This window comes from Apium graveolens, chromosome 7 (assembly GCF_009905375.1).
Source record: "Apium graveolens cultivar Ventura chromosome 7, ASM990537v1, whole genome shotgun sequence".
NCBI lineage: Eukaryota > Viridiplantae > Streptophyta > Magnoliopsida > Apiales > Apiaceae > Apium > Apium graveolens.
Genome location: NC_133653.1, coordinates 43,285,714 through 43,357,802, shown reverse-complemented (window position 1 = coordinate 43,357,802; position 72,089 = coordinate 43,285,714). Strand labels below are relative to the sequence as shown.

The window sequence follows — 72,089 nt, the reverse complement described above, 5'->3', positions numbered from 1 at the left end:
ATCAACTGCAGTTTAATTTCATTATTTGTCTTTGATATTCACTGTTTAGTAAACAGACATTGAAAAGTACCGGAGAGGTGACTGTGTAAATTTGTGATTTATGATTCAATATCTTAATTTACTAATCTACATTGTGCTCCAGCAAAGGTTTTAATTAGCGGAGGCTACAAGATTCTTCAGAGGCCTAATCTAGGTATTGTACTTGGTAATGATCAGCCTTAAGATGATCGCGACTTGGATTTGATCGTGTATCTGTTTCCGTCGTAACTACCTAGTTCCATTTCTTACACTTTTTTTTCTACTTGGTGTATAAGTCTTTGATTTGCATTTTTCACAAAGAAATCTTTTCCACCAAAATACTTTTGCTGCCTGTATGTGCTTGTGTTTTTTAACTAATTCACATGTGGTTAAGTTACGGTGAAGAATATGGTGCTTTTTTCTCTTTCTTGGCCTTAAATAATCTGTATTTTTGCATCATAATCTGGTTGCATGAATAATATATAAAAACACAGTCACCTTCAGATCTGCAATGTGATGCAAAGTAAAAAGTATCCGCGTTATGGTTCTTTCTGATACTACCTCCTTCCCCGGAGGTTCTATACGTTTACTATTTGCACGTATTTCGAGGTTTATATAAAATATAGTTTTATAATATTTTTTAAATTTTTTTTTTTGAATAAAAGTTTAAACATGAAACTTTTAATCAGAAAAAAAATTAAAAAAAATATTGTGGAATTATGCTTTAAAGATGTATTAAAAAGCGTGTATAGAAGTGATGTGTAGAATTTAATAGGAGAGAGGATATCAAAAGAATTTGTTTGTAGCCCAAAGTGTCAAAAAGGGATTTGGATCACCCAACCAGCACAATCCATAAACTAACACTTTAAAGTTTTAACTAAGAGAAAGTCTCACCAAGGCATTTGTTTTATAAAATCCATAACCTTTTACCTGGATTTTTATGAGTTGTTGCTTACTTGCCTTGAGTATAAAATCCGAGCTTTCAAAAGTATGTGACCTCTTACCAAGATTTTACCACTTATTCGATATCCTGACAAGTTGCTTGGAGAGCCAACGTAATTTGTTTAACCAACGTAATTTGTTTAACCTGAAGTCAGTTGCTTGGAGAGCCTGGAAGCGGAGCAATATTCACACCATCAATGGTGGATGACATACTGATACTGACTGCTTGAGAAGTGGATGGTGCAATCAGGTTCACCAAGTCAAGTAGAATGCAACAAAGGTGAATATTAAAAAGTTCTTTTACCAATACTAGCTACATTTTTCCATCTCTCAGCTTCTGCATAGTGCATATATATATCCGTGAAAGCACAAAGTAATTAATCACTAGAATTTGTTGATGTCATTTTCATTATATATGCAGCTGCAAGTTCCCCCAACCGTTTAATATGCTAAACTCAAATCTAGACAGAATGTGAGTCACAAAGTCAACTTCTGTTATATTTTTCGGTTACAAATTCATCCGTTAAACTAAACTAGTACCTTGCCCGTGCTACGCACCGGTATAAAATTCATTTGACGATAATGAAATAATTTATTAAGAAACTATTTCTAATATGTGCAAAAATACTAAAGGAATAATCATAAAATCATGTTTAAGAAAAGAAGAGGAATTGAAAGTTAATGTTGGTGAACATTATACTTTGCAGAATATAGAAAAGAATAGTGCACATTCTGATGAAAATTACAGAACAAAAAAATCATATAAAACACACTGGAACACTGTGGCCTCGGGGTTATTGTGAGCAGGTCAAGACTTGGTGTGCTCTGTCCTGGTCTGTGGTGGAGAGCAGGTCAAGACTTTGGTGTGGTCTTATTACGAGACCAAATAAGATAAACACGACTATTTCAAGGGTTTGAGCAAAAATGACTAGGCCTTTGGTTACAAATTGTCGATGTTGGGTGATTTTTATTAAATATATGGACTCATTTGCAAGTCCATCAAATCCATACAACACTCAGGCCCATTACATTCAAGATACTGAGCCTACTATATTAGTCCATTAGCATAGCTAAGTTATGAGCAAAAAGATCTGCCAGCTTATGTCAGCTAAGAGATCTGCCAGCTCAGCGTAACAAACTTTCAGTTAGTTACACATTGTATATAGTAGGAAAGAAGCTAGATGTAAAGATAGATTACAGAAAATAGAAATAAGGTTCTTCTCTCTCTCGAGTAAGATTCTCTCAAAATCTCTCTGCAACAAAAAAATTAGTTTGATAATTTTTGTTTACTGTATTCAATAAAGAAGATGAAGTTTAATCTGTAAGAATCTCAAGTTCATTTCATATGCTCAAACTCCAGAAATAACATGGTATCAGAGATAGTTCTTCGCTGATTTGTTGTTTCATTGCGCATAATCTTTCTGAATCTACAAGGTGATTTCATATCTCCTTCATCGATTTCATGTTGATCTTTGTTTTCTGCATATTTGTGTTTTCTGAGTTCTAAAATCAGAACTATTCGTAACACTTAGTTGCGACTACATTGATAAGAGTAACATCTCTTTGTTGAAACTTCCCTGCTTGACTTCTGAACTTGATCTAACTGCGATCTTGTTGACTGTTGTTTATAATGACATTTCTTGATCATTATCTCGATCAGTTCATGAGTATTTGTTAAACATTGCGTCAAATTTCTAATAATATTGTGAATACAAATCATGATCCTTCGAGTGTCTATTATATATATCCATCAGATTCATCTAATTCTCAATTAGTTTCCGTGAAATTTAATAGAAACGGATTCACCAATTGGAAACGGTCTATGATATTAGCATTGTCTGCCAAAAATAAGCTTGGTTTTGTGAACGGTACTATAGCAAAACCTGAATTGACATCTCTAGAGTATGTTGCTTGGGAGAGATGCAAAAATTTAGTAATTTCCTGGCTACTGTTTAATCTGGATGAGACTATTGCAAGAAGTGTATTGTTTCTTGATACTGCAAGTGTAATCTGGAAAGATTTGGAAGACAGATTTTAATCAAGGTACTCAAAGCATTTCAGAATTTTATACACAGATTAAATCAATATGGGATAATCTTGATGAAGTGAATCCTGCTTATTGCAATTGTGGGCAATGCACTTGCCAAGTTAATTCCAAATTGATACAAAAGGTTCAAGAACAGAGGCTGCTTCAGTTTCTCATGAAACTGAATGATCATTTCTCAACTGTGAGAGGTCATATTCTCTTGATGCAACCTCTTCCCTCAGTCTCACAAGCTTTTAGGCTCATTATTCAGGAAGAAACTCACAAAGAATTCTCTAATTCTAGTCAAAATGATGCTATGGCATTCTCTGCTTTTAAGAGGACTCCTGGTTCTGGTAATAAAGTTAACTACAATGGGACTAGCTCTAGACCTCAAGCAAATTTTTCTGGTGGTAATGCTAACAGGAAGAAACCATGAGCTAACTATTGCTGCACAAACTGTAAGATTTCAGGACATAGCATTGAAAGGTGTTTCAAAATTCATAAATTTCCACCTGGTTTCAAACAGAACAGGAAAAAGAAAATTACAGCTGCTGCTGTCTCTCAATCCAGTCATGAGAACTCCATTGACTCCACAGAGTTTCCTCAAGCTAATGTTTCTTCCAACTCCATTTCAGTAGATCAGTATAACCAATTGATTGAACTGCTTCAGAACCAGAAAATCTAGAATTCAAATGGTGATACCAGTGCTAATTCTCATGCTGCTCTTGCAGGTAAAACATGTTTAATGAATGTTGTTTCATGTCAATCATATTGGTTGTTAGACAGTGGGGCTACAGATCCCATTTGTCCTAATCTTGCCGATTTTTCTAAATATGAAACAATTAGTAATGTTGACAATAAGATTATTATACCTGATGGAAGCCAAGTTACAGCTTTACATGTTGGCACTATTCAACTCAATGACAATATGTAATTGCAGAATGTATTACATGTCCCTGATTTTAAATTCAAAATGTTATCAGTGCACAGAATGTGTAGAGATTTACAATGTCAGTTGATTTTCTCTGATGATCAATGTTTTATTCAGGCCCTTTCGCAGAAAGAACATCCAATTCTTCTTGGTAAACTGAGAAATGGACTCTACATAATTGATCATCACACTCTTGTTCAAGCTGCTGGAAGTTTTGCTAGATGTTGTTATTCTGCTGTTGAAGAAGCCAAGTTGTGGCATCTCAGATTAGGATATTTGCCCATCTCTCAGATAAAATATTTGTCAGATTTTATTTCTGTTAAAAATAATTCAGACATCATTTGTCAAGTCTGTCCTATTGCTAAACAGCCAAGAAATTCTTTCTCTCATAGTACTGTTAAGTACAAATCTGTGTTAGAATTGCTCCATATTGACATTTGGGGTCCTTATAAAATAAAAACCCATTCTGGTTGTAATCAGTTTATCACTATTGTTGATGATTTTAGCAGATACACATGGAAACATCTTATTAAATTCAAATCTGAAGTTGTTAATGTATTAGAGAATTTTATTAAATTTGCTGAAAATCAGTTTTCTTCAAAAGTTTTGTGCATAAGAACTGATAATGCAATGGAATTATGTGAAGGGAAAATGAAATTTTTTTATCAGAATAAAGGTATTCTTCATCAGACAAGCTGTTCTTATACTCCCCAACAGAATGGGGTAGTAGAAAGGAAGCACATACATTTATTGGACACTGCCAGGGCATTACTGTTCCAATCTAAAGTTCCAGATAGGTATTGGGGAGACTGTATTCTTTGTGCCTGTTATTTGATTAATAGGATGCCATTAGTCAGTATTAATCATGCTACTCCTTACAGTCTTCTTTACAAACAATCTCCAGATTTGCAGAATCTCAAGCCTTTTGGTTGTCTTTGTTTTGCTGCAACTCATAAAGTACAGAGGTCCAAGTTTGAACCAAGAGCAGTTTCTTGTGTGTTTATGGGATATCCTGTTTCACAAAAGGGTTATAAGGTATTAAATTTGCAGACTCAACAATTATTTTGTTAGATATATTTGATAATGTAATGACTAATATGATTTATGTTTAGTTTTCAGATCTTACTTAAACAGGACAAATCAGTACTTAACTGATATCAGCACTTATACTGAAGTCAGAACTTAAGTCATCAGTACTTAAGGTTCAGGAGATATTTATCTGAAGATAATATCAGGACTTAAAGGAAATGTTCAGATAAGGAAGGCGGCTGATTGAAGAAAGAAGATCGAGACAAACGTAAGAAGAGATATGCATGAAGAAGGAATTCTATGAAGAATAGAATACTTGGAAGAAAAGATATCTGATTGATATATTTTAGGAAGCATAATTATATTCCATATAAATTAGCGATTATCTTGTAAATGTGTGATATATAAACACAGACATAGGGTTTACACTATAAGTGTTATCATTATCGAGAATATTATTCATTATAACCCTAGCAGCTCTCATGATATTTGTTCATCACTGAGATAGGACAGTTCCATATTGTAACAGAGTTTATTGCTTTGAATAAAGTCTATTTTCTGTTACTTGTGTTATTTGAATTCGATTTGATTGTGCTATACACTGTATTCAACCCCCTTCTACAGTGTGTGTGACCTAACAAGTGGTATCAGAGCAGATCTGTTAACACACAAACAGTTTAAGATCCAAAAACAATCATGTCTGAAGTAGAAACTCCAACAAAGCCCACCAAAACTGAAGAACCTCCAAAGACACAAATCCATAGTCGATATGAGGCTATTAGAGTTCCCATATTGAAGCCATCTGAATATCCCATATGGAAGGTGAGGATGACTATGTTTCTGGAATGTATAGATCCAGAATATCTTGATAGAATCAAGGAAGGACCTCACAATCCAACAAAACTCGCTGTTGCTGTTGCAGGTGAAGTAGCAAAGTCTGTACTAAAAGAGAAGAGTGATTACATTGCTGAGGATATCGCATCAATTGCTAAGGATGCTAAGGTACGATACTTGCTGTATAGTGCCATTGATAATGTAATGTCAAACAGGATAATAAACTGCAAAACTGCAAAGGAGATATTGGATGCCTTGGAAACAAGATGTCAGGGAACTGATTCGATTAAGAAGAACAGGAAGACTATACTCAGTCAAGAGTATGAACACTTTGACTCAAAGGCTAATGAGTCATTGACTGATTTATATGATAGATTTGTCAAACTCTTGAATGATTTGTCACTGGTTGATAAGGAGTATGATATTGAAGATTCAAACCTTAAATTCCTGTTAGCTCTTCCTGAAAACTGGGATTTGAAGGCCACAATCATAAGAGACAACTATAATCTTGAAGAAACAACTCTTGATGAAATCTATGGGATGCTCAAGACTCATGAACTTGAGATGGAACAAAGAAGCAAGAGGAAAGGAGGAAAGTCAAGGACAGTTGCTCTTAAGGCTGAAGAAGAATCTCCCAAGGCAGCTACCTCAAGGAAAGGCAAGGGTAAAGCACTCTTCACAAAGTCTGATACTGAGTCATCAAGTTCTGATAGTGATGGCGACTCAGAAACTAAAAGCTCGCCTGAGATGGATGCTGATGAAGAGATGATGAAGCTGTGTGCTCTTATAGTGAAAGGAATCACATGGATTGCATACAGGAAGTTCAGGAAAGGAAATAAGTTTTCCAGAAAAGGTGCAAGTTCTGATAAGAAGAATTTTTCAGAAAATCTGAAGGCAAAGGAGGGAAGTCTGACAGAGGAGATTACACAAATGTCAAATGCTACAACTGTGGTGAGAAAGGCCACATATCTCCTGATTGCAAGAAAGTGAAGAGTGACAAAGGCAAGGCTCTTGTCACAAAGAAGAAAAGCTGGACAGACACTTCAGACTCTGAAAGTGAGAAGAACTATGCCTTGATGGCAAATGCTGATATGGCAAATGCTGACAACAGTCCTGAAGCTGCTGAGTTAAAGGTACCTCAAACTACTTATGCCTTTCATACTGATGATATTAATGAGTTGAGAAGATATCTTAAAACCATGTTCATTAGCTATAGAGATCAAACTTTAACATGTGAAAGATTAACTTCTGAAAATCTTGCTTGTAAAAAGAGGAATGATTATTTAGAAAAGGAGTTAGTCATGTTCCATCAAATTCAGAAAGATAGAGATGATGCTCTCTATGTTAGGGATGAAGTACTTAAAATGAATGAATCTCTAAAAACTGAGCTAGAAAAGGAAAGAGAAATTATCAGGACTTGGACTAACTCTGGCAGAACAACTCAGAATTTGTTAAGTAGTGGAAACTGGAAAGAGGGTTTAGGTTATGGAGATGATAAGAATGATAAAGGAACTGTAGATATTAAGCCTACAGTTGTAAAACACAAACCAAAGTTAAAACCTGTTAAGTTTGTAGCTGTAAAGTCTGATACTGAGAAATCAGAAGTTAAAAAGGAATTAACTTCTGACAAACTAAAACAGGAAAAGATAACTGAAGTAAACGTAGGCTTAATGACTAAGAAGCAGCTTAAGCATAAGCTGAAAGAAGTTAAAAATGCAAACAAGGTAAAATCACCTAGGAAAAATAGGATTGGAAAGGAAGGTGTGAATAAAAGTAATGATTATAAGCCTGTTCCTGATGCTCCTAGAAAAATGTGTCATAACTGTGGAAGTTCTAACTATCTGGCTTCTTTTTGCAGGAAGAATAAGAACATAAACTCCTTATCTTCAAAGTCAGGAGTTAAGAGTCAGTCTGTTAGATATAAGCCACAAAATCCTTGTTTTCACTGTGGTAGTTTATGGCATTCCATTTATACTTATAAGGAATATCATAGTTTGTACTATGATTATTATCAAATAAAACCTTCTTTAAAGAAAGTTAGCATTGTTCCTTCTAGTGTAAGTTCTGATTCAAAGTCTGATAGTGGAAATTCTGATAAGAAAAATGTTAACATAAACTCTGATGCTAAATCCGCTGCAAATGTTAACAAACTTAATAAGGCCAAAGGATCCAAGCAAGTCTGGGTCCTTAAAACTAATCATTAGTGGTCTTTGTGATTGCAGGGCAACAGGAAAAATATCCTAGTTCTGGACAGTGGATGTTCAGGACATATGACTGGAAATAAAGCCCTGCTATCAGACTTTGTGGAGAAGGCTGGCCCAAGTGTTTCTTATGGAGATGGCAACATTGGAAAAACATTGGGATATGGCAATATCAATCTTGGGAATGTCATCATTAAAGAAGTAGCTCTGGTCTCAGGACTTAAACACAATCTGCTGAGTGTTAGTCAAATTTGTGACATAGGTTATCATGTGGATTTCTTTGAAGAACACTGTGAAATTGTAAGCAAATCTACAGGCAAAGTTGTCCTGAAATGATACAGGCATGGTAACATTTATGAAGCCAAGCTTTCAACAAGTACTGATGGTTCTACAATCTGTCTGATGAGTAGAGCATCAATTGAAGAAAACTGGAACTGGCACAAGAAACTCTCTCATTTAAATTTCAACAATATAAATGAACTAGTCAAGAAAGATCTTGTGAGAGGACTTCCAAAGTCAGTATTTGCTCCTGATGGTCTTTGTGATTCTTGTCAGAAGGCTAAACAAAGGAAATCTTCATTCAAGAGCAAGACTGAATCATCAATTCTTGAGCCTTATCACCTACTACATGTTGATCTATTTGGTCCAGTGAATGTCATGTCTATTGCAAAGAAGAAATATGCTATGGTCATAGTGGATGAGTTCACCAGATACACATGGGTGTATTTCTTGCACACAAAAAGTGAAACTGCATCTATCTTGATTGATCATGTAAAGCAACTGGATAAATTGGTCAAAGATTCTGTGAAGATAATAAGAAGTGATAATGGCACCGAGTTCAAGAATTTGACAATGGAAGAGTTCTGCAAAGACCAGGGAATCAAGCAGGAATTTTTTGCTCCTAGAACTCCACAGCAAAATGGAGTTGTTGAAAGAAAGAATAGAACTCTTATTGAAGCTGCACGAACTATGCTTCATGAAGCAAAACTTCCAACCTATTTCTGGGCTGAAGCTGTGCAGACTGCTTGTTTTACTCAGAATGCAACACTCATTAACAAGCAAGGAAAGACACCAGATGAGATGGTGAAGAAAAAGAAGCCAAATATGAAGTATTTTCATGTATTTGGATGCAAGTGTTTTGTTCTTAAGACTCATCCTGAACAGCTATCCAAATTTGATCTAAAAGCTGATGAAGGAATCTTTGTTTGATATCCACTTTCCACAAAAGCCTTCAGAGTCTACAACTTGAGAACAAGGGTGATCATGGAATCTATCAATGTCTCTTTTGATGATAAGAAGATTACTGGACTTGAAGATTTCAATGATCATGATCAGCTGAGATTCGAAAATGAAGAATTAAATTCTGATACTGAAAACCCTGACAGTCTAATTCTTGATACTGCAAACTCTGATGGATTAAACTCTGATGTCATTGAAACTATGGTGACTACGTCAAAGGAGGATGCATATGTGCAGGGGGAGCATATTGAAGATACAACCACATCTCAAGAAGCATCAGAACAGACAACTGGCTCTTCAAGTTCTGATTCATCAAGTTCTGATAAGCCAAGTTCTGATAGTTCTGAAAACTTAAATTCTGAAGGATCCAACTCAGAGAGCACAGTTTCAGGGGGAACATCAGAAAATGTTGATGAAGATAGCATGGATCATGGGGGAGCATCCAGTTCTAGAGAAAACCTTCCATCTGCAAGGAAGTGGACTTAATCACATACACCTGATTTAATAATTGGAAATCCTGATGCAGGTGTCAGAACTAGAACATCTACTTCAAGTGAATGTCTTTATTATTCTTTTCTTTCTCAGACCGAACCAAAGAAAGTGGAAGAAGCTCTTCAAGATGCTGATTGGGTGCAAGCAATGCAGGAAGAGTTAAATGAATTTGAAAGAAACAAAGTCTGGACCCTAGTGTCAAGACCAAAGAACAGATCAGTTGTTGGTACAAAATGGGTGTTCAGAAACAAAACTGATAGTGATGGCATAATTACAAGGAATAAATCAAGGTTGGTTGCAAAAGGATATTCTCAACAGGAGGGAATTGATTATGATGAAACATTTGCACCAGTTGCTAGATTGGAAGCCATAAGGATATTTTTGGCTTATGCTGCTCACAAAAATTTACTGTCATTCAAATGGATGTGAAAAGTGCTTTTCTCAATGGAGAATTGGAAGAGGAAGTATATGTTGAACAACCTCCTGGCTTTGTAGATCCCAAATATCCAAATCATGTCTACAGGCTTGATAAAGCACTTTATGGCCTTAAGCAAGCTCCAAGAGCATGGTATGAGACTTTAGCTCAGTTTCTTCTGGAAAGTGGATTCAACAGAGGAACTATAGATAAAACACTGTTCTACCTCAACCATGGAAAGGACTTACTTTTGGTTCAGATATATGTTGATGATATCATCTTTGGTTCTACAAATGACAGACTTTGCAAAAATTTTGCCAAACTGATGCAGTCAAGATATCAAATGAGTATGATGGGGGAACTTAGCTATTTTCTGGGCCTTCAAGTCAAGCAGAATGAAGAAGGCACTTTTATTTGTCAAACCAAGTACACCAGAAACTTGCTGAAGAAATTTGGAATGCAAGATTGTTCAAGTGCATCCACTCTCATGGCCACTGCAACAAAACTGGATAAGGATACTGGTAAATCAGTAGATATTACTGATTACAGAGATATGATTGGCTCTTTACTCTATCGAATTGCCAGTAGACCTGATATCATGTATGCTACCTGTCTTTGTGCAAGATTTCAAGCAGATCCAAGAGAACCTCACTTAACAGCTGTGAAAAGAATATGCAAGTATCTTAAGGGAACAGCTGATCTGGGATTGTGGTATCCCAGAGAATCAGATTTTAAACTAATAGGTTACTCAGATGCAGATTTTGCAGTTTGCAAAATTGACAGGAAGAGCACAAGTGGAAGCTGCCAATTTCTTGGAGGCAGATTGGTTTCTTAGTTTAGCAAAAAACAAAAGTCAATTTCCACATCAACTGCAGAAGCAGAGTACATTGTTGCAGGAAGCTGTTGTGCACAGATTCTTTGGATGAAGAATCAGTTACTGGATTATGGGTTAACATATTTTAAAATCCCCATTTACTGTGATAATCAAAGTGCTATTGCTATGACAGGTAATCCAGTTCAACACTCAATGACAAAGCACATCAGCATTAGGTACCACTTCATAAGGGAACATGTGGATGAAGGTACAGTGGAATTGCACTTTGTTCCAACAGATCAACAACTAGCAAATATCTTCACCAAACCACTATGTGAAACTACTTTTACAAGATTGGTAAATGAACTTGGAGAATGGTTTCAGGTTCTTTCTCTAAATCTGCTTAGCTTTCGTTCTGATGCATCAGACCTTATGAATCAGTATTTACAGATATTACTATCTTTGTGTATTCTGTGCTTAATTGAAAATTGCTTAAGTACTGATTGTTGTCTGATGTGAATTTCTAAACTCTGATAGTGATATGAATGTTTCTGTGACTATTCAATCCAATGAGGATAACTGTGCTAGATGCTCACCCAGTAGTCTTTCATATACTAAAATCCCATATTTGAAGTAATTGTTTATGTGGAAATCTTTTAACACAAGCAAATTCTGATATTGAGCTTAGTTAAATTTACTTTGTGTAACTTATTACTAAGTCAAAAACTAGAATAATGCTTCGTATCTGTTAAGTTCTGATGTTAGTAAATCTGATGGATGTACTAAGTGTTGATAAACCTCACTTATCAAAAGAAAAAGGAAAAGAAAAAGGAATAAAAATCAGGTACTCCTTTGAGATCTAGAGTAACAATGTGGAAGGGATGACCCAAGTGCATTGCTGGTATTAAGTAATATGCATCAGAAAAGCAAATATAAATATTTTTCTTGGTGACTTTACACACTCTATGATTACTGGAGAAATACTCTGATGATAGCATAAATTCTGATAAGCAGTCGTGACTCACTTACACTGAGAAGCCACTGTCAAATGGAATTTCAAAAGATGCATAAAATGAGCACAAAACAGTGAGGTAGATTCATGCATGAACTCATTCTAAAGTAGACTTCAGAATTTTGACAGATTTTGAGCAAAGTTCTTAGTTCTGCCTTATTTCTAAGATGTACTGAACTGAATCAGACTTTAATCTTTATCTAATATTTAGCTTACTGCACACACATACACTCCATATGAATGATGAAAATTACTGTGGTGATAAATGATGTTTTAGATGAACAGTTTATGTGTCAGATTGCATACATTCTGAGGACAGGTTCTGATGAAAGTTCTGATGATTAAGTTCTGAAAAACCAAAATCAGAATTTGTGTAAAGAATTACAGAGATAGGCATTCACTTTTCGAGTTAAGAAATCATGTTCTGATGACTGTTAAGTTCTGATATAAGTCTAAGTTCTGATATTAAATTCTGATTCTTTACTTGGCTTATTTGTGGTTAAAATCTGAAACAGTCGTATTTGAAATCAGAATATGTTTTGGTGAGATATTAACAGTCAATTTAATTTGGATTAGTGGTACACGGCTATGCACAGTAATTTTTACTGGTTTCATGTGCGCATTAAATCCTGTTTTACACTTCCAAGAGTTGTTTTTATTCTCATCAGTCTAGGGAGACGAGGCAGAATTATTTCTACCTACACTTCTCAAATTTTACTTGCGTCTCCTGACATTTCATTGGCTATATAAACCAACACTTCACTCCAGCCAGCACATCTCTAAATTCCTCATAAACTCACTCTCGTTTTATTCTTAACACCAAAAATGGCTGTATTTGGATGGTTTTACAATTATGGCGATGAGACTGTACATGTCTTTATAAATCGAATTCCAACTCCATACCCTATTGCCAACATCCCTCACAATCTCTGGATTCAATTTCCAGAGATTATTAAATGTGATCTGTTGACAGATCGAAGAGAACCACATCTCCATCGTCTTCGACGGCAGGAGCGAATCATACGACTCGCTGTTCTTTTTGTTGAGAGCAGGAAGAAGAAATAGTTTCTGCTCCCTGTTTCTCTTCACCGTCAGCTTTGTCAGGCTTCTTAGCTTAGGACAATAGTTGTTGATGTTAAGAGTTGTAGCTTAGAACAATCTTGTAATTTTGTGATGTAATTTAAATTTCATGAAATGTATTCACTCAGTATATTAATGAAATTTTATATTTTTGCAAGATTTTGTCTCTGAATCGTTTGGTATTTTGATGCGTTTTTAAATCCTGATTTATCCATATTCTGATGACCATTTTATCTCTGATACAAATCAAGTTCTGATTCTGACGTGGCAGTACCTGTTTACTTGATTTATTTTTTGCTCATTCTCTCACTCATTGTATTTTTACAGGATATTGGACTCGCAGTGAATATGATTTACTAAGTGGGATTAGTTTTAAATTTTAAAATTAAAACTGAACTACCTTAATTAATGGGATTACTTGATAAATGAAACGGTTTTTCCTTGAAAAACTGCATGTGATAAGTAATGATTACTGTTTTCCCGTGCCCATTAATTATTCTTTACTGCTGCATGTCTGACAGGTGTCCAACGGTTACTTTTTCTACCGTGCATAAGTAAAAGAGAGAGAAGATTGTAAAATCTTTTATTTACTTTCACATTTTATCTCTCTTTCTTTACTTCTATTCTCTCTCATCTCCTGACGTTTTTTTTTCATATAGACATTTTATCAAACACCTTACAGGCAATCTTATATCTCAATTTTTCTCATGGCACCTAAGGATTTGATTATAGATGGAGCCAAGTTTGTACCCAACAACTATGCTGCAATCTTAAACCATGATGAAGCTCCATCTGATTTGCACTTTGTGCAAGATCTTCTAGCACACACTGAGATTGGGTATGCATTGACCCAGCCTCAAGTCATTTCCGGCCAACAAGTTCTGATATTTTGGCGGACTGGGCATTTTGATAATGGTGGTGCTACTGGTACTCCAAGCATTATTTTCGAAGTAAATGATGTTGAGCATGTGGTAACTCCTTGAGCAGTTCGTAAAGCTCTACACTTACCAGAAGGCTGTATTTTCTCAACACCGGAGGAACCCGTTCTCCAGCAGCTCATGGCCAATTTGGGGTATGAGAAGAGTTTGGCCAAGCTTGGACAGTTGAAAAGAGCACATATCAGAAAGGAATGGAGCTTTTTCTTCGACTACATCACTAAAGCATTCGGTAATAAGTGTTCCAACTTTGATACCATTCCCATTATGAGTCACCACATCGGGTATGCTATTATTAACCAAACTCATTTTGATTTTGCAAGTGCTGTGCTAGGCTTTATAGGGGATATGATGACAGAGGATAGGAATATAGTATACTTTGCTAGATTTTGTCATCTTATTTATACTTTTTGCTGTGCTAATGAACCTCAACCAGCCAGTTCTTCATTTACACCCTTTAAACTTGCAAAACGGGCTTTTAATGACTTGATAAATGCTGACCTTAAGAAAAAGATGGTTAGACCCTTACAGATACCTCAGTCTGTAAAACAGATCCTGGTAAATGCTGATCCTCACACTTACAGATATGTTTACCCTGATATTCAACCCATCAGCACATCCCAGACATCACAACAACCATCAGAACGTACTACACATACACCTCAACCTACTCAACTCCCTATCAGGACACATCTCAAACCTTCACGTATGACTCAACCTTCATCATCAGCACATACTGTGAAGCCTTCATCTTCCAAGCCCAAGAGGACAAAGACTGTACCTCAGACACCACAGAAGAGAAGAAGGATTGTTCTGAGAGATGAGTCAGACAGTGAGGAACAGGTTCCTGTATCATAACCTGTTATCAAAGAAGCTGAGAAGGTCTCTTCTCAGAAGGATACTGAAATTGGGGGATCTAAGCTTCTCAAAAGGCTTAGAAGAATGTCTTATGCTGAAAATCCCAAGGACTCTCCATCTTCAAAGAAAAGAAAGAAATAGAGAGCTCACAGGCCAGTTTCAGAGGATGAGGAAGCAGCAGCTAAGGAAGGAGATCAGGAATCTCTGATCTCAAAAGAGCCAGAATTTGTTGAAGCTACTATATCTCCACCTCCTTTGTCACCAACTCAGGAAGCTGCTACAGATAAAGCATCCACACCACATGTATCTACTGAACATGAACCAGTATCTACTGCAGACCCAGGCACAAGTGCTGAAATTGAAATCCACAACCTGGTTGTGCCTGAGGTTCTCTACTTAGAAGCTCCACCAGCTCCACTCAATCCATCAACAACACCAGTTTCTGATGCTAATGATACTCCAGAATTGTCTACAACACCCTCTCTGCATCTAGACATTGAAGATCAGACTATAGGTGAGCATCAGAATATGGCTGTTGATCAGAACTTGGAAGCAGATCAACACTTAGAGGATGATGTTGAAGCCTCCATAGCCTCTCATACTGTTCTTTTATCAGAGGATGTTGAATCTGTAAGTTCTGATGCTGCAAATGCTGATGATACTGGTGATGCTGCTACAAATGCAGATGCTGATAAAGCTGGTCCTTCAGGACATGCACCTCCACAAACTGTTCTTAAATTTGAATTAGTCAAAAAGTTTGTTCGAGGAGATGCACCGGTACCTTGGAGTGAAACTCCTAGAGGACAGGAGTGGACTAAGGAGTGGAACACAGTTACCTTTGTTCCATCTGAAAAAATTCTTGCTGAGTACTTGGAAAAAGCTGATGAGATGCTAATTAATGATGATTTCAAGACTCAGCTACGAGTTACTGCATTGAGTACTAGACATCTTCAAGGTCTACATTCAACAACTCATGCTGAGGTGCATAAAATTCAGGCAGAATTACTCAAGCAAGAAATGACTATGAAAATTGAAAAGAAAAGTTTTTTCAAACCTACCTTTGACAGAGTTGGTTACATTGAGAAGACCCAAGAGAAGCAACAATCTCAGATTGATGAAATTTTGAAAAATCAAGCTTCTCAGCAATCTCAACTCGATGAAATCCAATCCTCAGTGGAATTGCTTGTCTCTCTTCTTTTACCTGCTGATGCCAAAAAGGGGGAGAAGGTAATTAAGTCCAAATACAAAACTGTTAAGACACTGAAGGGGAAGGATGATGAAAAGGATGACCAGGGAAACTCTAGAATGGGTGGAGGTCATGGTCAAGGTAGAAGTTTCTCATCAAGATGAGCTGCAACTACAAGTCATAGAACAAGTTCTGATACTGGGAAAAGAATAACCTCTGATACTGGTAAAAGGGTAAGTTCTGATGAATTTTTGGATCTTGATGAAGAAATTTCAAGACAGTTATTTCTGGAAAAAATCCAGGAATGGACTTTGAGAGTCTGATGGAAGAAGAAGCTAGACTTAAGTCAGAAAAAGTCAATTCTAAATCTGAAGCTTCTGTTGGTAAAAAGAAACTTCCTAAGGCCAAAGGCATTGTGATAAAAGAAAGGACAAATCTTGAGGTAACCAAGGCTAAATCACAATTGCAGATAGATCCAAGGTCCAAGGGCAAAGAAAAAGTTGGTGAACCTATAAAGGTTTATGTGCCTCCTGTGGATGAAGAAATTATTGTTGAAGATGCTGATCTTACTCTGACTTCAAGAAAGATTTCTAAGACAACCTCTGACATGGCTCAAGTTGTTCAGAGTCAAGATATAGTTAGTTCTGATATAACCTTGAAGCAAGCAACCTCTGACAAAGCTTAAGTTGACTTGATATCAGAAGATAAGGAAAAGAAAACCTCTGACATTGCTCATGTTAAACCTTCAAAGATACTCCTACCAGGTTTCACCAAAGCCAAACAGACTCAACCTTTGAAGACTGCAGCAAGTGGTTTTGAAGCAAGAGTGGTTACTGGAAAGGAAGCAAGAGATAAATCTGGATTGGGTAGTGCTGATGAAAGAAGAGTATAGAACACAACCAGTGATCCAGCTTCCTTAAGTGAACAAGGTGTTGGAGCAACTCTTGAAAGATTGAATCAACTAGAATTTGTACAAATGGTTTACCATACTTACTTGAAAGAACACATTTTGTTATATTTCATGACAGATGGTAGGGTTTACCATATAAGGGAAAATGATATTCCACTGAAGTATTTTGAAGAACTGGAACATGTATTATTCTTACTTCAAGTGAATGACAGAATAACAGAAAGTGCTGCAAATTATTTGAAGACTCAAATTCAGAGACAGAAAAGGCTCTATTCTGTAAAGTCTGACAGCACATATCTTCCAAAGTACAGAGATCATAAGGGTGATATTGTTGAGATGAAGCCTAACTCTGCTAAGATTATAACTACCTTTCTAGGTTATAGGGCTGTAGAATTCAATCTTGAGTCTGACAAGGCATATTTGATCAGACTGGATCAGGACATAAGGAAAGCTAGAATAAATGATCTCAGGGCTGCTATCTTCCAAACTGGTGAAGATTCTGCAGAACTCAAAGATGCTAAAAGGAGGATGATTGATGGACTCAGATATGCTGAGAGATGTTTGTTAAAGAACTATCTCAGGAACAACTCCTGACATCAGAGAGATCAGAAAGTGAATGCAAGTCAAGATCTACAACTGCTCAAATTCTGATATGTATACAGACTGAAGTTGTTATCAGAAGTTAAAGTTGGTAAAGCTTTAAGGACTGTAAGTTGTCGTTATCTAGTAAATTTCTCATGCATTTGTACTTAATGTTTTTGACATCATCAAATATTTGTTAAACTTGTATATTATGCTAATTTACAAATTGGGGGAGATTGTTAGATATATTTGATAATGTCATGACTAATATGATTTATGTTTAGTTTTCAGATCTTACTTAAATAGGACAAATCGGTACTTAACTGAAATCAGCACTTATACTGAAGTCAGAACTTAAGTCATCAGTACTTAAGGTTCAGGAGATATTTATCAGAAGATAATATCAGGACTTGAAGGAAATATTCAGATAAGGAAGGCGGCTGATTGAAGAAAGAAGATCGAGACAAACGTAAGAAGAGATATGCATGAAGAAGGAATTCTATGAAGAATAGAATACTTGGAAGAAAAAATATCTGATTGATATATTTTAGGAAGCAGAATTATATTCCATATCAATTAGCGATTATCTTGTAACTGTGTGATATATAAACACAGGCATGGGGTTTATACTATAAGTGTTATCATTATCGAGAATATTATTCATTGTAACCCTAGCAGCTCTCGTGATATTTGTTCATCACTGAGAGAGGACAGTTCCATATTGTAACAGATTTTATTGCTTTGAATAAAGTCTATTTTCTGTTACTTGTGTTATTTGAATTCGATTTGATTGTGCTATACACTGTATTCAACCCCCTTCTACAGTGTGTGTGACCTAACATATTTGTTTCCAGAGATGTAAAGTTTCATGAGTTGCATTTTCCTTATCATCTTATCTCAACTGATCAATCTATTTTATATAATTCTGCCATATTTTTACCTACCTTCACAACTCCCACTACTGCTGAATGTTATACTGAGCCATTTTCTTCTTCTCCTGAGGATAATACAAATTTGTCTGATGATGATTACTCTTCTGATATTGATAGTCCTGGTTCTTCTGATCAAACTGTAGATGTCAGTATACCTGTCAGAACCTCAACCAGAACTAAACAAAAACCTTCATATCTTACTGATTACTCTTGTTATACTAGTCATAACAGTCACTGGTGTAATTTGATTTCTTCCACTTCATATTCTGCTGCTCATAAAGCTTCTTTGGATCATATTTCTGCACTTTCCGAACCATCTAATTACAAGGAAGCTTCAACACATCCATTATGGATAGAAGCTATGCAGAAGGAATTAAAAGCTTTACATGAGAACAATACTTGGAAAATTGTGGATTTACATCCTGGAAAGAAAGCTATAGGATGTAAGTGGGTATACAAAGTCAAATTAAAATCTGATGGAAGTTTAGAAAGGTGCAAAGCCAGATTAGTAGCTAAGGGATTTAATCAAAGGTATGGAATTGATTTTGAAGAAACTTTTTCTCCTGTTATTAAGATGAATACTGTCAGATGTATTATAGCTTTGGCTGCTAGTAGAAAATGGCATATTCATCAGCTTGATGTGAATAATGTTTTTCTTCATGGGGATTTACATGAGGAGGTCTATATGAAGATACTTGAGGGTTTGTGTCATCTTTATCCACATGGTAAGGTCTGTAAGCTCATTAAATCTCTATATGGTCTTAGACAGGCTTCAAGACAATGGTCAGAAAAGCTGGTTGCAAAATTAATTGATCAGGGCTATAAACAGTCTAAAAATGACTATAGTCTGTTTATTAAGAAATCTGGTCATCATATCACAGTAATGGCTATATATGTAGATGGCATTATCATTACTGGTTCAGATACTCAAGCCATTACTGATTTAAAACATCATCTTGATACTACTTTTAGTATCAAAGATCTTGGATATTTGAACTACTTTCTGGGAATAGAAGTGGGTTATGAACCTAATGGTATTATTCTAAGTCAGAATAAATTAACCAGGGAACTCATTGCTGGCTGCAATCTTGATCTATCTGTAAAAGCAGTAACTCCCTTGCCCCTCAATCTCAAACTGCAGACTGATGATGGTGAGTTAATGTCTGATCCTGAACAATATAGGTCTCTTGTGGGAAAGCTTAATTACTTGACTAATACCAGACCTGACTTAAGCTATGCAGTCCAGGTTTTAAGTCAATACTTACAGGCACCAAGATTACCTCATTTTCAGGCTCTTATCCATACTTTGAGATATGTTTCTCACACTATCGGGCAAGGAATTTTATTACAGGCGACAGATAAGCTTACTTTACAAGCATATTCTGATTCTGATTGGGCTTCTTGTCCAGAATCAAGACGCTCCATTACAGGTTATGTTTTATTATTTGGAAATTCACCTGTGGCTTGGAAATCAAAGAAACAAAGCACTATATCCAGGTCTTCTTCAGAATCAGAGTATAGAGCTATGGCTGTTGCAGCCTCAGAGGTTACTTGGACAGTCCGATTACTCGAGGAACTTGGTGTTTCCAATCTCAAACCAATCACTTTGCATTGTGACAACCAATCTGCAATCCACATTGCTAAAAATCCAGTCTTTCACGAGCGCACAAAACATATCGAAATAGATTGTCATTTTACACGCGACAAGGTGCTTGGAGGTCTTATTCAGCTTACATATTTACCTACACAGAATCAGCTAGCAGATGTGTTCACTAAGGTCATTCCTTCTTCTCAATTTAATCATCTTCTTTCCAAGTTAGGAATGTATTCTGCACATTCCAACTTGAGGGGGATATTAAATATATGGACTCATCTGCAAGTCTACTGCAAGTCCATCAAATCCATACAACACTCAGGCCCATTCCATTCAAGATACTGAGTCTACTATATTAGTTCATTAGCATAGCTAAGTTATGAGCAAAAAGATCTGCCAGCGTAACAAACTTTCAGTTAGTTACACATTGTATATAGTAGGAAAGAAGCTAGATGTAAAGATATATTACAGAAAATATAAACAAGGTTCTTCCCTCTCTCGAGTAAGATTCTCTCAAAATCTCTCTACAACAAAAAAAGTAGTTTGATAATTTTTGTTTACTGTATTCAATAAAGAAGATGAAGTTTAATCTGTAAGAATCTCAAGTTCATTTCATATGCTCAAGCTCCAGAAATAACAATTTTTAATGCCCATGCCTTGATAATCGGTGTTGGGCGATTTTTGTTTGTCCATAGACATGTACCTGATGTATGAAACTTACGGATGAACAGTGAGCATACTGGATACAGGATGCCATATAAATATGTAATTACTTGCACAAATCAATGCAAATGTATCAGTATCATGTACTTGAGGAATGTTTCTAAAACAAATCAAATTAAATGTCTCAGCGAGGGCTGGCCGACGGCTGCAACAGACTAGTAGTGCTTGAGCCACACTGATCTTTGCCATCCCCGACGTTATTGTCAGAATTTATATGAACATCATAAAGATCAGAATGCTGAATCGCACTATGACCTACTAAGCTTGTCATCTCTTCATTGTCATGTCCATTAGTCCAAGGATGTTTAGTAAATCTCATCAAATTTTGTATTTCCATAGCCACTTCCATCATTGTTGGGTCTTTCATCGCCATTAAGGTTTAGACACCTCTTCACAAGTTGAGCAGCTCTCTGAAGTTGATCGAATGTCCCTTCCTTCACTACTCGAGGCTCTAGAATTTGAAACAATCTGTTTTTCTTCATGGAGGTAATGAAATATGTGGCAAGATTTCTTTCTTCCTCAGGATTAGCCATACAAACTGGGTTTCTTCCGTTAAAAGCTTTGTAAGCACCACTCCAAAACTATAAACATCACTTGTATTAGTCAATTGGCCTGTATGGAAGTATTCAGGGTCCAAGTATCCTAAAGTACCCTGCACTAATGTAGTCACTTCGGTTTGATCCATGGGTACCAACCTCGATGCTTCGAAATCTGATATTTTTGAAACATTGTTATCATCCAGTAGTATGTTTGCCAATTACACATCTCTGTGAATTATTGGAATAGAAGCTGCAGAGTGAAGATATGCAAGGGCGCCAGAAGATTCAGCAGCAATTCTCAAACGGTTCTCCAATGATAACCAAGCCGCACCTCTATCAATATTGTGGACATGATCTAGTAAGGTACCATTAGATACAAATTCATATACCAACAATGGTACCTCACATTCTAAACAACATCCTAAAAGTTTGACCACATTTCTATGGTTAACTTGTGTAAGAATCACTACCTCATTAATGAATTGCTCTACTTGACTCTCATCCATTATTTTCGACTTTTTGATAGCAACTATGCGATTGTCACGTAAAATTCCTTTGTAAACTATGCCATAACCCCCTTGCCCTAAAATCCTATCAGCCGCGAAGTTGTTTGTTGCTCTCTTTAATTCTTCGTTGCTGAATACTCTTGTGTTTCCGTCTTCACTTTGTTGACTTAACAAGAGACCGCCATTTTGCTGGAAGAATTTGTCTCTTTGTTGAGCATGTTTTTGTTTCTTTAAGATGAAATATAACCAATTCATTCCAATGAGTATGAAGAGGCAACTAAATCCTATACCTGCACTCAGTGAACAAATTCATTTTCAGTAAGATATGTATTTATAAAACAGTGGAAGATGTATTAGTAAGATTGAGGTTGATTATATAAGCTCAAAAAAGAATGAGGCTGATTACAGAAGATCAATTTACCTAGTACAAGCTTTGTGACCTGGAACTTTTTAGGAATGCACTTATCATCTTTCCGGTAGTATCCACGTTGACAAGAGCAATAATAACTCCCCTCGACATTGGTGCAAATCTGATCGCAACTATTTTTTTGTTTTTCTGCACATTCATCAATATCTAGCAAAAGAAAAAGATCAAATTGCATTTAAACAATTATTAAAATGCATGGCTCCACTCACCACAGACATGAAAAATTCTTATTAATTAGTTACCATAGCATCCTGGACTGAGATAAGGATTTCCCTCGAACCCTTCCTTGCAGCTGCAACGATACCCGTTAGATGAAGTTCCACTGATGCAGTAACTATTATTGAATTTGCAAGCATAATTACTTTGGTCAAGAGCTGCTTCACTGCAAGATTTATTCCCAATTGCCCAGTCTAATACTATGGGTACAGTATCCGCGATCCTGTCCTTCAAGGTTGTATCATTAAGATCTGATATGCCTCGAAACTTGAATCTGCTTTTCTCCCCCATAAACGCGTACCCACAATTGTTAATGGATGAGACATTTCTATGGCTATTATAGGTCTCAAGGTAGATATTGAAATATTTGTGAACATTGATGGGTACTTGACAACAACCGCTAGCAGAACACTCATTCTCTGGAATTTCCTCATTAGGTAAGCATGTGGTACTGCATCCTTTAGGCAAAAACCTGTTTGCAATGTTGAGGTTGGAATCAAAACTGTCTGGATCATTGTATAGGTTGGCATAGTCATCACAACCAACAACAGTAAGCACATTTGCAGTGGAATACGTAAATGAAGTCCCATCCAATCCATTTTGTACAATATAGCCTCGAGTTAAACTACCAGATTGATTATAGCACATATAAGCCAAAACACAAGAAATTCGTAGCTCAGTGTCGGATATATCATGAATGTGAAGTTGTCGAAGATAAGGAGTTGATGAAAAGGCTAAAGGAGGATTATAAGAATTGTTGCAAATAAGTTCAAAAGAAGGATCTATGGCACAATCAGAAGCTTCTTCTGATCTGACGCCAAACGGATATGGTATTATCAGGTTTCCGCATTGCCTTTGACATCCTGGCTTTGTAAAGACTTGAGCCTTCATGATGGTGTGGTTAGTGGTATTGGGGGAAAGCACTTCATAGCCCCAACAGAAGTCCAGGATAACAACAAGAACAATCAGAAACAAACGCATTTTCATGTTCAGATTTTTCATATTAGAAATTCATGTCGATTGTATTTATTGTTGACGCATCACTCTGTCTTCTTCTTTTTCTATAGCACATATAGACTTGTCTTCCCCAACTTCTTATGTTGTTGCTACTTCATATTCCAAATATTTGACGATAGTGTTGTCTTGTTCCAACTTACCGAGTCATTTCTTATTTAAAATTGTTGAAGTAGATAACCTAACTGCTTCAAATTGTTTATAATGTCGTTTAAAAAGAGTCATCATCCATTCATCCTATCAATGGCAGCAGGCCAGCAGCAATGCAACCTTTTTAAATTTTTAATTGGAGGCCAACGCAGTCAAAAAAGGGTGCTCATAACTTTCCTGTCAATCCCGTTAAATTATTTAAATATTAACAAACGTACTAGCACGGTAAAGGGAAAATCAATTTTTTCATAAAGAACATTTGAAATATTCAACTGCAATTTTTATCTTCTATCTTCTATACCTTCTACAAAGTAAACTCTCAGGCGGCTTGAAGTGGTGCTAGCAAAACTTTTCCTAAAATTTCCCTGATTTTCAAGATTTTTTAAGTTTTATTTGCTTCCATGCAAAATCCACGCCAGCTTCTCCTTACGAATTTATACTAAAAATGACAACTTAATAATTCACTTTGATGTAATAAGTTAAATATGACATTGATCTCGAACCACTTTGTTGGTAAAGAGGAACAGCTTCATATAGGTTCTATCTCCAGCATGAGAGACGGTAGTCTTATTTGGATAAATAGAAAAGGCTCTGAAGCTGGAAGGACTACTTCTTTGCTCTCTCAATATCATTGAATAGGAATTCTGGCAAGTGGAAGGAGAAGGTAGCACGTAGCCTCTTCCAACTTCTGTCATTCTTTGTGTTCAATGTTTGATAAATTAATCAAAAGTCTAAGAAATTTTACGATTCTAGGGAACACTGTGAATTTTAATTATGTACTGTCATATGTCATGCAATTGTGACTTAAGTTTTTTTCCTAGGTCCTCTAAATCTTATGGTTATGATGTTTGTACATTTCCGCCATAAAAGATAGAGAACATTCTTCCCTGAGCATGCTGGGACTTCATTAGTTCAGTGTAGCAGCAGCAGCTAAAGTAAGTACTTTTTTCTGTAGATATCTTTCATATATAATCCAATGCGTGAGGAGGATATGGAAGAAACTAAGAGGGATTACATTGACCTGTGTACAAGAAAGGACCTATTATAAATATTTTTAATGCAAAGAGAATGTTTTTTTTGTCTGCATACTGCCTGCTTTGATTATGTTCTACTTATCTGACATCTTATAAGTTTAATTAATACTGAATCTTATCAGATGGGATTGCACAAAGAATATAGGTGTGTCGATAGTGAATACCTGGTTTATCAGAGCATACAAATTCTAGGTGGCCCATCTGCTAAATGGGTAATATGGCCGACTTTTTTGGAGTTGTATGATGAGAACAATTTTGAGCATTATGATCTATCATCATATAAGCCTTAAGAATGTTTAAAAAAACCAAAATGTTGATGGAACTTTGCATAAAACTTTCTTGATAAGTGCCACTCAGAGAAAGTTTGTCTAAATTTCAAATTAAGAGGTTACAGTGATTTTTGAAAATGTTTGTTTGTCAGGAGGCAACTTAAAGTTGAATAAGAATAGCTTATTAACTCAAAGCAATAAGTCCATAACTGCCTATTTCATTGTGTTTAGAGGCTTGATGGATGAATTGGATTCTTTGTCTCCTATTCCTAGATGTATCTGTCAACTAGTAATTGTGCTTGTGAATTGTCTCAAAAGTTTGATCAATATGAACAGATGAACAAGTTGAGTCAGTTTCTTATGAGACTCAATGATCAGTTTATCAATACTAGAAGTCAGATTTTGCTTATGAATCCCTTTCCAGATTTAGGACATGCTTACTCTATGTTGTTGCAAGAAGAGAATCAGAGAGATTTCTCTAAAATAGGAGTATCTGAGAGTATGGCAATGAATGTCACATTTCAGCAACAGAATGCTGGAAATAAGAACAAGCTTCAAAAGAAATCTGCAGATGTAAATGTTTTGTGTGAATACTGTAATCTCACAGGACACACAAAAGAGAAATGTTTTGCTCTTCATGGATATCCTGAATAGCACAGAATGTATGGTCAACCAAAACCAAAGCCTAAGTCTAATGGTAAAAGATCAGTTGCCGCCAACAGTGCTCATGCTGTTAAAACCGATGCAGTATTTGATGCAGTGTCTGATGATAATTCTTCTTTGTCTGACAAACAATGTCAGCAGATAATTAGCATGCTTCAAGCACAACTTAAAGCAAGCAAAGTACTATCACAAATGCAGCAGCTAATGCTTCCTGGATACAAACTAGTCATACTGAGATTTCTCCTGTGACAGGTAACCACACTCCATCCTCATCTGTAATTTTAGCTGGACAAGTGAGATTTAATAATCCTATGAATACATGGATAATAGATTCAGGATCAACTAATCGTATCACACCTCACCTATCTATCCTTATAAATTTTCAACCACTAAATTCAGAACTGTATTTACCTACTGCTCAGAGCACTAAGGTTACTCATAATGGAGATGTTATACTGTCATCTGAGCTGACACTTAAACAAGTGTTATATGTCCCTCAATTTCAATTTAATTTGTTTTCTATATCAAAGTTTTCTGAAGATAATTCCTGCTCTGTACAATTTTCTGTTTCTAAGTGCCTTATGCAGGACCATGTTTCACAGAGGATGAAGGAGATTGGTGAGTTGGATGGTGGTATGTATAAGCTTCATACTGACAGAATTAGAGGAGCTACCAGATTGAGCAATTAAGATTTCCTTGTTGCTAGAAGCTAGGCACTCCTTATGCCACCATGGATCAAACAAATCTGCAAATTTACCCTGTGCTAGGCTAAATAGTCAACTTGGCTCAGAGGTGTTATTTCATACATATTATATAAGGGAAAATCTGAGGAGAGATATAAAAGGTAATGTGATAAAGTAATCAAGCTAGGAAAGTTGGCACTTCTCAGGTGTAATCAAAATAGTTTACAAACTAAGTTGACAGACTCTCAGTTACACATTAACGTGCAATTGTTTAGTTTTTTCTCTCTGTATGAGAGGTCTATTTCTCTCTGTATGAGAGTTTAAATTTGTTTACATCAAAAATTCTCCTTTTACTTTTCTTTGTCTATTTAGAATCTTTACAATAAAACAATGGAGTACTCTAACTCTGGTATAAACGATTTGTATGCAAAGCTATCGATTGAAGATGACGACGAAGGAGGGATGATTGTAGAAAATGCTGTGATTGAAAAGGAAAAAGAATCTTTTGTGTTAATTGGGCGATTCCTTACGGAAAGGAATATCAATTTCAAGGCGATGCAGAATGTCCTATCAACGGTATGGCGTCCAAAAGAAGGGGTGGAAATTTATGATATAGGGGAGATGCGATATTCTTTTGTGTTTTATCATCCCATAGATGTGCAGAAAGCAGTGGAGGGTGGACCATGGTCATTTGAACAGGGGATGCTAGTCTACAAACAGTTAGCAGGAGGTGAAGATCCTAAGGAGATAACGCTGAATGAAGCTGATATATGGATACAGGTGTACGATATTCCAAAAGGGCTTGTCTCAGAAACCATATTGCAAGGCATTGCTAATTAATTACATTGGAAAATTTATGAAATCTGATCCAGCAAATATTAATGGGTTATGGAAAGAATATTACAGAATCAGAGTTCGAATAGATGTGTGTAAACCATTGAAGAGAAGGATGAAAATCAAACGGGCGGGAGGAGATTGGAGTTGGGTTCATTTTAAATATGAGAGGCTCACTACCTTTTGTTTTGTTTGTGGGAAACTAGGACATTCAGAGAGGGATTATAATGTGGTCTATGCAAATCCAGGAAAAGAGCTTGAGCGGACATATGGTACGTGGCTACGGGCACCGAGTAAGAATATAAAAACTGAGACTACTTCGAGATGGTTAAGAAACGGAAAAGGTAAAGGTAACTGGGGAGGTTCAAACATGTCAGCGACTGGAAGTGGAAAGGAGGAAAATGAGGCGAAATTCAAGGAGGATGGACAGTTAGTTGTAACAAAGTTAGAGAATAATAGCAGGATTATGGCTAAAGCACGAAATCAGGAGATAACAGGTGTGGGCGGGAAAGATTTAAATGAAACAGATTTGCAAAGTGAAATAAATGAAGGAGAAGATTACGTTGTTGACCAAAAAGAAGGCGTACGGAGAGCGATCTGTTTTTAGAAGATGACGGGCTAACAAAAATGCAAACAGATGGGCCTTCTCAAATAATCCAGATTGATCATACAGCTGATCCAAAAAACTTGAATATGGCGGGCTCTGGAAACCAGGTCCGCCTAGCATTATGAGTCTCCTAAGATGGAACTGTCGTGGAATGGGCAATCCACGAGCGGCGAGGTTTTTGAAAGAGATGGTTCAGAAATATAAGCCCAATCTGATTTTTTTATCAGAGATTTTAGTTAAAAAGAATAAAATAGAAGCGATTTGTAAAATAATTCATTATGCTGGGTGCTTTGTTGTCGATTCTCAGGGACAAGGAGGAGGATTAGCTTTAATTTGGAAAAATGAAGGCGGGGTTGAAATAAAAGGGAGTTGTAACCATTACATAGATTTTGAGGTCATGGGTACAACCATTACATAGATTTTGAGGTCATGGGTACACAGGTAGGAAAATGGAGATACACGGGGTTCTACGGTTGTCCGGAGAGAAGCCGACGTCAAGAATCTTGGGGTATGATTCGAGATCTTGTAATAAAATCGACTTTGCCTTGGTGTATATTAGGCGACTTTAATGATATGCTCTTTGGTTTTGAGAAAGTGGGGGGTCGTCCTCATCCAAGATACTTGCTGGAAGGGTTTAATAATACAATTATGGAGTGTGGGCTGGAAGATTTGGGGTTTAATGGTAGTGCTTTCACTTGGGAGAAATCAAGAGGGACTGAGGCTTGGATTCAAGAAAGGTTGGACAGGGGTTTTGCTAGCGACGAATGGAGAAGATGATTTCCGAATGCAGAGGTTAGAGTGATTGAGGTATCTACCTCAGATCATTTACCAATTCTATTACAATTAAATTTGCAAGTCTATGTCCCAAAGGTTAGAAGGTTTAGGTTCAAAAATTTGTGGATTCGTGAGACTGAGTGTATCAATGTAGTAAAAAATAGCTGGAATAGAAATGAGGAAGGGTGTATATTTGAAAAGATTGAGTATTATTGTCTTAAGCTGGAAGAATGGGGGGGTGGGAAATTGAAGGAATTAAAAGTTAAAATTAAAAATTGTAGAGGGGTGCTTCGAAAGTTGAGATCGAGAAGAGATGGGTATGGAGTGAGGAGATATAATGAAGTGAGATGGGAGTTTTTAAAATTACTAGAGCAGCAAGAGGTGTACTGGAAGCAGAGGGCAAAGCAATTTTGGTTACAAGAGGGCGATCAGAATACGAGGTTCTTTCATAAGTTTGCGTCAGGCAGGAAGAAGACTAATCAGATTTGCAGACTCAAAGATAAACATGGGGAGTGGAAAAGCAACGAGGTTGATATACAGGAGATTATCATAGATTACTTCTCTGAGTTGTTTACATCATTGAGTAATGCAGGGGAATTATCAAGTGGAGAACGAGTGCAAAATGTCACGGAGGAACAGAATTGGCAACTACTGGAACCAATATCAAATGAGGAGGTAAAGTGTGCAACGTTTTCAATGCATCCAGAAAAATCCCCTGGATACGATGGGTTAAATCCAGCTTTCTATCAGGCGTATTGGAGTATTGTAGAGAAGGATGTGGTGGGTTTTTGTCAGAATTTTTTTAATACAAGGGAGCTGCAGGAGGAGGTTAACCGTACTGTTGTATGTTTGATTCCGAAAGTGAAGCAACCTCAGCAAATGAGTGACCTACGTCCTATTTCGTTGTGCAGTGTGTTATCCAGAATACTATCCAAGGTGATGATAAATAGATTAAAGGTCCGCTTACCAACCTTGATATCAGCGAATAAAAGCGCATTTGTGGAAGGAAGGTTACTAACGGATAATGCTTTAATAGCTTTTGAGGTTAATCATTATATTAAACGTCGTTCTCAAGGAATTAACGGTGTAGCCGGATTGAAAATAGACGTGTCGAAGGCGTATGATAGGTAGGAATGGACTTTTATTGAGGGAATGTTAAAAAAATTTGGCTTCCATGAGATTTGGATTCAAAGGGTAATGATGTGTATCAAGTCAGTAACATACAGTTTTCTGCAACACGGGTCAATTTTTGGTGATATTCATCCTAAAAGAGGCATCAGGCAAGGGGACCCTATGTCCCCTTACATATACATTCTCTGTGCTGAAGGTCTGAGCTCGACAATTAAACGAAATGAAGAAGCTGGCTTGATTCATGGGTGTAGTGTTGCTCGAGGAGCTCCGGCTGTTTCGCATTTACTTTTTGCTGATGATTGCTATTTTTTCTTTAAGGCAATAGAGTCAGAAGCAACGGTAATGAAGAACATCATAAAGAGGTATGAAGAGCTGTCTGGGCAGGCGATTAATATCCATAAATCAACTATCACTTTTAGCCCTAACACATTACAAGTAAATCGTGAAGCTATTTGTGGAATTTTGGAGGTTAGTGAGATAAGTATTCCGGGAAAATATTTGGGGCTTCCTATGAATGTTGGGAGAAGAAAGAATGAGGTATTTAATTTTCTAAGTGATCGTGTCAGGAAAAAGTTGCAAAGCTGGAGGAATACAGCAATGTCAAAGGCGGGTAAGTGCCTTCTTTTAAAAATAGCGGCACAATCTATATCGAATTTCTGGATGAATTTGATGCTTATTCCAAATGAGGTGTGTTATACGATTCAACGTCAAATGAATAGCTTTTGGTGGGGAGGAGGGAATAATAGTAAAGGGATTCGGTGGATGTCTTGGGAGAGGTTGTGTAATGTTAAAGAAGCTGGTGGATTGGGTTTTAAAGATTTGAGGAGCTTTAATGTCGCGATGCTAGCAAAACAAGGTTGGAGATTGCTAAATAATGAGAATCCTCGAGTAACTAATATTTTGAAGGCAAGGTATTTTCCAAATACTGATTTTCTAAATGCGAAATTGGGGGATAACCCAAGTTATATGTGGAGGAGTATACTTGAAGCTCAGGACGTTGTGAAAACGGGTATGGAGACTGTTATATGGAAGGTGCCTTGGTTACCAGATAGGGAGAATGGGTATATTACATCAGAAATGCCAAGTGAACTGGAGGATGCTACTGTGTTGAGTTTAATGGTGACAAATGAGAGAAAATGGGATGAAGAGATTTTGACAGATTTATTTAATGACAGGGATGTTCAGTTCATTAAGAATATTCCATTATCTGATATTGATCGTAGGGATTCTTGGATGTGGTTTTTTGATGGAAAGGGGGAGTTTAGTGTTAAAAGTTGTTATCGTAAATTAGTAGGTGAATACAGTACTCCAGATACAGGTTTTTGGAAAAAGATTTGGGCGTTAGAGGTGCCTGGGAAGATTATTTTCTTTATATGGAGGACTTGCAGATTATGCTTACCAACAGCTCAAGCATTGATAGGAAAAAGAGTGCAGATTGATAGTAGATGCTCCTGGTGCCGTACGTAATATGAAGATGCAAAGCATGTATTATTTGAATGTTCTTTTGCGAGTTTGGTGTGGGAAGCAGTGGGTCTTAGGGAATGGATTCAAGTTTTACAAGGGGAGCAGGTAATGGATACTTTCAAGCGTCTGTTCAGAACAGGAACAAAGGAGCAATGTGTGTTAGTTGCAGTGCTTTATTGGAGTTTATGGAACCGGCGCAATAAGTGGGTGTGGGACAAAATTGATATGTTGGTGTTTGGAACTAAAGCAGCTGCTCTAAACCTTTTGACAGACTGGAGAAAGGCTCAGATGGAAGGAAATAAGTATACACCGGTAGTTAGTTCGAGTAGCAGAAAGTGGCGGAAACCTCAAGCTGGCTGGGTAAAGATTAATGTGGATGCTGCGACATTTACTGGTACACATTCGACTGGTATTGGTAGAGTAATAAGAGATGACAATGGCGAATTTCTGAGAGCAATGTGTCAGCAGAGGAGTGGAAAAAAAGACTTACCTATGATTCTATTTAATGCAAGTACGAATTATCCAAAAAAAAAAAGTTGACAGAAGAAAAAGACTGTAGTGTTTCATTATATCTGCAATCTATTTTGAAATATTAGATTTTCTTTTTCCTGTTTGCAGGGTTCAAGAACTCAGGACTTGTTCAAGGTATCCGTTTACCATGCATTTCTTGCTCCTGTATAATTTATGCTTTTGTCCAAATAATTGTTTCTCCCACGTATATAAATTTCTTAACAAATATATTTCTTTGCTCTGCAGTTCTTTTTTTACTACTTGTTTATATCTTGTGATCACAGAGACAGACTATTGATGTGCGGGATGAGGTAAGTCAACTGAACTTCAAATATATATCATTTTAATCCTTCATTTTCTTCAAGTACCTTGATGTGATTGTTGATCTGACCTCTAAATATTTGCATCAATGTATATGTGGAGCAGTGGTCCTCAACTTTTCAGGTGATGAACTAAAATATTGTTTACAGTTGAATAAAGATAAAAACATATATAAAACATTACATAATACACCCCTCTAAATTTGCCCAATTCTTGTTTCCGCCAAGCGAATTTTATACCAGTAATTTGTTAAGTTAACTTAATTTATTGTTTACAGTTGAATAACAATAAAAACATAATTAAACACTACATAATACAAGAACAGTACATAATAAGTGAAACTTTACACAGCACAAAATCAGATCAAACACATCCTAGCATTGTGACCTTCTAGTTTTTGTGAGTAGGTCAAGACTTTGGCATGGTCTGTGAAGTTGAGGGACAGTTTCAGGCTGTCAGAGAACCGCCCTCTGAGCAGGGAGACTACGAGGGAGCTGGTATGCGCGCTGGTGACAAAATAGTGACCCCTCCAAGTAAATAATTAGTGTTTATTTAACTTATCATGATACCAAGTGAGACAAACATGACCTTTATAAGTTGGAGAAAAAACGACAAATCAATTGTTACAAATTTGTTCTGTTGGGTGATATTTGTTGTTGTGCATAGCTATTAACATTTAGGATTTGTTATCCCCTTTGTTTTTTAATCAAAATATTATAGTGTTTAATCTGAAATCCCTTTTTTGTCTTAATGGGATTCTACATGCTCGAGCCAACTTTTTGTTAACTCTATGCCTGGTTCTTTTTTTAATAGTTTAATAGTTGTTCTTTTTTTAGTCTAAATATGAGCATTTATACAAAACTCTATGTTTGTATACTCTGGTTCTTTCTGTAAGAGGGCTCCTTCTGAGATAATGACTTGTGTATATAATTACTTGCATAAACCAATACATATATATATATATAGTGGTGTATCATGTACTTAGATACAATGCAACACATTTGAAAACTTAAGATATCTAAAGAAAGGCTTGTCACACGTGCAACAACTGCTTCAGCCACATCGAATCCGACTCATTTCTAATGTTATCGCCAGTATTTAAATGAATATCGTAAAGGTCAGAAAGCTGAATCTCACTATGACCTATTAAATTCGTAATCTCTCCGTTCCAAAGTTGATTAGCCCAAGGATGTTTAGTAAATTTCCTCAAATTTTGTATTTTTGTAGCCACTTCCATCATCGTTGGTCTATCCGCACCATGAAGGCTTAGGCACCTCTTCACAAGTCGAGCAACTTTTTCAAGTTGATCGAACGTCCCTTCCTTCACTACTCGAGGCTCTAGAATTTGAAATAATCGGTTTTTTTTCATGGAGGTAATAAAATATGTGCCAAGATTTCTTTCTTCCTCGGGATTAGCCATGCAAATTGGCTTTCTTCCTGTTAAAAGCTCTGCAAGGACAACTCCAAAACTGTAGGTTGGCCTGTATGAAAGTATTCAGGATCCAGGTGTCCTAAAGTACCATGTACTAATGTAGTCACTTTTGTTTGATCCATGGGTACCAACCTCGACGCTCCAAAATCTGAAATTTTAGCAACATTATTATCATCCAATAATATGTTAGCTAATTTAACATCTCTATGAATTATAGGTATAGAAGCTGCAGAGTGAAGATATGCAAGGGCGCCGGAAGATTCAGCAGCAATTCTCAACCGATTATCCAACGATAACCAAGAAGCGCCTCCATCAGTATTGTGGACATGATCTAATAAGGTACCATTGGATACAAATTCATATACCAACAATGGTACCTCACATTCTAAACAACATCCTAAAAGTTTGACCACATTTCTATGATTAACTTGTGTAAGGATCACCACCTCGTTAATAAATTGCTCCACTTGACTCTCATCCATTATTTTCGACTTTTTGATAGCAACTACATTATTGTCAGGTAAAATTCCTTTGTAAACTATACCATAACCACCTTGCCCAAGAATCCTATCAGCAGCGTAGTTGTTTGTGGCTTTTTTTAGTTCTTCATTGCTGAAAACTTTTGTATTGTCGTCTTTACTTTGTTGACTTAACAAGATACCGCCATTTTGCAGGAAGAATTTGTCTCTTTGTTGAGCACGTTTTCTTTTCATCAAGATGAAATATAACCAGTTCATCCCAATGAGCAACATCAGGCAACTGAGTCCTATGGCTGCAGTTAATATACAATTTCTTCTTCAATTTAATATGGATTGATATAATAGTGAAAGATAAATTAGTTGGTTACTAAAAACGAGGCTGATTTACCTAGTACAAGCTTGATGACTTGGAACTTTTTAGCAATGCACTTGCCAGCTTTTAAGTAGTACCCATGTCGACAAGAGCAATTATAACTCCCCTCAGTATTGGTACAGGTCTGATCGCAAATATTTTTTTCTTTATCTGCACATTCATCGATATCTTGCAAAAGGAAAAATCAAATTACATTTTAGATCATTCATTAGAAGGCATATAGCCACTCACGAACATTCAAAGTAATTAGTTACCATAGCATCCTCGACTGAGATAAGGATTTCCCTCAAAGCCCGTTTTGCAGCGGCAACGATATCCACTAGGCGAAGCATCGACGCAGACACTATTGTTGAATTTGCAAGCATAGGAAGTTTGGTCCAGAAGTGCTGCACTGCAATTTCTATCCCCAATAGCCCAGTCTAATACCAAGGGAATACCCGCCATCCTGTCCCCTAACCATAAGTTTTTACCATTAAGATCTGCTAAACCTTGAAATCTGAATCTGCTTTTCTCACCGATAAAGGCAAACCCACACGTGTTATTGGTTGAGACATTTCTATGGCGATTATAGGTGTCAATGTGGAAATTGAAATATTTGTGAATATTGAGGGGTACTTGACAGCAACCACTACCAGAACACTCGCCTGCAAGAATTTCGTCACCAGGTAGGCATGTGGTACTGCATCCTTTAAAAAATTGATTTCTATTCTAAAATCATTTGAAAATATTTTTTTTATCGTAGATAACCCGCAGCCGCTACCCTTCGGGTGCGCACTGGGTAAACCCTACGGGCTCACGCAATAGCCTGCAAATCACGTGAACCAAGGTAAACCGCATTTAAGCGACAGACTCTGACTCAGGAGGCATAATCATAAATTCTTTTCCCGTGGGATTCGAACCTGTGACCAAGATGATAGTTTTCCTCTCTTTAACCAGCTGAGCCAACCCTTGCGGGCTCATTTGAAAATATTTGATAATATTGCAAAATCATTAATGAACTATTTGAATAATTTAATGATTTTTAAAATAATAACGGTGTATTTTTTATTATTATTAAATAAAATATGTGAATATAGATAATAAAAAAATGAGTTAAATACCTATATTTTAGATATATTTATCCGGTCCCGGACTACAGTGAAACTAGACCTGCAAATCGGATAACCGGTAGCTTTCAGATTATATCAATTTCGGATCGAATCCATTTTCGGATTATGATATATTTGAAGAACATTCGTATCAAATCGAATGTGCTTCTGTTCGGGCCTAATTGGGATCAAAATTAGATGAAGTTCGGATGAAGATCGGATAATATGCCCGCAAGGGTTGACTCGGTTGGTTAAAATAGGAGATAATTATCCTCTTTGTCGCATTTTCGAATCCCACGGGAGGCGAATTTATGATTATGCCTCCTGAACCAGAGCATGTCGCGTAAGTGCGGTTTTCCTTGGTTCACGTGGCTGACAGGTTATTTTGCGAACCCGTGAGCTTTACCTAGTGCGCACCCGAAGGGTAGCGACTGTGGGTTCCCTGCGATAAAAAAAAGATCGAATAATATTCACTTCAAACTAAATCAGTTCAGATAATTTCAGATCAAAACTTATTCATTTTTTCAATTCGTGAGACATAACTTTTAACATAATATAATGGTATTTTTACAAAAGATTATGATTAAATTATTGTGTTAACATAAACATAAAATACTTTTAAGTATTAACTATGCTACTTCGAGTGATATTTGTTTCGTATAAATATATTATATGTTTTGATCAGTTTCAATTTATAACCGGGTCTAATATTTCCGATCATTTTATAAGTTGTCAGTGATACCCGTGATCGATTATTAAATAAGTAAAAGTTTATTTAACTTGAAATAAGTGTGCTAAAGACCTCGAGGGGTGTATTGAATTGGAATTTTAATATTTTTTTTTTTTGGATTTTGAAATATTAGGGTATTCAATTTGAATTCTAAAAAATCCTTTAAAATATGATTGTATTCAATAGAATTGAAAAAAAATCTTTTTAAAATCTAGGGGTATTCAATTTAGATTTTAAAAAGTTCATTAAAATCTGGTTGTATTCACTTTGGATATTAAAAAATTCATTAAAATCTGGTAAAAAGTCCATGAATTTTTTTTTTGTATTTTATAAAATTATAGATTTTGATGGATTTACTAGTGTATTTTATGTTTTCAGAATTCTTAGGAAAATTCAAGAGATTTTGATGGATTTATAGAAATCACTCCTCAAATCAGCAAAATTCTACGAGACTTATTTAACAACTCCGCTAAAATCCGCGTACAATTAAAATCAGCTAAAATCAGCAATAATAATTCAAAATCAATGAATTGTTATCGTCTAAAATCTGAATTGAATATACCCCTTAAATTTTAAAGTACAAGAAAATATAACATGCAAGTCAAACCTTATCCAAATAAATTTAGTATGTACTAGTCATGTGAAACGCCACAGTATATTTTATATTTAAAATTTTAGAGAACATTTAAAATTTTACATAATCACATAAATTTGTTTTTATAACTTTATAATTTGTATATATTTGATTAAAACCCTAACTAAATATAGAGAAATAGATAATTTGAATTTAATTTTCTGATATAAATACCTAAAGGAAAATCGAACATATAGGCTTGCTGTCTGTCATAGAGTAGCTTACCATCAGAGTACAGTAGTTGAAGGTCAATGCAGTCAAGAATCGTGTAGTACATGTACCGTTTGAAAGTGTGTCGAAATTTACTCCTAGTTATGTGAAGTGACACCATTCAGTATTGACTACGCAATCACGTCAATGATTCGTAGTCTTGGAAAAGAGAGGGAAACTTGCAAATTGAATAAGCACAACCCTATAATCACGTAAATAACTTGTACTTCTTCCTGTCTAATTTATTCTTTTATATATTTAGTTCAATTTTATATATTTAAAATTTATCAAAAATAGTAATATTTTATTATATAAAAATTAATTACAATCACTTATAACTACTACTCCCTCAGTCCCACTGGATTGTTTATGTTACTTTTCGACACGTTTTTCAATACTCGTTTAAAGTATAATTATATATTATTTTTAAATTTTTTTTTATGGAAAAATATATTATGAAACTATACTTTATAGAAAGCTCGAAATGCGTGCAAATAGTGTACGTAAACTATTCGGTCGGACGGAGGGAGTATATTTTTTTCACTTTATTCACTTTATATATTTAAATATTGACCAATCCCATCACTTTACCCATTTTTTCTATTTTGTCTCACAAAATTTTCTTAATCTTCGTGTCCAAACCTAGCGGGTTGAGTTTCTTGGTCGCAGGTTAGCAATTCCTCACTCCTCAGCCACATCTTTGTTGATACAATCAATTAATTTGTGTGGTTCAATTTGAGCCACATATTTTAATTGATATAAGTCTACACATCAGAAGCAGATCAATTCACTTGTGCTGTTCATTTTCTTCTCCAAAACGAGAGCTGATGAAAAACAAGCAGCAAAGAAAATACAGAGAAGCTCAAGCAAATTGTATACCCGTTTAACTTCTCACCGGAGTAACGTTATAATGCCCGATTTAACTCTTATATATTCATAGGGGCATTATAAACGTTACCCGGTAATTAAATCCTTGTACAAACAAAAGCTAAATCATTGTATATGATTTGATTTGTAAATCTTTGTAGAAGTTAGGAACTTTGTTGTTCTTAGATTGTAGCCGCTAAATTTATTTATCGGAGTGTAGCAACACCCCCGAGGATTTATATATGAATATATACTTCCCCGAATATTTTGTGTTTCTCGTTTTATATTCCCAAACACTATTCCTCTCAGGAACACGGAACCACTAACCGAGCACTAAATTTTATATCCGCAAAAGATTCGAAAGAATTTTTTAATTTAGTGATTATCGTATTTAACCTCCTTCTACGATAATTCGGGACCTAACATGTGTCGGACACGTTTGCCAATGCACGTTTTTTATTGTTAATATCTTTAATTTCATATTAGTATTAAATATAAAAACTTTCCTGTATTAAAGTAATCGTAAACACGAATACAATAAGATCACTCATGACTATGTTTGATCTTATAGATTAACCGTAAATTAATAGTCAATCGATTAACGTGAACAGTGACAAAAGTCAAAATGAGAAAAGTATTGTGGTATGGAGAGAGTATATTCTTCCACTTTATTCACTTATATATTTAAATATTGATCGATCTCATCACTTTATCCATTTTTTCTATTTTGTCTCACAAAATTCTCTTATGAAGGTGTATTAATTTCAGATTTTAAATAATTGATAATAATCCATCAATTTTGAAAGATTTTTGTTGATTTTAATTGTTCATGGATTTTGACGGAGTTGATAAAAAAATCTTGCAAGTTTTGCTGATTTTGTGAAGTTTTCCACAAATCCTTCAAAATCTCATGTATTTTAAAGAGATTTTAAAAGATTAAAAATGAAGTAGCAAATCCATTAAAATCCACAACTTTTTCAAATAAAATAAATTTCACGAATTTTTGAATGCCATCAGATTTTGATGGACTTTTAAACATCCAAATTGAATACCGCCATATTTCAGTATACTTTTTAAAATATAATTTGAATACCATTAGATTTTAAAAGACTTTTTCTAATATATATTGAATACCATCAGATTTTAAAGGATTTTTTTAAAATCCAGATTGAATATCTCTTGACTTCAAGAATCCAAAAAAATCCTTTAAAATCTTGATTAAATACACCCGTTTTAATCTAGTGCCCGAACCTAGCGTATTCAATCAATTGAGGAAGTACTATATTTTTGAGAAAATCGATTCCCCCGCGAAAAATAACAGTCCCCAAAAATATTCAAAATTATTGTCAAATGATATAATAGTGTTGTTCATTCTCGTGTAACTAAAATGAGGAAAATATAATTTTCAGAATTCTTTGTTTTACTTTATGAGTAGAAAACTAGCATAATAACCCGTGTCTCATTTTTTAGAATTTTTTTATGCATCATGCAATTATAATATTTTTAATTGTTTTTCTTATTTGTAAATGTTGTACAATGTCTAACATATATCAAATACAAATACAAGTTGATTGTTTATCAATGTGTATTATTTTCATAAAATATAATATCAAATTACACAACGTTTCAAATATAACTCATTAAGTAATATATATATATATATAAATATATATATATATATATATATTCTTGTTTGTGTTATATAATTTTTATTTAATGAAGAAATATAAATAGGGTAGTCAGTGTGCGTTTAAAACGAAACGATTATACTTAATCTGTAGAATGCCGTTTGTATGTTTACAAATAAAAAGTTAAAAAATAAAATTTATGTTGAATACAGAGTTAACCAAAAATTTTGAATTTTATTTAAATAAACTATATGTATTGATCTATATTATTACTAAGTTTACTACTAACTTACAATTAATTTATTCAATTTAAAAAGATAAAAAAATGTATAATTGAAGTCAGGATGACTTGCAATCATAATATACAATAACGTAAAATTTACACTATTGTTAATATAAAAGTTGATTTTAATGAAAAAAGTTAGTTTTTGAAATTCAATGTATGTATGCATGAAAAAATGTTAGTTTTTTTATTTACACTACGGTTACCAAAGTAACATTAAGTTATGTGTGTGTGTCAGCATGTAAATTGTCATATGTTACATTTCTTAGTAAATTACGATAGTTTCAATTATTTATATGTTAAATATCTTATTTATGTACATGTATAATAACTATTAACATCTAGTGAGATAAATGATTACTTAAATAACATGCATTTATAATTATTCAAAAATTAAAATTATGTAATAAATAAATTACAATAATTTAAATATGGTATTCATATTATCAATGACAAACAATCTATATCTAGTTTTTATGCAACTGAGTATCAATCATGATTGTAACATAAAAATAAATTATATATTATAAAGACTTATTATTGATATTTATGATTTTTTTTCAAGAATTCGAAGGAAAAATTATAATTATATCGTTATTTAAACCGTTTTTAAGTTCATTTCATTACTACTCTAATATTTCTTTTTATAATAATTTGATAACAATGTATACTATTCTCCTAAATTTAAATATTTTTCAATTTCATAAAATTTTATAAATATCAGTTGAACTGGTTAATTCATTCAGATTATTGAACAATATATATTTTTTCTTTAAATAATATAAAATGCATTGAATCAAATGTTACAATATAGTATAAATATAACTTTTATTTGAATAATTCAAAATATAAAAATAATTCAAAATATTTGTACAATATTATATTGATCAATGAATATTATTTATATAGAAGAATTCTTTTTAAAAAGCTAGTTTTTCTAAAATGAAAAATAAATCGATTTAATATATCATCGTAGTTTTAAAAAATCTCGTGAGATCTCATATCAAATTTTGAATATTTTTAAAATCGGGACAAGTCCCAAAAATAATAATGCTTAACTAGTGAAGTTTGTAATTTTAATATAAATAATCAATTGACTTGATCTTATAAACACGTCAAACACATTAATTTATATTAACATAAGATATTAAAAAAATTCACATTATTGGTAAGACATTCTCGCCGAACTTGTAATTTAAATTTACTAAACATAGAATGTGACGATGTTCTTTGGCCGAGTCATTTAGTCAAATTTCGAGTATTTTAATTACTTTTTATAATAATAAAATATGTTAAAAATATATGAGATACATTTTCAAATTAAAAAAAGATTAATAAATAAGATAATAATTTATTTATGTATTATGTCTAATTTTGTATCAAGAATTTAATTTTTTAAAATTAACTGTATAAATATTCAAGTAACTATATTTTTTTTTTACGGAATTCAAATAACTATCTTTAAAGTTAAATAAAATATTCATTTAGCACACTTACATATTATGTGTATTTATGTGTATGATAAAAAACACATGTAATGGTATGAGGTTGTATAAATAAATGAAATATCCCGAGTTAAATTCCCACAAATTACATCTTAGACTTTTTAATCTCAGTAATTACCTATTATATATAGAATTGCCCTGAATGCAGGTCAACAGATCTGAAAAGACAATCAATCAAAGGGCAATATGATCTTTTTACACCCTTATATTCTGAAAAAAAGGAGCTCCAAAAATTATAATTTTCTAAAATGAAGTCTTTTATACATAATTAAGTGACAGAGTGAGTTCCGTTCAAATAAGGAGTAATGTAGTGGAAGAGAGGTTTCAACCCCGTGAAATAGAAGATATGCGCCTTTTAAAGAGGCACTCTGTCTTTGCTCTTTGGACACAAAATTAGAGAACACAAAAGTGCATATTTGAGGCTGATGATGGCGAGGGAGGCAGATCCTTATATCATAAAATCTTAGATGATTGTTGTGAGTTACTTAAACATATTAAGGTAGCGTTGATTGTATTTGTTTATATCTCTACGAATAATGTAACACATAAAATAGCACATGTCGATTATCCTTCAGGTTTTCGGGAATGACACTATATGTTGTTCCTAAATTTATACTTGATTTTAGAATAAATTTAATGTATATAAGTACGTTATTTTCAAAAAAAAAATATCGCGCGTAAAAATATGTTATGTGTCATTTAATATATTTTAGGGTTCATTTTGAGATATGTAATATTATTTTATTTTCCAACAAAGCATTATCGTTCATATTTTCAGAAACAAAAAGTCAAACTAAATACCGTTCCTATTTACCAAATACAGTTTATTCGGATTTGTTTGATTCAATGGTGAGCTTCATTTAAATGGTGCTTGAAGCATGAGTACAGTATGACTAAGCATTCACTTCGACTAACCGAGTATTGAACCAGCGTTACTGAAATAATTCAGTTCGGTTTCCTAGCTAAATAATTCAATTCTTAATTCGGATATGAATTTTTAAGTTATTCGGTATTTTGATTGTTTTAATTTTTTATCAATAATATCGTTGTGTGCATATATATATATATATGTGTGTGTGTGAGGCTGAGTTCTATGGAGTCCACCTTTTTATCGGAGTCCTCGGAGTCCATCTACGTTCTGCAAATAAAATATATTGTAAAACGTGTGTGTTAGGCTTTATGAAGTCCCCTATTGCATTGGAGTTCTTGGAGTCCATATATGTTCTGCAAGTAAAATATAGCTTAAGTTGTTGCAAAACGTATTATTTTTCGAATGATATTCTACAAATATCGCAATTTTATTGAAAATCTTGTATATTGCATAGATTTTACAAGTAGAACGTTGCAAAATATATTATTCTATAAAACATGCTTAGTTTGCAGAACATAAATGTTCATGTTGCAGAATATACATATTGTACTTGTAAATTGTAAATATATGAGATTTGCATGATTTTATTGAAGTAATGATATTTGTGAAGCATGTTTTGCAAGATAACACGTCTTAGAAAATATTTTATTTGCAAAACATAGATGGACTCCGAGGACTCCAATTAAAAGGTGGACTCCATGAAAATTTACTCTCTATATATCTATATATAGTATATTATAAGCTAAGTTGGTTAAAGAGAGGAAAACTAACCTCTTGGTCACAGGTTCGAATCCCATGGGAGGAGAATTTATGATTATGCCTCCTGAGTCAGAGCCTGTCGCTTAAATGCGGTTTACCTTGGTTCACGTGGTTTGCAGGCTATTACGTGAACCCGTAGGGTTTACCCAGTGCGCACCCGAAGGGTAGCGGCTGCGGGTTACCTACGATAAAAAAAAAGTCAAAATATTAAAAATTTTGTTGTTTGATAATCTCCACGCATGACTGCTTAGAAGAACCACATTAAAATCGCGAACATTTCAGGATCACATATCTCCCACGGATTTTTTCCTGCTCATATTATTCCAACTTAATCATGAATGCCTCTTCCTTTTTGTGAGCTTGTTCTCCACCATAATTTACACATCAACTTCTCAAGATCATGACACAGTGGTACCAGGAAATACATTCATTGCAAGATTTGGTAAAGCCTGAGTCACTGTTTTTAGCGGCACTTTTTTTGCCTCCTTTTGACAATGTTTTCTGTCCTAACCCTGAATTCTGTCATGTAACTTCTCCTTTATGTACCCAAAAATTGAAGAATTGTTCCGTCCAACTTTGTTAGGTAACCCTGTATAGACCGGGGTCATTAGCTTCTTGGAACTTAAGCTTGTTGTACAAATCCTGTTTTAAGGAGTTGCATGTATTCTTACTAAAATTTTTTTAAGATTTATCAACGTTAATGTGTTGACATGAAGCCTTCTCAAATAATTTCAACATTTGTGTTATGTCTAAAATTTGGTATAAATCTTGTTCGGGTCAAAATCGGGTCAATTGGTTAGAGTTGGGATATTGATGCCTAAAAATAAGGGAGAGATAAGGGAAATATTTTTATCGTAAAAGAAGAAGGCGCGCCCTACAGATATGTGGAGGCGAGCCCTTATGCTTACAGGAGGATTAATGCTAAAATACTTTAAATAAAAAAGGCGCGCCCTCATTGTTGAAGGTGCATGGCGCGCCCTGTTGAAGAAGGGAATTTGGGTAATTCCCTGAGTTGATTCCTCACCTATGAAAAGTCTTAGGGCGTGCCCTAAGTAGAAGAAATGGCTTGGATGGGATTTCAGCATGGTTGCTTGGACGAATTCTTTGGATGATCAAGGAAAAAGGAGATTTTTATTACTAACCTATTTGCTGCAGGTACTATATTGAAAAACTCATCCCTGTAATGCAACCACATGGAGGCGGTGTCCGTGGTCAGAGACCTCCAGGGGTATGCCTGGACGGAAGGCCTCCTCCTGTAGTCAATGAGTGTCCTCATTGGAATGTGGGTTAAATTTTGGTATGTGCTTTGGGAGCTCTGTCTCTGTAGTCAACGGGTGTCCTCGTTGGGAGACTTTGGCGTATCCTGCACTTTGCAAACTTGGGATCACTTGTCCTGCAATCTAGTAGGGACTCCTTATTCGGGGGACCAGGATGCGTCCAACATTTGGAGTGAACCAAGGCTATACCTGCGTCCACGGACTAGAGAAACAACTGGTAGCGGAGGGTTATCCTTGGACAGGGAGATACCTTATCCGTGAAGTCTCGAAGCCGTGGTCGAGCCTTGAGCCTTTGTAGTTGGGCCTCATTGGCGGACACTCCTAAAGTTAGTAGAAGACGGTTTTCAGTAGGTATCCTACTGGGCCTCGGGACAAGAGATCTAAGCCCATTAGGTTTCTTGATTCCCTATAAATAGGGATACGTAGACAAATTGTAAGGGGTCAGAAGCGAGATCGCAAATGATCTACCACTAACCCTAAGCATTCTCAACCACCAATAATCACAACCACCAAACACTGTTCACATTTTTCAATGAAGAACCACCGTCACCGATCTTGTTTCCGGCTACGAACCTGTAGCGACTGGGATTTTGTAATGTATTTATATGAATAAAGTATAGTTCCTGTGCTGTTACGTAGATTTATGTGAATATTATAAAAAGATAAATGATTTTGTGGTTTATGTATAATTTCTGTGAAATAGTAATAAGAAATGAGCAAAGTCTCGTTCCAGTTTGATGAGTCAGCTAAGGGCTTAAGCTGTGATTGTCGGGCATTCAAGTAGAACGGGACCCGTTGTTCAAAGGATGGATTAAATGAGAAGGATTAAGAATAATTAAATTGAGGATTATAGTAAGTTGTGATAAATATGAATACCTTTGTGTATTTCTGTGATTTGAGTTTATATTTGAAAAGTTATCTTGTTAATGGATCTATCGAGCAATTGGTACTCGCATAATCAGTAATTAAAAAGGGAACTATGTGCTAAGGTGTATAGATACGAATTGTGGTGGCTAATATTATGTGAATATATGTTATTTGACGGTTACGAGTATGAATCTGTGATTCACGAGTTTTTAAATGATTCTAAAAAGGATTTATTGGAGTTAAATAAGGATTTAATGGTCCTTATATATTTTTATTAAATAATTGAAATGTTATCAAGGTGTGAAATTTGTTTCATTAGCTCTGGAATAATCCCGGATACTTTTTAAAAAATGATGGTTGGACTTATTTGGATGTTCTGATATTTTAAAATAATTTTATCAAGTTTATTTCTAATAGTGGGGATTTATTTTAAAATCCATAATAAACAATCTATTCGCTCAAAAATTTATTTAAAAATACGGGTGAAGAGCTAATTTTATGTTTTATTTTATAAAAAATAAAAGTCCAGCTATTTGCACCTTGTGTAGAGGTAAATTACATTTATTTTATTATAATTTTTTATAAATAAAAGGAAAAGAAAGAAGTATGTATTGTTAATTACCTTTTTGCCCTTAGTATAATATGTATACTCCCTCCCCCTTTCTTCTTTCTCTTCTCGGTCTCTCTCTTCTCTCTTTCACTCTATTTTCTCTCTCGGCTCTCTCCCTCTCTCTCTCTCTCTCTCGGTATATATCTCTCTTATTTCTTTCAAATCTTCCATCAAAACTTAATCTTTATTTAAGATTTGAGTTCCTTATGATTTAAATATATACATACATGTTTGCATGTGTGTGTTTGTGTATGTGGTGTTCGATTTGAACCAAGAACCTCTCGGTTCTTGAGTTTGATTCGGTTTTCGGTTTGAATCTTTACAGAAAAGTGATGTTGATAGTATGCATGTCAGTTGTTTTGTGTGCTGCTTGAGAATCAGTGGTTTTTGGGTAGGATACCCTCGATTGAGGGCACCACCGAGAAGCCACCGCCACCGGCGATGAACTCCGGTGAGTCGGTGGTGAGCTATGATGCTTGTCTGAGCTCTAACAAATTGAAAACACTTAGTTTGAAAGTTGCATGTTGTTGTTTTTGAAAGAAACCGAATGCTACTTTTAGTTTAAAAGAAATTGGGTTGAAATTATTTGTTAAAAATCGATGATTCTTCATAGTAGATTCGAATTGTGTGTTTTGAGTTGATTGTGTAATTGATCTGGATGATTTTTTGGTTAAATGTCACATGCATGTCAACTTTTGTGATTGCATGTTATCACTTTTGGCTCATAAGAGTTAAAAAGGTTAGTTGTAGTCTAGAGTAATGAATTTAGTATATTTAAGATGGAATTTAATAGTGATTTCGAGCTTTACAAAGAGTTTTGGTTCGTAAATTTATTGTAAGGTTCAGTTTTTAAGAGGAATGGTTCGAATTGATGTTGGTTGATAATTTTTAGCTTGGATTAAAGTTGATTCATGATCTTTGAACTTGCATGTTGATTTGTGCTACTTGCATGTCGTTGTTTTGATTGAAAAACTTGGATGAGACATAGTTTTAGAAAGAAATTGGTTTAAAAAACTTGATTGAGTCAATGTGATATTTTGTTTAGGTTTGAGATAGGATTGGTTTTAATATAAAAAGCATGCATGTTTGTATTAGTGGGTGCATGTTGATTATCAAAGGAATTTATTTGTTTCTATTATGTTTGGTTCGGATTTTTGATAAAAAGAAAAGGGAAAAGTTGTTTTTGTGTCGTAATATCCGAATTAGTGATTATTTGCTAAATATTGAGTATTAAACTAGTTACTATACTAAGAGTATAGGAGTATATCATATTATGTGCTATGTGATCATACTCGTGTTTGTAAATTAAAGTTTAAAACATTTGGGGTAGGAGTTAGACGTTCTGAGAAACGTCGGGAATCGATTAAGTATCTAATTAGTGTTTTGTTTTGTATTATAGATTTGGATAGCAGAGACATTCAGGCTAGTAAAGGGAAGGATATCTTAGGTGGCAGTAGCTCAGGTTCCATTAAACAGGAAAGATTTTTTAGGCAAGTAACTCTGCCTTCTATTATGAATTGATTACAGAAAGATTATTGTTGATGCCATGATAGAGTAAAGGATTCTTATGAAACTTGTTATTGATTCTTATGAAAACCCTGTTATTGTCCCTTGCGATAAACCTGTTATCAATCCTTGTGATGAACCCTAATAGTAACCCCTTTGTTTCAAGTACGTATACCCTATCCTTATATTTTGTTAACTTATGATCCTTTAATCCTAAAGAGAGCCTTATGAACTTTTCATATGTTATATCTTGTTATCCTAAATTCCTTGATAATCCCTTATGCCTTGTTACATATCGTTCTTTGGAACTATCCTTATCGCGAACTTGTACACTTGTTCAACGTTTGATCAATATCTTTAGCTTATGATCCCCTGCTTATTCTCGATTTGTTCACTTTCTTTGAATTCTTAAATTGGACTTAAGAATGACTTTCGACTTGAAAGAGTCCAAATAATTTCACTTATCGGTAATGTTAAAACTGAATTTAGATCAACTTTCTTGTATTCCAACACAAAGGTTTTCCAAATGAATTCCTTGAGGATTGGATAGAGATGTAAGAGACTAGTGGGATTAGTCCAGTCATATAAGAGGCTAGCGGAGCTAGTCCAATATAAGGCTGAAATAATGCCATAGGTACCTTAATGACCGGATGGAGGTCATTACGGGATGATCAACCGTATTATATTTGGAAGATGGATATTCCAATCAAGGGTTCTTTAATATTTTATAAAAAGGGTAATGTATATCATTGATAAAGCAACTTGCTTAATTTTTTGAAATGAAAGAGAATGAGTAGTATCTTCTTTAAAGTGATGAAATTTGATCAAGAACCCTGTCACTTTACATTGTTATTGATTCTCGAAGCTTGAATGATTGCTTTCTTTGAAATGAGAAACTCCTTGAGAGCCCTGTTGTTGATTTATGATGAATGTCATCTTTCTCCCAAACTTTGAATCTTGAAATCCCGGAACCTTTTTCAATGCCTTTACCTAGTTGTTAAAAGAATATTGCCACCTAACTTAGTTTTATCCAGAAATAGAATGCCTTAGTTAATATTGTTTATGTTGATATTTAGAATTGGTTTATAGTTACTTGCTGAGCGTCTTTGCTCATTTATTTGCTTTGATCTAACCATGGCAGTTAAGCAAGAAGATGGCTAGACTTAGACGTACCGCTCGCAAGAGCATTCCTGGCGGTCCCTATCGTGTTGAGCGATTTCAGATGCCAGATCAGGTAGTTATTGCGTGAGCAAGCGATGGTGGGAAGTGAATTAGCTAAATCAGATACTTATTGGTTATCTGTTGATTCCAAGTCGGAATCGAATAATTTGAATTTATTCATATTTTGGGTTGTAATAGTATTATTTTCTGGTTGGTGTGTGGGTCCTCATTTCCTAACCCCGGGATTGAGGGCGTCACAAGTTAGTATTAGAGCTACATGATCTAGTCCCTGAGACAAGTTAGGATAAAAGGGTATTTGGGTAATTATATTGCGAGAGTGTTCGACTCATATAGAGTTGAGTTAGACTATTAGGTATAGTCTAAGTTAAATAAATAGGTTAAGGTGATAAAGAGAGTTAGGACATTGAAGCAGTTGGAGGTTTTATTTAACCCTAATGCTGTTTCTTGGCTGTTATTTTATGTTTCATCTCAGGACCCTAGCAGTGGTAGTGATGCTGATTCTGAGGATAGTTTTTTGCCTGGTTCCCCAGTTGACTCTATTCCACCCCCATCAGTAGAGCACCTGTATATTAGTTCAGACCCTGAGGAGGATCCATCTGTGAACAGTGAGGCCCTTATGCCTGTTTCTCCCCTGAGACCACTACCAGAGACCCCAACCCCTGAGCGAGAGCCTGCTGTACATGTGCCTTCCCATGTTGGTGGCAAGCTAGCTCAAGACCGAGAGTTTGTGTACTCTCGTATCCCTGAGTTGAGATCATTGGTAGATAGGTTGGCACGTGAGTCTAGGCTGCAGACGTCAGTGCTGGAGACCGAGTGGGGAGTTCGTATTGAGATGGTAGAGCAGGTTTCCCGTAGGCGGTTGGATGAGGGACCATCTTCCAGTGATGCTGATGCCGAGGTCCGGAGGGTTCATAAGTTTATTCGTTGGATGCTATCGGTGTTAAGGGAGATACTTGATTTTGATGGTTAGTGAGATTGTGAGATCAGACGGGGCATCTGGTGGAGCCCGTAGTTGTTATGGTTGTTGTTTCTTTTCAGCGCCGGTAGGCTTTGGGATACTTGGTCAGATGCCGGGATCCCCTTTTCTTTTCATGATGTATTGTATTTCAGAATTTAGTATTGGTTGCTATAGGAGTAGCTAGGTAGAAGTTAGGGGTAGATAGGGGGATATTTTCCAGTTTTCCTCTGTTTAACCCTGCTATGTTATTGTACCTTATTCCCAGAATTTATTGTACTTGAACTATTTATCTATGTGCCTAAATTATCTTGCAAGAAACCGATGATTCCATAAACTATCTATCTATGCATCTTGTTTCTATATTACGGAATCTTAAGTTTCATAAACTGTTTTACATATCCTGTTCTCCAAGTGACCATATTCAAACATCTTTGTGAAAATATATCCTGTACCATGTGAGAACCCTAACCGGTGAGTGAATTATGTAGTAATAGGATTGCATGAGCAACTGGGCAAAACTTAAAATCCGCAAAACTATTCCTAAAAGAATCCTTATTGTTATGTATTCCATGCTATCATATTGCTAATAATTGCTCATCAGGTTTATAAAATGGCCACTTCACCAAATCACCAAGAAGATGAAACTCAAACTCAAAACCAAGAGCAAAACCAAGACACCCCTATGAAGAACTGGCTCTTCCAACTTTTGCAACAATCCTCAGCCCCTAGAGTCGGGAATTTCAAACATTTTCAATCCGTTCATCCCCTGAGTTTCTAGGTTTTCCAAATCCGATTAAAACTCAGTCCTGGTTGAGAGAAATGGAGAAGGCCTTTGAGTTAGTGGAGGTTAAGGACGATAAGAAAGTGCAGTATGCAAGTTACTATCTTAAGGATGAGGTCAGTTACTGGTGGGAATATTCTAAGGCGTTGTTGGAAGGAGAAGCTATATCTTGGGAGAAGTTTACAGAGTTGTTTTTAGATAAATACTTACCAAGTTACATGCAAGATCAGTTAGAATGAGGTTTTTGGATTTAAAGCAAAAGAATATGACGGTAGCTGAATATGAAGTAAAGTTATCGGAGTTTGCAAGGTTTGTGCCCGAGTATATGAATATAGAAGCAGAGAAAGCTAAAAGGTTTCAATAAGGACTTAACCCATGGATCCGTAGTCAAGTGGCTCTTCTTGAGATAAGGACTTAAGCTGCTTTGGTACAAAAAGCCATGCTCGTAGAAGGAGAAAGAGAAGCAACTAAAAGGGAATGTGAAGGAAAGAAAAAAAAGTTTGAGGATTCAGAACAAGATCAGGGAAGTTCCAAGTTTAGAAGGAAGTTTGGAAAAAATATGGGAAGTAAAAACCAGAATTCCTGAGGTTTAAGCCCGGAAATGGGAATCAAAATAATCATTTTCAGAAAGCTGGACAGTCAACGAAGGAGAGTAAACCCCAGATTCAGGAGTGCAAGACTTGCGGAAAAAGACACCCTGGGAGATGTAATAAGCTCAACGTGACGTGTTTCAAGTATAATCAGAAAGGACATTATTCATCTGAATGCACAAACAGTTCGGGAAAGCCGGGGTTGGCTTCTTTTAAGTGTGGGAAAGTTGGCCATATGGCAAGGAATTGCAAGGAGCCTGTACAGAAGGCAAATATTCTTAGGATTGCCGGACCATCGCCTCCATCAGCACAAACAGTTCAGCCAAGGGCGCAGACGTTTAATATGATGATGAAAGATGTGGTGCAGGATGCGGATGTGGTAGCAGGTACGCTTGCTATAAATTTAGTAGAATTTAAAGTGTTAATGGATTCTGGAGCTACCAAATCATTTATTTCTGAAAGTGTTGTTGATAGACTAAAGTGTATTGCATACCCTTTATAATCTAACTTGATTATAGAAGTAGCAAATCAGGAAAGAGTTACTGCCGATAGAATTTATCCCAATTGTGATATCTTTATTGATGGTCGACACTTTTCTGCTGACTTAATTCTGTTTAAGTTAGGAGAATTCGACGTTATTCTCGGAATGGATTGGTTAGCAAACCACGATGCGCAAATCGAGTGTAGAAATAAGAAAGTAAAATTGAGGACCAAGGATGGAACTGAAGTGATATTCAAAGGAAAGAAGTAAGGTAGGAAGTTTCTAACGACGATTCAGACAATATGATTGTTACGACATGGATGCGAAGCTTACTTGGCTCATGTGAAGGATGTAGAGAAGGAATCCTTAAAAATTGAGAACAATCCTGTAGTTAAAGAGTTTCCCGATGTGTTACCCGATGAATTACCTAGACTACCTCCAGATCGAGAGATCGAATTTACGATTGATTTGGCTCCTGGAACAGAACCAGTTTCGAAATCCCCATATCGAATGACGCCCATTGAAATGAAGGAACTAGTGACGTAATTGCAAGAATTGTTAGAGAAAGGAGTTATTTGACCGAGTGTATACCCGTGGGGAGCACCAGTGCTGTTCGTTAAGAAGAAAGATGGAAGCATGAGATTTGGTATCGATTATCGCGAACTCAATAAGTTGACTATCAAGAATAAGTACCTTCTCCCGCGAATCGATGACTTGTTTGATCAGCTAAAGGGAGCTACTTATTTCTCAAAGATCGATTTAAGGTTGGTGTTGTATAAAATATTGTTGTGCAAGTGTACACAATCGCAAACAAGTAATATAGTAGTAAATACTAGATATCGTTCCTCAAGGACTGTCTATGCGTGTAAATCATAATTAATATCAAACAATTCGGTTATAAAACACAAGAGAGTTTTGATTTATCTAATTAAACTAATTAATAACTAGATTAACTAACTAATAATATGCTAGCAAAGAGAGTTGGATGTTCAAATAGAGTCAAGATAATTACTTCCCCCTAATATGTTCATGTCGGTAATAAAGCAGTGTAATACTACAACAAGATCACAGCTCACTAGCTATAATTCAATGGTCGTAGGTTCCTCCCGAAATCACTATGGTATAATTCCTATAAAATAAACTAACATATGTCTATGCCAATTTACTCTTCAGAATTTATTTAAAAACCAATTCACAAAGCTATGCATGGTCACAATATAAGTCTATACCGTAACAATATTATAATCAAAAGATATAAGCATGCACCATTCAAGTATTGTGTCAATTAACTATAACCCTCTCAGTATTATAATTAACTCGTTAACCTACTAAAGTTTATCAGACAATAGCAAGTATAAGCATGAAAATCACTTGAATAAATAAACTGTAAGTTGCACATAATAAATCTTATCAAAACACCAACAATCCCATACTAGGGTTCCATAAAAATCCTAACTCATATAATTTAGTTTATAATCAAGGTATCAAAATAACCCCAAGATAACCAACACAAATGCATAAGAAGAGATATAAAAACATAAGAGAAAATAAAGCCAAATGGATGTCTCCAATGGCTGAATTCTTCCCTGTTGATGGCTTCTTCTCCTCCTCCCTTGTGCGGCTACTTGTCTCTTGCATATCTCTCTATATATTAGGTCTAGTCTAATCTAATAATATATAATGAAATTTTTTTTAATGAATTAAAGCAAATATAAGGAGATTTCCCAATTAGAATTGAATTCCGAAAAAGTGAAAATTCGTAGTTGATTTTTGGGCTCTGATTCTAAGCTGATTTGGCTGGATTATAAATTCAAGACCAATTCTGAATTGAAGCTCTTCTCATAAGCTTTCCATGGGCTATTAAATCGTCAGAATCGAACTTCTAGAACTCCAGATATGACCCAAACAGTGTAAACTGCGCAGCTGGCCCATAAAACCGATTTTTAATCAAATTAAACTCCAAATCTGATTCTTTTTAACTCCAAGCCTTCCTTATTATATCTCCTTAATACCTACAATAAAACATTAATATTTATTAAAGAAAAGTCCAAATCAATGCAAAATAACCAAAATATAGGGATAATATTAAGACAAAGTGCACGCTTATCAGTCGGGATATCATCAATTAAAGATTAAGGCGGAAGATATACCCAAGACGACATTTGAAACGAGATATGGACTTTATGAATTCTTGGTAATGGCGTTTGGATTGACAAATGCGCCATCTGCTTTTATGGATCTTATGAATCTAGTATTCAAGAAATATTTGGACAAGTTCGTGATAGTGTTTATCGACGATATCTTGATTTACTCAAGGTCAGAAGCGGAGCACATGGAACATTTGAGGATTGTTTTGGAAATTCTGAGGAAAGAGAAATTGTATGCAAAATTTTCTAAATGCGAGTTTTGGTTAAAAGAATTTCAGTTTCTTGGACACGTAGTCAATAGTGAAGGAATCAAAGTGGATCCTGCAAAGATTGAAGCTTTTATGAATTGGGAAAGACCAAAGACTCCAACGGAAGTGAGAAGCTTTTTGGGATTAGCTGGTTATTATCGACGATTCGTTCAGGATTTCTCTAAGATTGCAGTTCCCCTGACAAAGTTGAAAAGGAAAGATGAAAAGTTTGTTTGGACAGATAAGTGTGAAGAAAGCTTTCAAGAGCTAGAGAAAAGGTTAGTTTCTGCACCAGTATTGGTTTTGTCTAATGATAAAGGTGAATTCGTGATATATATCGATGCTTCATATAAAGGATTAGGTTGTGTGTTGATGCAACACGGAAAGGTGATAGCATATGCGTCAAGGTAATTGAAGTCGTACGAGCAAAATTATCCTACGCATGATTTGGAGTTAGCAGCAATTGTGTTTGCTCTTAAGATTTGGAGACACTATTTGTACGGAGAGAAATGTGAAATTTATACGGATCATAAAAGCTTTAAGTATATCTTTACGCAGAAGGAATTGAACATGAGAAAAAGAAGGTGGTTAGAATTAATCAAAGAATATGATTGCACGATAAATTATCATCCCGGAAAGGCGAATGTAGTAGCGGATGCGCTAAGCCCCAAGGAAATATTGAGTCTGTTAACTGCGTCCGAAGAATTGATCAAGAAATTCATGGAATTAATAATAGAGGTACAAATTCCGGAAATGGCAAGTAAAGTAATGTACGCGATGGCGTTTCAGCCAGAGATTTTAGAAAAGATTCGACGTTGTCAGGAACAAGTGAAAGAGCACGAGAAAGATAAATTGACAGGAGAAGAGGTTAGAGCTCAAAAGGATGATAAAGGGATATACAAAGTTTGTTCACGTATCTGGATTCCTAACGTTGCAGAATTAAAGAATGAAATCTTATATGAAGCACATAATTCAAGATTTTTGATTCATCCTGGAAGTACGAAAATGTACAAAGATTTGAAAGAGAATTATTGATGGCCGAATATGAAAAAGGGAATCTCAGAATGGATAAGTAAGTGCTACACGTGTCAAAGAGTAAAAGTAGAACATCAATGACCGAGTTGATTTATTCAACCAATGGACATACTTGAATGGGAGTGGGAAAATATCACAATGGATTTTGTGGTAGGATTACCAAAGACCAAGGCTAATCATGATGTGATTTGGGTGATTATCGATTGACTTATAAAGTCAACGTATTTCTTGCCTATCCACGAAAGATTCTCATTGGAAAGATTGGTCAAGATGTATCTAGACGAAATTGTAAAGTGACATGGAGTACCGGTGTCTATCATGTCAGATAGAGATCCGAGATTTAACTCGAGATTTTGGCGACAATTTCATGATCATTTGGGAACGAAGTTGAAAATGAGCACCGCATATCATCCGCAGACCGACGGACAAAGCGAAAGAACTATTTAAATGATCGAGGATATGTTGAGAACCTGTGCGTTGTATTTCAAAGGAAATTGGGATGATCATTTGCCACCGATTGAATTTTCCTACAACAACAGTTATCACGCAAGTATTGGCATGCCGCCTTATGAAGCGTTGTATGGAACGAAATGTAGATCTCCTACGTATTGGGACAAAGTTGGTGAGCGCAAGCTGTTGGGCCCAGAACTGGTCCGACAAAGGAAAGAGAAAGTGGAAGTGATTCGCAAAAGGCTAGTAGCTGCTCAGGATCGATAGACGAAATATGCTGATCAGAACCAAAAGCATATGATATTTGAACCTGGAGACAAAGCGTTAATAAAGATATCTCCATGGAAAGGCTTATCTAGATTCGGAAAGAAGGGAAAACTGAGCCCTAGATATATTGGGCCATTCGAAGTATTGAAACAAGTTGGAAAAGTGGCTTACGAGTTAGTGTTACTCTGCAAATGCAACATCTTCATAACGTGTTTCACATCTCTATTCTAAAGAAGTATAATTCAGATGCTAGCCATGTGATCGAATTGGAACCAATGGAAATTCAGCAAGATCTATCTTATGTGAAACAACCCGTGCGAATTCTAGATCGAAAAGAAAAATCGCTTGGAAATAAAGTGGTACCATTAGTTAGAGTTTTGTGGAGAAATACTAAAGTCGAGGAATCAACTTAGGAATTAGAAAGCGAAATGCGAGAAAAGAATCCCAATATGTTCGTTTAGACTAGATTCTGAGGACATAATCCTTTTAAAGGGGGATAGATTGTAGAGACTGGGATTTTCACAATGTATTTATATGAATAAAGTATAGTTCCTGTGCTGTTACGTGGATTTATGTAAATATTATAAAAAGATAAATTATTTTGTGATTTATGTATAATTTCTATGAAATAGTAATGAGAAACGAGCAAAGTCTCATTCCAGTTTGATGAGTCAGCTAGGGTTTAAGCTTTGATTGTCGGGCTGTCAAGTAGAACGGGACCCGTTGTTCAAAGGACATATTAAATGAGAAGGCCTATGAATAATAAAATTGAGGATTATAGTAAGTTGAGATAACTGTGAATACCTTTGTGTATTTCTGTGATTTGAGTTTATATTTAAAAAGTTATCTTGTTAATGGATCTATCGAGCAATTGGTACTCGCGTAATCAGTAATTAAAAAGGGAACTATGTGCTAAGGTGTATAGATACGAATTGTGGTGGCTAATATTATGTGAATATATGTTATTTGATGGTTACGAGTATGAATCTGTGATTCACGAGTTTTTAAATGATTCTAAAAAGTATTTTATTGGAATTAAATAAGGATTTAATGGTCCTTATATATTTTTATTAAATAATTGAAATGTGATCAAGGTACAAAATTTATTTCATTAGCTCTGGAATAATCCCGGATACTTTTTAAAAATGATAGTTGGATTTATTCGGATGTTCTGATATTTTAAAATGATTTTATCAAGTTTATTTCTGTTATTGGGGATTTATTTGTAAAATCCATAATAAAAAATCTATTCGCTCAAAAATTTATTTAAAAATACGGGTGAAAAGCTAATTTTATGTTTTAATTTATAAAAATAAAAGTTCATCTATTTGCACTTTGTGTAGAGGTAAATTACAGTTATTTTATTATAATTTTTTGTAAATAAAAGAAAAAGAAAGAAGTATGAATTGCTAATTACCTTTTTGCCCTTAGTCTAATATATATACTCCCCATTTCTTCTTTCTCTTCCCGGTCTCTCTCTTCTCTTTTTCACTCTCTTTCTCTCTCTCTCTCTCTCTCTCTCTCTCTCTCTCTCTCTCTCTCTCTCTATCGGTATATATCTTTCTTGTTTCTTTCAAATCTTCCATCAAAACTCAATCTTTATTTAAGATTACGGAAAGATTATTGTTGATGCCATGATAGAGTAAAGGATTATTGTGAAACTTGTTATTGATTCTTATGAAAACCCTGTTATTGTCCCTTGTGATAAACCTGCTATCAATCCTTGTGATGAACCCTAATAGTAACCCTTTTGTTTCAAGTACGTATACCCTATCCTTATATTTTGTTAACTTATGATCCTTTAATCCTAAAGAAAGCCTTATGAACTTTTCATATGTTATATCTTGTTATCCTAAATTCCTTGACAATCCCTTATGCTTTGTTACATATCGTTCTTTGGAACTATCCTTATTGCGAACTTGTACACTTGTTCAACGTTTGATCAATATCTTTAGCTTATGATCCCCTGTTTATTCTCGATTTGTTCACTTTCTTTGAATTCTTAAATTGGACTTAAGAATGACTTTCGACTTGAAAGAGTCCAAATGATTTCACTTATCGGTAATGTTAAAACTGAATTTAGATCAACTTTCTTGTATTCCAACACAAAGGTTTTTCAAATGAATTCCTTGAGGATTGGATAGAGATGTAAGAGACTAGTGGGACTAGTCCAGTCATATAAGAGGCTACCGGAGCTAGTCCAATATAAGGTTGAAATAATGCCATAGGTACCTTAATGACCGGATGGAGGTCAGTACGGGCTGATCACCCGTATTATATTTGGAAGATGGATATTTCAATCAAGGGTTCTTTAATATTTTATAAAAAAGGTAATGTATATCATTAATAAAGCAACTTGCTTAATTAATTGAAATGCAACAGAATGAGTAGTAACTTCTTTAAGGTGATAAAATTTGATCGAGAACCATGTCACTTTACGTTGTTATTAATTCTCGAAGCTTGAATGACTGCTTCCTTTGAAATGAGAAACTCCTTGAGAGCCCTGTTATTGATTTGTGATGAATGTCAGCTTTCTCCCAAACTTTGAATCTTGAAAGCCCGGAACCTTTTTCAATGCCTTTACCTAGCCGTTAAAAGAATACTGCCACATAGCTTAGTTTTATCCAGAAATAGAATGCCTCAGTTAATGTTGTTTATGTTGATATTTAGAATTTCTATATACTTACTTGCTGAGCGTCTTTGCTCATATATTTGCTTTGATCTAACCGTGGCAGTTAAGCAAGAACATGTCCAAACTTAGGCGTACCGCTCGCAAGAGCGTTCCTGGCAGTCCCTATCGTGTTGAGGGATTTCAAATGCCAGATCAGGTAGTTGATGTGTGAGCAAGCGATGGTGGGAAGTGAATTAGCTAAATCAAATACTTTTGGGTTATCTTTCGATTCCAAGTCGGAATCGAATGTTTTGAATTTATTCATATTTTGGGTTGTAATAGTATTATTTTCTGGTTGGTGTGTGGGTCCTCATTTCCTAATCCCGAGATTGAGGGCGTCACAAAATCTCAAACTTTGCTGCTACCAAATTCCTTCGTCAACAAATTGACATTAGAAGGAAGGCCTAATCAAGATCTGCATCTAGGAGGAAAGATGTCTCAATACTGTGATGGAAGTTCTGAAAAAGATTCTGATCATGGCTACGACCTCCATGAACCTTATGTTCCACCAACAACTGATCACCCCACTCCAGATGTCGGGGGTCAACCACCAGTTCTTGTATTTTGCCTTGGTTAGAAAGATAACTTCCTTCAACCTCCGGGTATAGAGGCATCCCGTAAGGTGGCTTGGTAGTCCATGGAGTCACGATAGTTGAGTATTCATACCCGACGGGCTGGGAGCCTAACGATGCCTGCAGTTGTCAAAAAGGGGGATTCTTCCCTTGATGAGCAAGGGGATTCGTCCCTTGAGGAGCAGGGGGATATATCCCTTGATGAGCAGGAGGATTCATCCCTTGAGGTTAGGCGTCAGCAGTTGTCACTGGAATTGTTCCAGCTTGAGTGGCGTAGGTTAAGTATGAAGGAATCTCAATGAAGGACGAGAGTGTCATTGTGGGGATTACGTCGGTGGTTCTACCAGTAGTTCTGGTTTATGTGTTCACCATGGTTGTTGTTGCCTTCCCACAGACGGCGCCAAATGTTGTGAAATAAAAACTAGGGTTCGTTAGTAATTAATGCTAGGGTTTGTGAGCTTTGAGCTTTAATGGCTGCGCTTGCAGTCGTGGACTGATTGTCCTCGCAAGATGCCTACGTGTCTCTGTGTAGAGAATCAAGCCACAACGTAGTTTTAGGTTGAGGGGTAGAGCCCTTTATATAAAGGCGAGTCTAAGGTTAGACTCGTATTGGGAGACTTGGTGGATAAGTCTCCCAATACAAGTGTAAGGCAAGGGATTCTAGATCCTTCCTTGTAGGAGTTATTATCCATGTTGGATGTCATGTCTTTGGTCTTTCAGCCGTATTGGGCCTAGTCCGTGAACAGCTTGTGTTCGTGTACCTTGACGACTTTTGCTCGTGGGCCTTGACGACCTTGGCTCTTGAGCTTTGATGACTTGGGTCATCTGTAGTCTGTAACAGGCCTTGATCAACCTGATTTATATTGAGTTTTGGACAAGATTTCCAAGCGTAATTAATGCAATATTTAATGTGTCTTTAATTGGTTATCATACAATTAATAAGATATGCATTCACATAAATATCATCAATTAAAATATTTCAGAATGATAAATCACTCATATTACATCATTTTAAAATTAAATTTTGTACCCAATTTTGGGTCTATAGCACCATTTTATTATTACTCTATTATTACGAGGGTAGACGAGAAGATTAATGTCATGAATTTTGGCGGGAGTTAATATTTTGTTTAGTTAAAATGATATTGTTTAAGCAATTAGTATGGGCTGTCACATTGGTACCGTTATATTGGCTGTATTTAGGAATTAGTAAGGGACATGTGTTCTTGTACTATATGGTCCTAACTTTCAGCTATAAAACCCAACCATCTATCCTTATCATTTTTATGGAATGAAATCAGTATTTTAATTTCTTTTATTTTCTTAGCTTTCCTGCTTTACTATCTTTATTTTCATTATTCTTGCTTGGTCACCAAGGGTGACAAATTGGTATCAGAGCCATTCGAATCCTTGGCGGTGGTTTAATGGCGGGCAAGACCGTACATCACCAGAACACTGTCATGTCTGATATAGAAGATAACATTGAAGATTTGAAAAATGAAAGTGGCTACAATAGATTCTTCCATTTCCCAAATAGTTGAAGATAATAAGGGTTTCAGTCAAGATTTTATAGTTTTACTAGATTTTCTTAAGAAGGATGAACACAACAAGACGAAGCAACCAGATCAACCAGAAGGTGGATCCTCTGTACATGGCCCTAGATCTACTTTAGGTAGTGCTCAAACCATCAATCCATCTACTCCTACTAGGTTTGGTACTTTAAATGTTGAATCTGTATTAGACCCTACTGCTTCATTTGTATTCAATCCTATTACAAATAATGTTCATATGAGACTGTTACATTACAACCTAACCCAGGTGTAATAACCCCAATTTTTTTGAATTTTTGAAACCCTTATGAATAGTGTTTTGCTGATAATGCTGAATAAGAAAACTTTTCATGCCACACTATGTAGGGGTTCTTTTATTGATCTTCTGGGATATTATTAGTACTCTATGTGGTATATAAGTGTATGTAAAGATCGTCACAATCCAAATCCGAACACTTTGATTTTTCCCGGAAATCTACCAGATACAGAATGAATTGAGTATAAGGTAACAGAATAAAAAGGATTTAAATTCAAGGATTATAAGAGAGGATCATAAAAGGAATATAATGTATTGAGAAAGGTTAAGGAAACCTAAGTAATAAGATCCCGGGTATGATCCCTCAAATGATAAACGAAAACGAAAGTTAAGCGAACCGCATAACAGATCAGCGGTCATTAGCCAAGTGATTAGGAGTTAATCAAGGGGTTAGTGGATGATGATGTCATCACACCAACAAGAGGAAGACAAGTGTAACAAGATGACATAGGAAAGGTGACATAAGCATGACATAAGGGAAGGAGGCGTGGTTGATTAATAACCACACAATTTTTTATGGGTAAAAAGGTAACTAATCAAAAACAAAAGCTAGCAACCAAGCAAACAAATCAAAAAACACAAAACACTTCCATTTTCAAGAAGAGCTCTCGGCTTTTCTTCTTTCTCAAAGAGGAAAATTCCAAAATTCAAGATCCAAGCCTTGTTAATTAGTGAGGTAATTATCTAAGGTTCCTTGTACATAGATATGGATATCCTATAAGTTTAAGCTTCTAATTCCTTCACAATCTCTTCCAATAAATCAAGGAAGAAGATGGTGAATAGTAACCTTCAAGAAATAACTTTGGTTTTCTTGATTTTTATGAAAGTTCAAGGTAGCTTAAGCATAGATCAAGGCTTCCATGGGCATTCCAAGGATCTTTCATTGATTAAAAGCTTCAAGGAAGGTATAACTCTAAATTATCTTAGCATTAAGTTGTTTGGTATAAATGATTATGATGATGGAATGATAGATTAAGTGTAGTAGTTGTTTTGTCATGTTGAGATCATAGTTGTTAAGTGTTTTTGTTGATTTTGGGAGTTAAGAGTAGCACTAGTTGTTCTTGATGATTCATGGTATGATTTGGGCTTGGTTTAAATGGTTTAAAGTGGTTGATGAGTGATATTGTCATATGGTTGTATTGGGATTGATTGGTGATGGTGTGGTGTTGAATTGGTTTGGTAAAATTTTGGGAAATCGCGTAAATATAGCCGTCGTAATGTTCGATTTACTTTAGACTGTTTTTGCTCTTAACATCAGGACCCTAGAACTCCCTGTTAGGTTTTGACCATTGCCATGATTAGATAGTTCATGTTACGAGCTTCGTTTTGATATGTGGTTCGTTTGAATCCGATGTACGGTTTAGGAGAAACGACCGTTTTAAGTAACGGCGTTTCGCGAACGAACCATTACCCCTCGCCTTACTTTGAAACCTTGGTTAAGGACCTTAAATGACTAATTGGGGTATGAAACATTTATGTAAAGTGGACTAGGCAGTTGGTAAGGTACTCACGAAAGAATCGCTTTAAAATTCTTAATGGTAAATTTATTAAAAATGGTGGAGCCGAGGGTACTCGAGCGACTTAAGTGAATCGTTAAGCACGAAAGCGAACGTCAGGACTCTAAATGGTTAAAGTCTAGTTTCTTAAGCGATCGGGGTTTAATTCCGACTTATGTTGTTGTTCATAGGTTATCGGACCCACTCTAAGCTTAAGTCTATCCTGAGCACTCAGGCAAGTTTTCTACCCGTTATATTGTTGTTGTGATGTATACATATGTATATGCATTATCTTGTGATATATGCATGATGGTTAAATTAGCAAATTCTTGCGATATATTGTAGCATGTGATATGGTATATATGCATGCCTGTTTCGTATTCTTGATACATATATCTGTTGATTCAGTTGATAATACCTATGCTAGAGATAAGCGGTAATTTGCGTATACCCTTAGTATAGGGGACCCAAAGGTGAACATTTTTCTAAAACAGGGAGTCGAGGCTCCCGAGTATAATATATATATATATATATATATTTATATATATATATTAATAGTTTTCAAAACTATGAATCGAATAAGGTTTATTCGATAATTTTATTTTATTAATGAATATTATTTTGAATATTCATTCGAGGGCTTATGACCCCGTTTATTTTATTAATGAATATTATTTTGAATATTCATTCGAGGGCTTATGACTCCGTTTATTTTATTAATGAATATTATTTTGAATATTCATTCGAGGGCTTATGACCCCGTTTATTTTATTAATGAATATTCATTCGAGGGCTTATGACTCCGTTTATTTTGTTATTGAATATTATTTTGAATATTCATTCGAGGGCTTATGACCCAGTTTATTTTATTATTGAATATTATTTTGAATATTCATTCGAGGGCTTATGACCCCGTTTATTTTATTAATGAATATTATTTTGAATATTCATTCGAGGGCTTATGACCCCGTTTATTTTATTAATGAATATTATTTTGAATATTAATTCGAGGACTTATGACTCCGATTAATTACTAATTATTATTCTTTATTTTATTAAGGAATAATGTGTCGATGATCAAACTCATTTTTGATTATTCAAATAAAGATATTACTTTCGTATAAGTATATATTTGGTTATTTAATATTCATTTCAAGTATAAGTTTTACAACTTCTACTTCAATTATTTTTATAAAGATTATTCTTTATGAGAATATTATTTAAATAATAATATTCAGATATTTTCTAATATATTGGGACTGATTTATTTTATTAAATCAGCATTACTCCAAACATTCTTAAAAATGTTTTCGAGTCTTCAAAATGATTTTAAAGGTTAGGGCGGATCCCAAAACTCATTTTTATATTTAAGATCCTCCTTTCGAAGGGGATTTAAATACTCGCTCAAAACCTTAGGGATCCGGCTCTGTGGTGTATTTTATATTCGCAACAAGGTTGCTACTCTGATAAAAGAATGTTTGATTACTTACCCAACACTCGGGAGGTAAAATTCTTGGAACAAGTTAATCCATTAACAGGCATCGCCTGAGAAATATCGGTGAGTTTTCCTTTCCAACTAGATACGACTTCTTGGTGGAGTCGTATCAATAAGTTTCTACTTGGGGAAAGTGGGGACGAGCTTTACGTTTCAGAGTCATGGATTTCATCTGAACTAGGAGTGGCGTAAGTGGTCGAGTGGTGCCGGCCCAGCCTAATTATATTGGCCCAAATGACCTGGAAGTTCCGCTAAGACGGTCCATTCCTTAGGAGTCCAGTGTTCGGTTGACAAGTAAATCCGACAGGTTCTCCTCTACTTGTAGAAAATGGTGGGGTTGTACTACTACGACTGATCATCGTAAGTGGTCTTCCTGGCGCGGCAAACTCCCGTAATGAGTTCATCATCCAGTTGGATATTTCTGCAACACTACCCAGAGCACTTCGATAGAAAGGCTACGGCTGGGCGATTGTTGAGTGTTGGCAGGGTCGAGTTTTCAAAATGATGTTTCCATCAAATGAAGTATCTCGTAACTTCATTTCTTTTGAATGATATTTCAAAGATTGATTCTATACAAGTCTTGTCTTGTAGCTTAATCTATGCGATGAACTATTTATACATTGAACGGTGGTAGTTTAAGTAGTATTCGGAAAAGATATAAGTATATTGGAGTATCTTGTAACTTCATCTTTTAAACTTATATCTAGTTAATGATTGTCTTATGAATGACAAAGGTTTCAGAAAAACGTTGAGACAAGGTTAGATATATGAGATCACCTTGCAACGATATTTTTATACAGTTATAAACTGGAACTCTGTGGATGTTATACATGTAAGAGAATTTCAAATATTGTGAAAAGTATATATATATATATGTATATATATACTGAATATTTTGTGACTTGGTCGCGTTAAGATATCAGCTTGGTTCATTTCTTTTGACCAAGACTTTCATGAGTACTATGAGAATGCTCATATATTGTTAATCAATATACATATTATTTTGGTGGGCTTGTTGCTCACCCTTGCTTTCTTCTTTCATCACACAACAACAGATAGAAAAGATGAATAAGACCAAGCTTCCAATTCGCAAGCGGTTAGAAAATGTTCCGCAGTTTTCTGGAAGCGTTGATGCCGCCGTAGCTGAGGTAGGAGTTACCAATAGGCTAGGTTTTCAACTATTGATGAACCAGACTTATGTATAATATGAATTGTAATAATGGCAAAGAAATGTAAATTTATTCAGAACCATCTTGAGGTGTAATGGCTTATTATGTGGAATAAAATGACTTGTGTTATTTTTGGTATTCATCTCTGAGACTATAACTTGTGGCGTGTGTGTATATTGTGGGGTCACAGTACGGAGTAGTTGATTGTTTATTAAGATTAAGTATTGATAAGGGAAATGGAACTCGTGACAACCCGAATCCCGGACCCCGGATTTGGGGGTGTTACAGAAATGGTATCAGAGCAAAGCGTTATAAACCTCAGAGATGATGTGGCGTTATGATAATAAGTTCACTAAGATAATAAGAACTCTTGCCAAGTTCATAGTCGGGCTACCTAACCTAGTACTGACAGTTACAACCCTTATGGGAACCCTTATAAATATCGTGATAGAAGCGTAGTTCGTTATCGTATATAGTAGCGGGACTCCGAACCCTAAGGGTGAGGAGCAACAGCACGATGATGTTTTATTACTGATTGGGGATCGGATTGTGGATCCAATGGAACACCCTAATGAGGGACCGGATGATATTCATATTAAGGATGTAGCGGTTGAGGATGTTGTCCCAGAAGGGATTATTGTTGAGAAGGATCTCGTGGAGGATCCTAACAAGACTGAAGAGATGACCGCTGAGGAATTGATAACCATGGTTAGGGCGACTACCAGAGGTAGGATTAGCCGGTCACTGCCGGAGGTTCGTTCGAGTTTGTAAAGATAGGAGCCCCTTTAACGCGGCTTACTCGTAAGGCTGAGAAGTTTGAATGGACAGAGAAATGCGAGAACAGCTTTCAAGAACTGAAACAAAGATTGGTGATGGCCCATATGTTGGCATTGCCGGATGGAAAAAGGAGATTTTGTGATTTGTATTGACGCTTCACATAAGGAATTAGGGTGCTCTTATACAGCACAACAAGGTACTCGCATACGTGTCAAGAAAATTAAGGGAATATAAAATTCGATATCCCCACCCATGAGCTTGGGCTCATGGCAATAGTTTTGCCCTATAGATTGGAGGCACTACTTGTATGGAGAGAAATGCGAGAATTACCTAAGCCATAAGTGCTCTAGTACATTTTCACGCAGAAAGAGCTCAACATGCGCCAAATGAGGTGGTTAGAGCTAATCAAGGATTACGATTATGAGATTCTTTATCATTCGGGAAAAGGCAATGTGGTGGCTGATGCCCTTAGTAAAAAGGAGATACTCAAGTTGATAATGTCTTTGAGAGAGTTTATAAGAGATTTTGAGAAAATGGAAATAGAAGTGAAGGTAACCGGAGCCGGTACCGAAAAGCTGTTTGAGATTGCAATACAACCCGAATTATTGGAAAAGAACATATTGTACCAGAAAAAGTGATGAATGAAGGCAGAGAGCCAACAAATAGATAAGAGATTAATACCGAGAAAGATGATAAGGGAATAATGAGGTATTCCTACAGAATTTAGGTTCCAAATGTTCAAGAGCTTAAATATGAGATCTTAGATGAAAGCTAGTTTGAGGAATAAGATTTAGAGCAAACCCTGAACGTGATAGTCGGGGAGGTTGTTAGGAATATGTGTATTAGTTTGATGATAAGTTAAACAAAACACTTAAGTAGAAATCTAGTGTTTGTAGCCTCAACGGATAAGACCATCTTGGCTATCCGTTGAAGGAGTAGCTTTACTTAGCAATAAGTTTAGTATTGTAGCACATTTGATTCTCTGGATTCAAGTTGTAATTCTTAGATGTTGTAGGAAAGTATCAGCCATGTTGACTACTAGTGGATATGCAAATAGGAGGGCTAATTGTAAATATTTCATGCCTTGTAATTTTGTATAAGTGAAGAAGTATCAACTGATATTGAAGACCTTCAACGGATAAGAAACAAAGCTTCAACGGATGTCTATAATGCTTCAACGGATAATATCCATCAACGGATAAGTGCTTCAATGGATAAAGACTTCAACTGATAATGCATCAACGGATAAAGCTTCAACGGATAAAGCCTCAACGGATAAGGCATCAACCGATGAAAGCTTCAACGAATGCTTAGTTCATTAGCAGTTGATAGTGACAATTCATAAGCTGACAGAGACACATGGGTTGACAGAGACAAACTGGAATGTGGAAGCCTCTAGGAGGAATAAAAAAAATGCAGCATTTCCATTCTGATACAAACAAGAAAGTATTCAAAGATCAATAGCCAAGCCTAAATTGCATTTGATAGAGAAATGAAGAAGAAACATGTGAAGAACCTTTTTAATTGTATTTTACAGTTTTGTCTTCACTTGTAAACTTGGTGATATATAAACCAAGTAGCAGCTAGTAATTAGATAAGAATTTTCCTGAGCTGTTTAGAAATATCCAGAGAGAAAATCATCTAGTTTGTACTAGGAAGCAGCTGTGATTTAATTCTTTGAATCACAGATTTTCTGAAATAACACATCTCTGGTGGAACAACAAATCCACCAGAAAAGTTTTTAAGTTCTCTGTGTTCTTTACATTTGTGTTTGAATATATATATCTGTCTGCATTAGCTTCAAGCAATTCACACACACTTGCTCTCAAAAACACTTAGCCTTAGAAACTGCTCAAAACTTGAAAAAGTTTTGAGATGTACATTCAACCCCCCTTCTGTAAATCTCATTGTTAGTCCACTGGGAATAACAATTGGTATCAGAGCTAGCTCTTAACATACAAATAGTTTAAAGATCTATTCTGCTAACATCATGAGTAAGAAGGATATTGGTATAAAGATTCCAATCTTGGAAAGAGATAACTATCATCACTGGAAAATGAAGATGCATTTACATCTTCTCTCTCAAAATGAAAGTTACATCAACTGCATTGAAAATGGTCCTCACATCCCACACAAGGTGGCCATAGCTGCTATTGCAACAGTTGCTGTTGGATAGTCTATTCCCAAGCCAAAGGCAGAATGGACTGTTGAAGATATTGAAGAGGTTCACAAGGACAAGAAAGCCATGAACATTATGTTTAATGGCCTAGATCAAGATATGTTTGACAATGTTATTAACAGCCAAACTGCTAAGGAAATTTGGGATACTGTGCAGCTTATCTGTGAAGGCACTGAGCAAGTTAGAGAAAACAAAATGCAGTTTCTCATTCAACAGTATGCATATTTTCATTTTGAAGAAGGAGAATCATTGAATGATACCTTCAACAGATTTTAGAAACTGTTGAATGGATTGAAGCTGTATGGCAGAATTTACCAAGTCAAGGACTCCAACTTAAAATTTCTAAGGTCTCTACCAAAGAAATGGAAGCCTATGACTGTTTCTCTAAGAAATTCTCAAGATTATAAGGACTTCACACTTGAAAGATTATATGGAATTTTGAAGACATATGAACTTGAGATGGAGCAAGATGAGCTGTTGGAAAAAGGGAAGAGAAAAGGAGGATCAGTTGCACTTGTAGCTGAAAGTGAGAAGGTTGAAGCCAGGAATGAGGAGAAGACAATGCCAAGTCTCAAAATTGGCACAAACAAATCAGAATCAAGCAAGGGTAAAGAGCAAGTAGCTGAGGATGAAAACAATTCCAGTCAGGATGACTCTGATGATGTTGATGAACATCTGGCTTTTCTGTCCAGGAGGTTTGCAAAGATGAAGTTCAGGAAAAATACAAAATTCACTAAGCCAAACAAAAACATGGTGGACAAATCCAAGTTCAAATGTTATAACTATGGCATTAGTGGACACTTTGCAAGTGAGTGTAGGAAGCCAACCTCTGATAAGAAGAAATTTGAGCAAATTGACTACAAAAAGAAGTATTTTGATTTGCTCAAACAAAAGGAAAGAGCTTTTCTCACTCAAGATGATTGGGCAGCAGATGGAGTCAATGAAGATGATGATATGGAATGTGTCAACCTAGCCCTGATGGCTAATTCTGATGAAAATGAAACTAGTTCATCAAGCAACCAGGTAATTACTACTGATCTCTCTCATCTTTCTAAACATGAATGCAATGAAGCCATAAATGATATGTCCAATGAATTATATCATTTGCGTGTTTCCCTTAAATCACTAGCTAAAGAAAACACTAGGATCAAAGAGAATAATGTGTTTTTAAGTGATAGGAATGCTGTGTTAGAGGATCAGGTAATTGAGCTTGAAAAGATAAAACTTAAATGCTTGATTGTTGAGAGTGAACTAGAAGAAGCTGTTACGAAAGTAGAAATTCTTTCTAAACAGCTAGAAAGTGAGCAAGAGGTAATCAAGGCCTGGAAAACATCTAGGGATGTCAGTGTTCAGATTGCCAAGGTTCAGGGAATTGAATCATTCTGTGAGGATGCCTGGAAGAAAAACAAAAAGGAGTTAGAATTAATTGATGGATTGTCAACGGATGTGGAATCAACGGATGATGAAAGTTATCCGTTGAAGGAAGAAAAGGAGCATCCGTTGAAGGCTCATCAATTAAAACAGGCAAGTAATTTTAAAAATAAAAATCTCAATAAGAAGGATGATTCAACTTTCAAGAACTTTATCAAAGAAGGAGCCAGCACATCCAAAGATGCCAGTAAGGTGAATATAGGACACATGACTTTAGATCAGCTGAAAAATAGACTTAAGTTGGTTGAGGATAAGAAGGAAACTAAAAGAAAATCTAAAAGAAATGGGATGGTAGGGATTAATAAACATAACAATTACACACCTGATAGGTATGCTCCTAGAAAAAGCTGTGTGCATTGTAAAAGTGTTAATCACCTATCTGATAATTGCAAATCTGTTAAACATGCTCCCATGCCTTCAAATCCCTCCATGTCTAACATGTCTATGTCACCTCTGCATGCTATGCCTGTTATGTCTCACCAGAATCCTCATGCACATTTTGCAAACATGCCATATATTAATAATCCTTATTTTACTGCATTTAGTATGCCTCACATGCCATACAATATGCCTATGTGAAATAACATGTTTGCACAATCTATGCCTTATCAAATTCAATCAAATGTGCTAAATGATTCTGTGACTAACCCTACACTTCAACCAACCACATCTGAGATCAAGGTTGACCCAAAGTTACCTAAGTCAAAAGATGCAGGAGGAATGAAGTCTAGGAAAAAGACTAACAAGGCTGGACCCAAGGAAACTTGGGTACCAAAATCAACTTGATTGATTTTGTTGTGTGCAGGGAAAAAGAAGGAATCTATGGTACTTGGACAGTGGCTGTTCAAGACACATGACAGGAGATTTCACCCTGCTCACAGAGTTTAAGGAGAGAGCTGGCCCTAGCATAACCTTTAGAGATGACAGCAAGGGATTCACTATGGGATATGGCTTAATTTCAAAAGAAAATGTCATCATTGATGAAGTTGCATTGGTTGATGGTCTCAAACACAATTTATTGAGCATCAGTCAACTATGTGATAGATGGAATACTGTTTCCTTCAATTCTGAAGTCTGTATTGTCACAAGTAAGAAGGACAATAAAGTGGTTCTAACTGGAGTTAGAAAAGGGAATGTGTACTTAGCTGACTTTAACTCTACAGATGCAGAATCCATTACTTGTCTTCTCAGCAAAGCAAGTTCAGTTGAAAGTTGGCTATGGCACAAGAAGCTGTCCCATTTGAATTTCAAGACAATGAATGATCTAGTCAAAAAGGACTTAGTTAGATGAATGCCTCTAGTAGAATTCACAAGGGATGGACTGTGTGATGCTTGTCAGAAAGGAAAGCAAAAGAAAGTATCATTCAGTAAGAAGCTTGAATCTGCAATTGATGAACCATTACAACTGCTACACATGGATCTTTTTGGACAAGTCAATGTATTGTCAATTTCAAGGAAAAGATATTGCCTAGTTATTGTAGATGATTTCTCAAAGTTTTCATGGGTCTATTTTCTTGGATCAAAGGATGAAGCTAGTGAAATCATTATCAATCATATCAAGCAAGTCAACAATCACCCTGATTTCAAAGTAAGGAATATTAGGAGTGACAATGGAACTGAGTTCAAGAATTCAACCATGAAGTTGTTCTGAGAAGAAAATGGGATCATGCATGAGTTCTCAGCTCCAAGGACCCCACAACAAAATGGTGTGGTGGAAAGGAAGAACAGATCACTAATTGAAGCTGCAAGGACAATGCTTGAAGAGTCAAAACTCCCAACTTACTTTTGGGCTGAGGCTGTTAACTGTGCATGTTACACTCAGAATATTTCTCTAATCAATCAAGCAAAAGGCATGACTCCCTATCAATTATTCAAGAGAAGAAAACCAACTTTAAACTTTATGCATGTCTTTGGTTGCAAATTTTACATCTTAAGGAATTAATCTGATCACAAAGGGAAGTTTGATGCAAAGGCTGATGAAGGAATATTTGTTGGTTATTTTGCTGGAAAATCTTATAGGGTCTACAATCTAAGAACCAACATTGTCATAGAATCTGTGCATGTTGTGTTTGATGATAAAAAGATTGATGGACTAACAGATGAGGGACATCAATTAAGAGGGCATAAATGTACTTCTACTGGCCAACCTTAAGGGGACACCTCACTAAGCTAGTAAAAGAATGTGAAGTGATCCCGGGGAATAAAATGGAACATGTTCCAAATCCTGGCCTCTTACAGCTTATTCCAATTCCTAACAATGCTTGGGAAGTGATATCCGTGGATTTTATAGAGGATCTCCTTAAGTCAAGGGGAAAATACACTATTATGGTGATTATAGACAGACTTACTAAGTACTTCCACTTGATTACTCTAACTTACTCATATTTATCAATGAAAGTAGCACAAGAAGTTCTGAATTAAGTTATAAAACTGCATGGAGTGCCGCACTCTATCATCACTGACAAGGATACTATCTCCATGAGCACATTCTGGCAAGAATTATTTAAGGTTCTTGGAACTAAATCAAGAATGAGCTCATCCTACCATCCAAAGACAGATGGCCAAACTCAAAGACTCAATCAATATATTAAGATGTACTAAGGTGCATGTCTGGCCAGAAACCCAGTGAGTGGGTTGATTGGATAATAATGGCTAAATGGTGGTACAATACATCATTTCATTTATCTGCTGAAATGACCCCTTACCAGGCACTTTACAATCAACTTCCACCCTCAATCTATTATCAAACGGCCAAGTGTACTGATCATGTAGTGAATTAGTTTGTTAAAGACAGAGTGCAAGTGCAAGGGTTGATTAAAGACAATCTCAAGGAGGCTCAAAAGAGACTGAAATTCTTTGCTGAATGGAAGAGGAGTGACAAAACCTTAAATGTGAATGATGAGGTATACCTTAAATTGCAGTCCTACAAGCAAATGAGTGTGGCTTTGATAAAGAATCATAAACTGACTGCTAGTTATTATGGAGTCTATGTCTGCTAGAGTATATATTTATATATTTTTTTATATAATTTTATTTCTCATATTTATTATATTTTGCATTTAATTGGATTTTTATTAAATAAATTTTAATGTTTTATTATAGGAGGCAAGGAATACTAAACTTGGAAGGATTGGGGAATAAAAAGCTGAATTTAGAGATTTATTAGAAGTGAATTCGGATTTGTTGGACTGTACGCGCATGCTATACTGTTTGGGTCATATCTTGAGTTTCAGAAGTCCAAATTGGATGACTCAACAGCCCATGCGAAGATGACGAGATT

The 72,089-nt window shown here is 35.5% G+C and overlaps 2 protein-coding genes and 2 pseudogenes across 3 annotated transcripts in view; 2 read left to right on the top strand and 2 right to left on the bottom strand.

Annotated features, from left to right (window-relative positions):
- Positions 1-179, top strand: part of LOC141672876 (putative receptor-like protein kinase At3g47110) — a 4,317-nt gene extending 4,138 nt beyond the window's left edge. Inside the window, exon 3 of one of the 2 annotated variants that reach the window (XR_012555723.1) lies at positions 143-179. The gene's annotated coding sequence lies outside the window, so the exon portion shown is untranslated. The other variant, XM_074479564.1, reaches the window with a different exon arrangement.
- Positions 180-20,877: 20,698 nt separating this feature from the next.
- Positions 20,878-23,521, bottom strand: LOC141673540 (wall-associated receptor kinase 2-like; annotated as a pseudogene).
- Positions 23,522-27,715: 4,194 nt separating this feature from the next.
- Positions 27,716-29,600, top strand: LOC141673539 (uncharacterized). Its single transcript, XM_074480290.1, has 4 exons — positions 27,716-27,802; positions 28,003-28,096; positions 28,255-28,443; positions 28,552-29,600. Exons 1-4 carry the CDS (start codon positions 27,716-27,718, stop codon positions 29,598-29,600), a joined length of 1,419 nt encoding a protein of 472 aa, XP_074336391.1.
- A 3,328-nt stretch (positions 29,601-32,928) lies between these two features.
- On the bottom strand, positions 32,929-36,908 carry LOC141673538 (putative wall-associated receptor kinase-like 16; annotated as a pseudogene).
- Between the last annotated feature and the right edge of the window lie 35,181 nt (positions 36,909-72,089).

Bases quoted from the DNA above. Each gene is read 5' to 3' on its own strand.
- LOC141673539 (XM_074480290.1), top strand. From the start codon at position 27,716: ATGCAAACAGATGGGCCTTCTCAAATAATCCAGATTGATCATACAGCT. The intron at 28,097-28,254 runs GTACAACCATTA...GGTGTATATTAG, and splicing joins CATAGATTTTGAGGTCATGG to GCGACTTTAATGATATGCTC. The intron at 28,444-28,551 runs GTTTTGCTAGCG...TAAATTTGCAAG, and splicing joins TCAAGAAAGGTTGGACAGGG to TCTATGTCCCAAAGGTTAGA.